This window comes from Triturus cristatus, chromosome 3_2, assembly GCF_964204655.1.
Source record: "Triturus cristatus chromosome 3_2, aTriCri1.1, whole genome shotgun sequence".
Classification (NCBI taxonomy): domain Eukaryota; kingdom Metazoa; phylum Chordata; class Amphibia; order Caudata; family Salamandridae; genus Triturus; species Triturus cristatus.
Genome location: NC_140584.1, coordinates 688,952,337 through 689,024,425, shown reverse-complemented (window position 1 = coordinate 689,024,425; position 72,089 = coordinate 688,952,337).

Genomic DNA, 72,089 nt, shown 5'->3' with positions numbered 1-72,089 from the left:
CTCATCTGTAGCCATGAGTAAGCCCATGTCTGCCCTGTCAACATATGCCTTCAATCTGTTGACATGAATCACCCTGTGGGGGCTTCTGGGGGTCCCAAGGTCCACCAAGTAGGTGACTTCTCCCTTTTTCTCAACAATAGTGTGGGGTCCAGACCATTTGTCTTGGAGTGCTGCTGGGGCCACTGGCTCCAACACCCACACTTTCTGCCCTGGCTGGTACACAGTCAGCACAGCCTTTTGGTCATGCCAAGCTTTTTGGAGTTCTTGGCTTGCCTCAAGGTTTTTAGAAGCCTTCTTCATATACTCTGCCATCCTGGAGCGGAGGCCAAGTACATAATCCACTATGTGCAGTTTGGGTTGTCTGAGAGGTCTCTGCCATCCTTCCCTTACTAGACACAGGGGTCCCCTTACAGGATGCCCAAACAAAAGCTCAAAAGGGCTGTAGCCAACCCTCTTTTGTGGGACCTCTCTGTAAGAAAACAGAAGGCAGGGTAAAAGGATGTCCCATCTTCACCTAAGCTTGTCTGGTAAACCTTTTATCATCCCTTTTAGGGTCTTGTTGAACCTTTCAACAAGCCCATTGCATTGTGGGTGATAGGGGGTAGTGAATTTGTAGTTTACACCACACTCCTTCCACATTGCAGTCAAATATCCTGACATGAAGTTGGCACCTCTGTCAGACACAACCTCCTTTGGAAAACCCACTCTGGAGAATACTCCAAGTAGGGCTCTTGCCACAACAGGTGCTGTTGTGGTCCTCAGGGGTATAGCTTCTGGATACCTGGTGGCATGGTCCACTATCACCAGTATGAATCTGTGCCCAGATGCTGTTTGGGGGTCCATTGGTCCTACCATGTCTATCCCCACTCTCTCAAAGGGAACCCCCACCACAGGTAGTGGTATGAGGGGGGCCTTTGTGGTACCACCTGATTTGCCACTGGCTTGGCAGGTGACACAGGAGCGACACAACTCCTTGGTATCTTCTGACATGTGAGGCCAGTGAAAGTGAGGGACAAGTCTGTCCCAAGTCTTATTCTGGCCTAAGTGTCCTGCAAGGGGAATATCATGGGCCAAGGTAAGAAGGAAGCCTCTGAAACTCAGTGGTATGACCAACCTCCTGGATGCACCAGGCTTGGGGTTTCTAACCTCTGAGTACAGCAGCCCTTCATCCCAATACACTCTATGGGTACCTTGAGCATTCCCTGCAGCCTCAGCAGCAGCCTGCTGTCTGAGGGGTTCAAGAGAAGGACAGTCTAATTGGGCCTGCCTCAGATCTGCCCTTGAAGGTCCCCCTGTCCCAAGAAACTCAACCTGGTCAGGTTCCAGTTCTTCTAGGACAGTTCCTTCAGGGCTCTCAGAATCATCCCCCTGTGAGGGCTGACTCTCTACCTGAGGCAGGGGGGCAGGCACAGCCTTAACCCTACTGCTCTTTCTCTTGGATTGTGTCTGGTCCATTGTCCCAGGATCCAGCACTTGTTCAGTGTTGCACTTTTTGGCCTGTGACCTGGTCACAGCAAGGACATGTGCATCTATTCCCAGCATTTCTGCATGGGTCCTATACTCCACTTCAGCCCACACCGAAGTTTCAAGGTCATTTCCCAACAGACGCTCTACAGGAAGATGTGAACTCACCACAACTTTCTTGAGGCCAGTTACCCCTCCCCAGGAGAAGTTAACAATTGCCACACTATGGAAGGTAGTGGCATTGCTAGCGTTGGTCACTAGGTAATTCTCACCTAGCATGATCTGCCCAGGGTCCACAAAGGCAGGTGTCACCATTGTGACACTAGCACCTGTGTCCCTGTAGGCCTGAGCCATTCTTTGGGTGATAAAAGGAGTTTGTCTGTACTTGCCCAGGTTACTGGGGCCTATAGTAGAGGACAAAGCTATGTCCCCATCACAGATCAGAACAACCTGAGTGGGCATTCTGACTAGGCCAGAATCCACTTCAGTTCCCAGGCTTAACCCTATTACACCCTTTTGCTGGGAACCACCACTTACAGCTGGACTAGGGGGTACAGTTGCCTTAGGGGCAATGGTGGTTGGGGGCTTGTCCTTTTTAGTACATTCACTATACCAATGAGAACTGGACTTACAATAGTTACACCAAGGTTTCTTTTGGCCATCTTTCTTTTTATCCTTTTTGGGACCACCCTCCCCCTGAGCCTTTTGGGGGCCTGGTGAAGACTTCTGGTCTTTTGATTTCTGCTCATTACCCTTCTGGTCTGCCTTTTTCTGATCACCGCCCTGGTTCTGGTTTTTCTGCTTAACTCTAGTCCTGACCCACCTATCTGCCTTCTTTCCCAATTCCTGGGGAGAAGTTAGGTCAGAGTCAATCAAATTTTGATGCAGCAGCTGGTTTTGACAGTTGTTAAGTATTTGTTCTCTCATGATCAAATTATACAATCTTGTATAGTCCGTAACCTTACTACCCAATAACCAGCCTTCCAAAGCCTTAGTGGCACACTCTACAAAGTCAGTCCAGTCCTGAGTCTGTGTCTTCTGGGTATCCCTGAACAAACAACCTGTATTGTTCAGTGGTTAGGCCAAACCCATCAATCAGAGCACTCTTCAGGACAGTGTAATTGTCAGCATCCTCATCACTAACTGTGAGGAGCTTGTCTCTACCTTTCTCGGAGAAGGAGAGCCACAAGATAGCTGCCCACTGACTTTGGGTTACCTGCTGTACTTTGCAAGCCCTCTCCAAAGCAGTTATCCATTTGTGGATGTCATCCCCACACTTGTAGGGAGGGACAATCTTGCTCAGGTTTCTATTATCATAGGCCCTGTCTCTATCCTAAGGGATATTGCTGCCACCAGTGGGTCCTAGCCCACTTAACTTTTGCTCTCTGGCCAGAGCAAGCTTCTCCTTGGCAAGGGCAAGTTCTTCCCTTTCAATCCTCAGATTGGCTTCCCTCATTCTGGGCTGATGCTCTCTTCTCTGTGGAGAAGTCATTCCCCTGTGAGAAGAGGCATTGGAGCTATTAGAGACATGGGAATGGATAGATTCCCTTGAAGGGAATCTTCCTCTCCTGCTTCTCTGGTTAAGTCCACTTGAGGGTCTGAATGGGGGGACCCCATTCAGACTCGCATGTAGGCTTAAGTTAGCCTGGCTAAGTCTCCTAACTTGGACCTGGCTGTCTACCTCATCTTCTGAAGTCCCTGCTGACTCTTCTTGATCAGTATTGTGAGGGGAGTCTTCTGTGGAGGGTAGACCCTCATTGGTACCTAGGGTACCATCTTGGGAGGCTCTCTGAGTATCATACTCTTCTAAGAGTTCCACTAGATAAATGAGGGTAGGGTTTGAACCCTGTTTTAACTTTCTGGAGGTACATAATTGTCTCGTCTCCTGAAAAGTTAGGGTATCATATCTAGAGGGTTTCTTTCTAGGATATCCCCCTCCTGAGAGAGAATCAACTTGATCTCCTCCCAGAGACATGATCTAGTGAGGGTGTGGTGTGTGCACATACCTACACTAGTTGTACCTACTAAAACCTCTCTAGTAGTTGTAGTCAGGGTGTGCTAGGCCCTTCAACCTACAACAACTAAGTTCAGTAGAACTTAAGTATTTATAAGCTATGTTATATGTACCTTACAAATATCTTTGTGATCTTTCAATTTGATAGCTCAAGATTGCAATGGTATCACAACAGCAAGCTCAGATCCCAACTGCTGCTCACCAATGTGAGAAGTTGGCCTGATATATGATGTCACTAGTTCTAGTGTACACCTTGTATCAGTCCAAACAACCCTTATGGTGATTGGTTGTAAAGTCAACCTTATAGACCAGCTATCCTAGTGGTAGCATGGACAAGAGCAGTCTTAGGCTAAACTCTGTATGGCATGTGAAGCCAGCTGTTATACCATTTGCAACCCCTTGAATACCAAATGAAAGTACACCACAACAGATATATTATAAAAATAGAATGTATTTATTCTAGTCAAAATACCCTCAGCACTCTTTATGAGATTCGAGGTAAGTACCACACAGTCTTATTTAAGCATACATAAGTCACGCAGGTAAGTAATACAGTTAGGCCCTAGGGGCCACGCAAACCATATACTAAGTAAGTGGTATAAGAACCACTGTCACGAACACAGGTTAGGCCTAGGCCTAGGGAATCGCTGGGGCTACACTATACTACCAATTGTTAGGAAGTGGGAGGCCCACGGGATTCAGGTGCAGAGTGGAAACACTCACGCGTAATGCGTTAAAGTCGATAGAAATAGTAGTATTTAGAAATTAAGAGTTTTAGGACACTTCGGAAGGAACTAGGAGTTAGAGACTTGGAAACTAGACACTAGGATAGTCAATACCCTTGTGAGCACCGGAGTACTCAAGTTACCTAGCCCACGGGCTGTGGGTGCATAGGTGTGAACTTGCGTCGGGTTTCGTCGTCGACTCCTATGGATGCCTGAAGAAAGATGCTAACAGGCAGTCAGTGAAGAGTGTCCGGTGGATTCCAAGGATGGAATCAAGAAGAAGGATACCTGCAAGCAGAGGGGACCGAGTCTAGGTCACCAGCCAGGAGCCGGGAAGGAGCCAGGAAGGAACCAGACGATGTCGTGAAGATGCAGGTGAAGAGGTGAAGCTCGTCACAGCAGCCACGGGTACCAGGAGGCGTCGAGGACGACCAGAACCAGGAGGCGAGCTGTCCCACAAAGGCTCTTGCTGTCGGCGGCGTCTATGTCGAGTTAGGACCCAACAAGCCTTGGCAAACGTAACCCACGCAGGATGGAGGACTTGCTTCTGTCGCAGACCAGGAAGGTCTGGGGTGCTTCCCTTTCACAGGGGAGCGGGTGCCAGTCTGGTGGAGCCGGACCAGCAAGGCAAAATTAAAGGTTCATCGTCACAGAGGTCACTAGCCAACGGGCCAACAACCGGACAACACGTCGAGCAAATCAGGTGCAGAAGGGCCCCACGCAGAGCACGTGAAGTGTGGGGAGCTGATCTTCTTTGCAGATGGTGCTTGGGATTGGGGCTTCTCAATTCCCCAAGCACAACCTCGAGGAAGCCTCAGAAGCGCGCTAGTCAGTTACTAGCCACTTTTCCCAAGTCGCCGGTCCCACGTCCCTCGTCGCCTCCACGGGGTCTCAGCTTTGCTGTAGATGTGGATCTGGTTCAGAGGTGTCTGGAAGTCACGGCGCTGGTCCTTCTCTGCAGTCGTCCCTCGTAGGATCAGTCGCAAAGCAAGCAGCGGTCGCTGGATGGTGCCTGGTTGCCCAGGGTGGTCACTCCTTGGCCACAAGGAAGATTCTTCAGTCTTCTTCCGTAGTCGAATGTCGAAGGTCCAGAGTTTCTGTTCAAGATGCAGGTTCAGGATAATCTAAAGTCCTAAGGACCCAGCTCCCACTCTTATACTAATCTGGGGGGCTGGTTTACCTGCTAGGTCCCTCCTATGGGTGGGACCAGGGCGGGGGGTGGTTACACCCCCTTCCCTTTGTCCAGTTTCGCACCAGGACTGGGGCTGGAGTGCCCCAGCACCTGTTTGAACCGGACTATGCATGGGACACCTTGTGTGCCCCAGGCAGTGTCTCATTTCATTCTTCCCTCCCTGCCCCAATACACTAAGTCCTGTCTAGAGTGGTGCTAGCACCTCCCACAGCAGGAAACCTATTGTCCAAGCCTCCCTCGCTGGAAGGACTCCCAGCAGCAGGAGGTCAGACTTGTGTCTGTGGCAGCAGCATCCATTTTGTGATGCTGGGGCTCTGGTTAACTTTAACCGGGTAGTAGGATTTTAACATGTCTTCTCCCTCTAGAAGGGGGGAATACTATCCTCACCACCAGAAACGGTGTGGGGGTAGTATTCCACAGTGTTAGACACCTTACATGACATGTTTCGATAAAGCCAAACCATAGTTACCATAACCGCGAGGATTATAAGGCACTTTAAGAGTATATGGTAGGCAATATCATAGAACAGCTATAAGGACATGGTTCCGAAAGCTGCAGACAGGCTCAGCACATGCTAGAGCACCATCTCACATGTTACCAAGCACTCTAGCTTCAGGATTGTTAAGGCCTACCATAGGAGTGACTGATAGGTTACCCATGTGTCTATATATAAGGTAGGCATAGGAATACTATGGGGTGATTACACGACCTTGCCCCAGCTGAGTGATCAGCCAGTTGTGTCATAATGAAAGGCCAGCCAGAGGTGGCATAATACATGCTGCAACCCCTGGTAGGCCAAGGGTACACCTAGGCCCTAGGGTATCTAAGGTACACTGTACAGGGACCTATAAGGTGATCCTTACCAATTGGGTTATGTACCTAAAGTACATAGTATGAATTTAGAGAGAGAACAGCTGGGCTGTGGGTCTGATTAGCAGGACCACAGCCACATCTAAGTCGAAAACCAGTGAAGCAAAAGCAAAAAGTGGGGGTGAACATAGAAAGCAGACCCTACTCTCCTACACTCACGACGCCTCCTTCGCTGGCGCCGACACCGGTTCTGCCTCTGGTGCCGTCTCCGGATGACGCCGTTCCCCGGTTTAGCCCCGGTCCGGGCTCGACGCCGACGCGGAGCCGCTCGACGCTGCTTCCGACGCCGATGGATGAGCGATTCATCTACCTCCCGGCTCCGATCATTCCTCCTATTTATCAGGAATCGGATGACGGGGGCGACTGGGAGGGGTCTGAGGACCCTATGGCCAGACAGGCCCAACTTTCACAGGACTGGGCAGACGAACTGGGGGATGCCAGTGGTCTGGACACCTCCCCGGACGCTGGTTTCATCTCTCCACCGATTGTGGCCTCGGAGGAAGGCTTTACCTGCGGTTAACGGTGGGTCAGGAGCACTTTCAGTTCACCATGTTCCCCTTCGGCCTCACCAGTGCCCCTCGGGTGTTCACGAAAGTGATGGCGGTGGTCGCAGCTCATCTGCGCAGATCGGGGGTTACAGTCTTCCCCTATCTCGACGACTGGCTGTTGAAGGCGGGCTCGCCCCAGCAAGTCGTCTCCCACCTCCAGACTACGGCCGACCTCCTGCATTTGCTGGGGTTCTCCATCAACGTGCCGAAGTCACACCTGAGACCCTCCCAGAAGCTCCTCTTCATCGGAGCGGTTCTTGATTCGGCGCAGTTCCGGGCTTATCCTCCGGAACAGCGGGTCCGGGATATTCAGGCTCTGATTCCCATCTTTCTGCCTCTATCCTGGGTTTCGGTCAGGTTGGTGCTGCGGCTTCTGGGGCTGATGGCCTCCTGCATCCTGTTGGTGCATTACGCCAGGTGGCGAATGCAGGCTCTGCAGTGGGACCTGAAGTTTCAGTGGGCCCAGCATCGAGGCAACCTGTCCGACCATGTCTTGATCTCGGCGGGCACTGCGAACCAGTTGCAGTGGTGGCTCACGGATCGCGATTGGGTCAGCGGCAGATGCCTCTCCCTACCCCAACCGGAGCACGTAGTAGTGACGGACGCGTCCCTCCTGGGATGGGGGGGCCATATGGAAGAGGCGGAGATCAGAGGACTCTGGTCTCCAGCGGAGGCTCAACTCCATATCAACCTTTTGGAGCTGAGAGCGATCCGGCTTGCACTGAAAGCCTTCCTTCCCTCTGTCCGGGGAAGTGTCGTGCAGGTGTTCACGGACAAAACCACCGCCATGTGGTATTGCAACAAACAGGGCGGGGTGGGGTGGTGGACCCTTTGTCAGGAGGCTCTGCGCCTCTCGACATGGCTGGAACACCAGGGCATCACCCTGGTGGTTCAACATCTGGCGGGCTCTCTGAACGCCAGAGCAGACGAACTCAGCCGCCGGTGCATGATGGATCACGAATGGCGTCTGAAGTCGGACGTGGCGCAAGGTCTCTGTAGGAGAGTAGGGTCTGCTTTCTATGTTCAACCCCACTTTTTGCTTTTGCTTCACTGGTTTTTGACTTAGATGTGGCTGTGGGCCTGCTAATCAGACCCACAGCCCAGCTGTTCTCTCTCTAAATTCATACTATGTACTTTAGGTACATAACCTAATTGGTAGGATCACCTTCTAGGGCCCTGTACAGTGTACCTTAGGTACCCAGGGCATAGGTGTACCTTAGGCCTACCAGGGGCTGCAGCATGTATTATGCAACCCCTGGCTGGCCTCCCATCATGACACAACTGGCTGATCACTCAGCTGGGGCAAGGTCGAGTAATCACCCCTTGCTTAAGTATAGTATCCCTATACCTACCTTATATATAGACACATGGGTAACCTATCAGTCACTCCTATGGCAGGCCTTAACAATCCTGGAGGCAGAGTGCTTGGTAACATGTGAGATGGTGCTCTAGCATGAGCTGAGCCTGTCTGCAGCTTTCGGAACCATGTCCTTATAGCTGTTCTATGATATTGCCTACCATATACTCTTAATGTGCCTTATAATCCTCACGGTTATGGTAACTATGGTTTGGCTTTATCAAAACATGTCGTGTAAGGTGTCTAACACTTTGGAATACTACCCCCACACCATTTCTGGCGATGATTATAGTATTCCCCCCTTCTAGAGGGAGAAGACATGTTGAAGACCTACTACCCGGTTAAAGTTAACCAGAGCCCCAGCATCACAAAATGGACGCTGCTGCCACAGACACAAGTCTGACCTCCTGCTGCTGGGAGTCCTTCCAGCGAGGGAGGCTTGGACAATAGGTTTCCTGCCTTGGGAGGTTAGGCACCACCCTAGTCAGGACTTAGTGTATTGGGGCAGGGAGGGATGAATGAAACGAGACACTGCCTGGGGCACACAAGGTGTCCCATGCATAGTCCGGTTCAAACCGGTGCTGGGGCACTCCAGCCCCAGTCCTGGCGCGAAACTGGACAAAGGGAAGGGGATGTAACCACTCCCCTCCCTGGTCCCACCCATAGGAGGGACCTAGCAGGTAACCCAGCCCCCCAGATTAGTAAAGGAGTGGGAGCTGAGTCCCTTGGACTTTAGATTATCCTGAAAAACTGCAACTTGAACAGAAACTCTGGACCTTCGACATTCGACTACGGAAGAAGACTGAAGAATCTCCCTTGTGGCCAAGCAGTGGCCACCCTGTGCAAACAGGCACCATCAAGCGACCTGCCGTTTGCTTTGCCCAAGTTCTACGAGGAACCGACTGCAGAACCTGACCAGCGCCTTGACTTCCAGACTTCTCCGACCCTGATCCACATCCATAGCGAAGCTGAGATCCGTGGAGGCGACGAGAGACGTGGGACCGGCTACCTGGGAAAATTGGCTACTAGCTTCCAGCGCAGTTTCTGAGGCATCCTCGAAGTTGTGCTCTGGGGATTGAGAAGCCCCAACCCCGAGCACCATCTGCACCGAAGATCAGCCCTCCACACTCCACGAGTTCTGCGTGGGGCCCTTCTGCATTTTCCTGCTCGACGCGTCTGTCCGGTTACTTGCCCGTTGGCTAGTAACCTCTGTGACGACGAACCCTGAACTTTCCACCACTGGTTTGGCTCCTCCAGACTGGCCCTTGCTTCCCTGTGAAAGAGAAGCACCTCAGGCCTTCCTGGTCTGCAACAGAAGCGAATCCTTCCTCCTGCGTGTGTTGCGCTTGCCAAGGCTTGTTGAGTCCGAAATCGACATCGACGCCGCCAACAGCAAGAACCTTCGTGGGGCGGCTCGGCTCCTGGTTCTGGTCGTCGTCGACGCCTCCTGGTACCCGTGGCTGCTGCGACAAGCTTCACCTCTTCACCTGCATCTTCACGACATCGCCTGGTTCCTTCCTGGTTCCTTCCCGGCTCCTGGCTGGTGACCTAGACTCTGTCCCCTCTGCTTGCAGGTATCCTTCTTCTTGATTCCATCCTTGGAATCCACCGGACACTCTTCACTGACTGCCTGTCAGCATCTTTCTTCAGGCATCCATAGGAGTCGACGACGAAACCCAACGCAAGTTCACACCTATGCACCCGCAGCCCGTGGGCTAGGTAACTTGAGTACTCCGGTGCTCACAAGGGTATTAACTATCCTAGGGTCTAGTTTCCAAGTCTCTAACTCCTAGCTCCTTCCGAAGTGTCCTAAAACTCTTTATTTCTAAACACTACTATTTCTATCGACTTTAACGCATTACGCGTGAGTGTTTCCACTCTGCACCTGAATCCCGTGGGCCTCCCACTTCCTAACAATTGGTAGTATAGTGTAGCCCCAGCGATTCCCTAGGCCTAGGCCTAACCTGTGTTCGTGACAGTGATTCTTATACCACTTACTTAGTATATGGTTTGCGTGGCCCCTAGTGCCTAACTGCATTACTTACCTGTGTGACTTATGTATGCTTAAATAAGACTGTGTTGTACTTACTTCGAATCTCATAAAGAATGCTGAGGGTATTTTGACTAGAATAAATACATTCTATTTTTATATATATCTGTTGTGGTGTCCTTTCATTTGGTATTCAAGGGATTGCAAATGGTATAACAGCTGGCTTCATATGCCATACAGAGTTTAGCCTAAGACTGCTCTTGTCCATTCTACCACTATGATAGCTGGTCTATAAGGTTGACTTTATTGCCAATCACCATAAGGGTTGTTTGGACTGATACAAGGTGTACACTAGAACTAGTGACATCATATATCAGGCCAACTTCTCACAGTCTTTTTCTGCAGTGGGGAGAGCCTTGGTTAGATCTATTCGCCACCGAAGAGAACGCGCAATGTCAGCAGTTCTGCGCGTTGGAATTTCCAAGGCAGCACTCGCTCGGAGACGCTTTTCGCCACGAGTGGAGTTGCGGTCTGTTGTACGCCTTTCCGCCTATACCACTTCTGCCCAGGGTGCTGAAGAAGATCAGGCGCGACCGGGCCCAAGTTATCTTAGTGGCTCCGGATTGGGCGCAAAGGTTCTGGTATCCCGAGCTACTCAGTATGTCAATCGATCCCCCGATATGACTGCCTCTTCAGGAGGACCCTCTGTCGCAGCAGCAGGGGACGGTCCTCCACCCGAACCTGTCCAGCCTCCACCTCCATGCGTGGAGATTGAGCGGCGGCAGTTGATGCCATTTGACTTGCCTCCTGAAGTCTGTGATGTCATTCTGGCAGCCAGGCGTCCCTCCACAAAGACTGTATACGCCTGCCGGTGGAACAAGTTTGTGGCATGGTGCACAGCAAAGGCTGTGGATCCCCTTTCCGCCCCTCTTTCTGAGGTTCTCCTCTTTCTTCTTTCTTTGGCCCGGCAGGGCTCTGCCCTGGGCACCTTGAAAGGTTATCTTGCTGCCATCTCTGCCTTCTTACGGCTTCCTGATCAGCCCTCTCTTTTCAAGTCCCCTGTAGTGTCACGCTTTCTTAAAGGCATTACTCACACGTTCCCTCCTGTCCCTTTCGTAATGCCTCAGTGGGACTTGAATCTTGTCTTAACATTCCTGATGTGCGCTCCCTTTGAGCCTCTTCACAATTGTCCTCTTCGTCTTCTAACTCTTAAGACTGCTTTCCTGGTAGCCATCACCTCGGCTAGACGGGTGAGTGAGCTCCAGGCTCTGTCATCTAAGCCTCCCTTTCTTTCTGTTCATCCGGACAAGGTTGTGTTCCGGACTCGTCCTTCTTTTCTACCAAAAGTGGTGACCCCATTTCACATCAGGCAATCTGTCACGTTGCCCACCTTCTTTCCGCATCCTTCAAAAGAGGAAGAGAGGCTCCACCGTCGGGACCCACGGGCGCTGTCCTTTTATTTGGACCGCACCAAACAGTTCCGGGTGGACGACCAACTTTTTGTTGGATACGTAGGAGCTAAGAAGGGGAAAGCGGTACACAAACGGACCATCTCACGGTGGGTCGTGTTGTGTATTAAACTTTGTTACTCCTTGGCAGATAAGGACCCTCCTGTTGGGCTCAGGGCCCATTCCACCCGGGCCACAGCGGCTACTACTGCCCTGGGCCGGGGAGTTACCTTGCAGGACATCTGTCAGGCGGTGACGTGGGCTTCACTGCACACGTTTGCCAAGCACTATACCCTGGACAGCCAAGTCTGGAGAGATGGCTACTTTGGCCGTTCTGTTCTCCAGGACTTTCTGGTGTGATCTTGGTTCGCAGACCCACCACTGGGGTTGGTATTGCTGGGGTATCTATTCTAAGGTGAGGAATCTAACTAACGTGTTTCTTTCAGATGAACAAGTTACTTACCTTCGGTAACGATGTATCTGTAAGAAACATTAGTTAGTTAGATTCCTCACCGACCCACCCATCCTCCCCGTTCTGCGAACTGACATCTAGGGTTAAGGCTATCCTTTTCAGGGCCCTAGATTTTTTGGCACCAGTGTCGGTCTCTTGCATGGCTCTGCGTTCCTGGCGCGGAAAGCTATGTACAAGAACTGACGGCAGTGCGCGAGGGCGGCGTCTAAGTACTCCGACGACGTCATTCCGGCGCACGACGCCAACGACGGACGTGGAGCCGCAGACGACGCCTAGCGACGCGCAAGGGGTATTGCTACAAAAATCTTTCCGGATCCAGCCTGACGCCTGGGGATATTCTAAGGTGAGGAATCTAACTAGCTAATGTTTCTTACAGATACATCGTTACCAAAGGTAAGTAACTTGTTCTTCTTTCCCACATGTGGTGGAGGAGCTGCGCAGGTTCCAGGCTATCTCAAACTTTAAGATAAACTTGGAAACATCGGAGGCACTCCTCTTGCACCCTAGGCTGCTCCAAACTTAGATGTTGATTACACTCATTCCTATACCATTGTCAAATGATTCTGTGACCTTCCTGGACAGCACAATAGCGTGAACTACTTCTCAAATAGTGATCCTTAACTACAACATACTGGTTTCGGCCCTGAGGAGAGAGTTCCAGAACTGGCACAACAAACAGTCTCATGGCTTGGGTGGCTGGCAGAAGTCAGAATGAGGAACCTGACGCAGATCCACTACCTGTTTCAGACTATAGTCCTCTCCCTCCTACCTATGGTGCTCAAACAGTTACAAAGGCTAATGAACACATATGTGTGGCAGAGCAAGCCACCTCATATTGCTAACAAAATACTAAACCTCTCAGTCAAGGTGGCTTAGCACTCCTGCATCTGCTCTTCTACTATCAGGCCGTACAGCTGTGCTACCTCATTAAATGGGGGAGAAAGGAAATGGTGAAACCATGGTGTTTTTTAGACCAAAAGATAGCCGCAACACCACTCTGGCAAGTACCAACCCTCTGTAAAGCGCAGAGAAGTTGGGCATTATCTTCCTCGCCACTTACGAGTGTGGCACTGGATGTCTGGGACAGAGTCACTGCCAGGGAGGGGCTCACGTTCATTTCCTCCCCATGTACGCTCATCTTCTATATCTCAGACTTTTACCCTGCTCAAAACTCTGCTGCCCATAAACCATGAAGGGAGAGCAAGTGCCTTATGGTGGGCTCCCTTTTTAACAAGCATTGGCAAAGCCAATATGTCTCGCTATGCAAGAGCTATTGGCTTTGCCAATATATTTTAGCAATGTTGTACACCAGAATGGCTGCTGTTCAGCATGGCTGAAAGTTAATGGGGTAAAGGCGAGTGGCGTGGAGGAAAATGGAGTATTATGTAGTGACGTACAGTAAAGTTGAGTGACGTGAAGAGGAGTGGAGTGGAGTGTCATGGTGTAGCTTACAGTGTTGTGGAATGTCATGGAGGGAGTGGAGTGTCGTAGAGTGGAAGGGCATAGAGTGGAGTACAGTGTTAGAGTTGAGTAGTGTCGTGGGGTGGTGTAGAGCATAGTGGAGTAGCATAGAGGGTGTTGCGTAGAGTGTTGTAGAGTGGCGTAGAGCTGAGTAGATTTTCATAGAGTGGAGTGGCGTAGAGTACAGTGTCATAGAAATTAGTGGAGTAAAGTGGCATGGAGTGGCATAGAAGGAGTTCCTAGAGCGTCGTAGAGTGGAATGTCGTAGAATGGCATAGATCAGAGTGCTGTAGAATGGAGTGGCATAGAGTGGAGTAGAATGTCAGTGGAGCAGAGTTTAATGAACCCGCCAACCTCACTTAACATCAGAATCCACAAGCACTATCTAAGGCCTCCCCCAAGGTTCCTCCCTCAGCCCCACCCTCTACAGCACCTACATGACGCCTCTATCTGACTTCGTCAGAACCCACGATTTCAACATCATATCGTACACCGACGATACCCCACGTATCCTCTCACTCTCAGCAGACCGAACCACTACCAAGACCAACTTCCACAATTGCATGAATAATGTTGCAGACTAGATGAAGGATAACTGTCTCAAACTCAACACTGACAAGACTGAAGTGCAGATCTTTGGCAACCACACCTCCCTCTGGAATGACACTTGGTGGCCTGACAAACGTGGACCCACTTTGACACCTAAAGGCTACGCCCGCAACCTCTGCATCATCCTAGGCAGTAAACTCACCATGCAGCGACATATCAACACAGTTTATTCCGCCTGCTTCCACACTCTCAGATTGCTCCGAAATTTTTTCAAATGGCTCCCCATCAGCACAAGAAAAATGGTCACCCAGGCCTTACTCACTAGCCAGCTGGACTACGGCAACACACGGTATGCAGGAACCGCCACCGAACTCATGAGAAGGTTCAAGACAATCCAGAACTCAGCAGTCAGACTGATTCTCAACCTGCCCAAGTGGACCCACATCACGCAACTCCTTAGAAACCTCCACTGACTCCTAGTTGAGAATAGATGCCAATTCAAGTTACTGACACGCCTACGAAGCCCTCCAAGACCAAGGACCAGGATATATGAACCATTCGCCTGAACTGCCACCTAGCAACCAGAAATCTCCGCTCCACCTCCCTCGCCTTTGCACAGACACTTCACATACGCCACAGCCTCAGTGGAGGCCGCTCCTTCTCCCACCTTGCCGCCAAGTCCTGGCAGGTCCTCCACCCCTGAACATCCTCCCACTGACCAACTTTAGAAGGAGACTCAAGACCTGGCTCTTCGTCTAAGCTCTGCAACCCAGCGCCTGGATACCCTTATGGGTGATAAGCTACACTTTACAATTACTGGTTTATTGTCTGAATGGAGTAGAACATCATAGAGTGGAGTATCATGGAGTGGAGTTTCGTTGAGTGAAGTGTAGTAGAGTGACCTTGAGTAAAGTGGCGTAAAGTACAGTGATGCAGAGTAAATTGGTGTAGAGTGCAGTGACGTAGAATACATTGGTTTTGAGTAAAGTGGTGTAGAGTGCATTAGGGTAGAGTAGCATAGAGTACAATGGCATAAAGTTGAGGGGTGCAAAGTAGATATCTGAAAGAAACACGTTAGTTAGATTCCTCACCTTAGAATATCCCCAGGCGTCAGACTGGATCCGGAAGATTTTTGTAGCAATACCTCTTGCGCGTCGCTAGGCGTCGTCTGCGGCTCCGCGTCCGTCGTTGGCGTCGTGCACCGGAATGACGTCGTCGGAGTACTTAGACGCTGCCCTCGCGCGCTGACGTCAGTTCTTCTTTTTTCCGCGCCAGTAAGCGCCGATCCGGGAGAGCTACCCCTTTAGTCAATTTTTGACTAACTTTTTCGACTCTTTTGGTCACTTTCTCGACTCTGGTGCCGGTAGGATGCCTGGTTTCAAGGCCTGCGACGACTGTCATCGACTGATGTCGGTAACCGATCATCACCGCCGGTGCCTGTACTGCTTGGCCCTCGACCACGACGCGGAGTTGTGCTCCGATTGTATGACCCTGACCTCGAAAGCTAGGTGGGAGCGGTCCCGCAAGCTTCTCGAGCTTCGCCACTCGGCTCCGCGCCTCTCTCGATCCCGGTCGTGGAGGAGGTCCAAGGATCGGTCACGGAGCCGCACTCGACATCGTCGCTCGTCTGGCTCGAAGTCTTCGGGTAAGTCGAAGCTCTCCAAGAAGTCCAAGAGGCGACACCGCTCTTCGGACTCCCCTCGCCGGTTGCGCGACTCGGCCGAGGGTCAGGGTGGTTCCACTCCCGCGGCTCCGCAGGAGCCGCAGGCGCCGTGCAAGTCCCCATACCCGCCGGTCCCTGGGACTGACGCAACGCCGGTGGAGGTCAGTGCCTTCCTCTCGGCCATGAGGAGCCTGGCCCCGCCGTCGACGCCCGCTGGTGCGCCTTCGGGCCCCGCGGACTCGACTGGGGGACCTTGCGTGCCGGCGGCTCCGGCGCCGTTGGAGGCTCCGGCCCTGATGCCGCAGGTCCCCGAGCCTGGGCCCCCGTCGACACCGGTCGACCTCGTCACGCCTCCTCCGCCGGCGTCGACACCGGTGCCACGTCCGATGCCGACTCCGGTCGACGTCGATCCCCGGTTCAGCCCCTGTCGGGTCCCGACGCCGATGCGGCGCCGCCCGACGCCGCATCCGGCGCCGCTTGAGACACATTATGTCTATCGACCGGCTCGGATCATTCCTCCTGTTTACCAGGAATCGGATGACGGGGGCGACTGGGAGGGGTCTGAGGACCCTATGGCCCTTCAAGGGCAACTTTCACAGGACTGGGCAGATGAACTGGGGGAGGCCAGTGGATTGGATACCTCACCGGACACTGGATTCATCTCTCCTCCGACTGTGGCTTCGGAGGAGGGTGCAGCTTTTTCTGTGGTGCTGCGCAAGGCGGCCGCGGCCCTCGGGCTTGAGCTGCCTGCCGTGGCTGTGAGGACTAACATCCTCACTGAGGTGCTTCAGTCTGCCGCATGCTCCACTGAGCCTCTGCTGCAATTCAATGAGGCCCTCACTGACGTTCTGCAGGGCACCTGGTCCAAGCCCTCCACAGTCCCTCCTGTGGATACGTACGTTGCCAGGCGCCACCGCCCTGCTCCGGGCGACCCCAGTTTTCTGTCCCAACACCCCACCCCCGAGAGTCTGGTTATCCAGGCCTCTACCTCCCAATCCTCCTGTCCGTCCGCTCCTCCGGACCGGGATTCCAAGAGACTGGAACAGTTCGGTAAGAAGCTGTTCTCCTCGCTCAGTTTGGGCCTGCGGTCTTTAAACACCGCCTGTGTCTTGGACCGTTATTCCCACTCTCTGTGGGATACGGTGGAGGACGTGCTGCCACTGTGCCCGGAGGAGGCCCGGGCACGGCTTTCCTCGGCTCTGGCCGATGGGAGAGATGCAGCGCGCCATGCAATCCGATGTGGACTCGACACTACGGACTCGCTGGGTAGGGCGATTTCTACCACGGTGGCGCTTCGACGTCACGCCTGGCTACGGTCCACGTCCTTTTCAGGGGATGTCCAGAGCACACTCATGGACATGCCTTTTGATGGCGCTCGCCTTTTTGGTGAGAAAGCGGACAGTGCGCTGGCTCGCTTCAAGGACTCCTGGGCTACGGCCACGTCCTTGGGCCTCTCGGCCCCGCGGCCACAAACTTCCGCTTTTCGCTCCTTTCGTGGCCAAGGAAGGGGCACCTCCTCACGTCCGCCTAGCCACCGGCCGCAGAACCACCCTGCACGCGGTCGCGGACGTGGTTTCCGCCGAGGCGGTACTGGAGGACGCCGCGGTCAGTCCACATCCACCCTGGCAGCATCCGCCTCAAAGCCTTCCTAGTCCGAGCTTTCAGGCCCATTCCTCGCCAGTGGGAGGCCAAGTTCGCCATCACCTGCTCCACTGGCGTACCATTACTTCGGACAGGTGGGTGCTGCAAATCGTCCGAAGGGGCTACTCCCTCCCCTTCGAGACGACCCCTCCAGCCATGCCACCGCAGCACCACCGTATCTCGGGGGATCATTTGAATCTTCTGCGAGAGGAAGTTTCGGCCCTCTTGGCCAAAGAGGCCGTCGACCGCGTTCTGAGCCCAGAAGTAGGTTGTGGTTGTTATTCCCACTACTTTCTGGTTCCCAAGAAGGGCAAAGGAGGCCTACGTCCTATCTTGGACCTCAGGAACGTCAATGCCTTCCTCCGGAAGGAACGGGTCAAAATGTTGACTTTGGCTGGAGACTGGATGGTAGCGTTGGACTTGCAGGACGCATATTTCCATATCCCCGTCCTGCCGGCCCACCGGCGTTACCTGCGGTTCACGGTGGGTCAGGAGCACTTTCAGTTCACCGTGCTCCCCTTCGGCCTTACCAGTGCCCCTCGGGTGTTCACGAAAGTGATGGCGGTGGTCGCAGCTCATCTGCGCAGATCAGGGGTTCCAGTCTTCCCCTATCTCGACGACTGGTTGTTGAAGGTGGGCTCACCCCAGACAGTCGTCTCCCACCTCCAGACTATGGCGGATCTCCTGCATTTGCTGGGGTTTTCCATCAATGTGCCGAAGTCACACCTGAGCCCCTCTCAGAAGCTCCTCTTCATCGGAGCGGTTCTCGATTCGGCGCAGTTCCGGGTCCATCCACCGGAACAGCGGGTCCGGGATATACAGGCCCTGATTCCCATCTTTCGGCCTCTATCCTGGGTTTCAGTCAGGCTAGTGTTGCGGCTTCTGGGGCTGATGGCCTCCTGCATCCTACTAGTGCATCACGCCAGGCGGCGCATGCGGGCTCTGCAGTGGGACCTGAAGTTTCAGTGGGCCCAGCATCACGGCAACCTGTCCGACCATGTCTTGATCTCGGAGGGCACTGCACAGCAGTTGCAGTGGTGGCTCACGGACCGCGATTGGGTCACGGGCAAGAGCCTCTCCCTACCCCTACCAGATCATGTCGTAGTGACGGATGCGTCCCTCCTGGGATGGGGTGGCCATATGGGAGAGGCGGAGATCAGAGGCCTCTGGTCTCCGGCGGAGTCTCGAATCCACATCAACTTGTTGGAGCTGAGAGCGATCCGACTTGCACTGAAAGCCTTCCTTCCCTCTGTCCGGGCAAGTGTCGTGCAGGTGTTCACGGACAACACCACCGCCATGTGGTATTGTAACAAACAGGGCGGGGTGGGGTCGTGGACCCTTTGTCAGGAGGCTCTGCGCCTCTGGACATGGCTGGAACACCAGGGCGTCACCCTGGTGGTTCAACATCTGGCGGGCGCTCTGAACGCCAGAGCAGACGAACTCAGCCGCCGGTGCATGATGGATCACGAATGGCGTCTGAACTCCGAGGTGGCGCAAGGTCTCTTTCAGCAGTGGGGAGAGCCTTGGTTAGATCTATTCGCCACCGACGAGAACGCGCAATGTCAGCAGTTCTGCGCGTTGGAATTTCCAAGGCGGCACTCGCTCGGCGACGCTTTTCGTCGCGAGTGGAGTTGCGGTCTGTTGTACGCCTTTCCGCCTATACCACTTCTGCCCAGAGTGCTGAAGAAGATCAGGCGCGACTGGGCCCAAGTCATCTTGGTGGCTCCGGATTGGGCACGAAGGTACTGGTATCCCGAGCTACTCAGTATGTTGACAGATCCTCCGATACGTCTGCCCCTTCGGGAGGATCTTCTGTCGCAGCAGCAGGGGACGGTCCTCCACCTGAACCTGTCCAGCCTCCACCTCCATGCGTGGAGATTGAGCGGCGGCAGTTGATGCCATTTGACTTGCCTCCTGAAGTCTGTGATGTCATTCTGGCAGCCAGGCGTCCCTCCACAAAGACGGTATACGCCTGCCGGTGGAACAAGTTTGTGGCATGGTGCACAGCAAAGGCTGTGGATCCCCTTTCCGCCCCTCTTTCTGAGGTTCTCCTCTTTCTTCTTTCTTTGGCCCGGCAGGGCTCTGCCCTGGGCACCTTGAAAGGTTATCTTGCTGCCATCTCTGCCTTCTTACGGCTTCCTGATCAGCCCTCTCTTTTCAAGTCCCCTGTAGTGTCACCCTTTCTTAAAGGCATTACTCACACGTTCCCTCCTGTCCCTTTCATAATGCCTCTGTGGGACTTGAATCTTGTCTTAACATTCCTGATGTGCGCTATCCTGGGTTTCAGTCAGGCTAGTGTTGCGGCTTCTGGGGCTGATGGCCTCCTGCATCCTACTAGTGCATCACGCCAGGCGGCGCATGCGGGCTCTGCAGTGGGACCTGAAGTTTCAGTGGGCCCAGCATCACGGCAACCTGTCCGACCATGTCTTGATCTCGGAGGGCACTGCACAGCAGTTGCAGTGGTGGCTCACGGACCGCGATTGGGTCACGGGCAAGAGCCTCTCCCTACCCCCACCACATCATGTCGTAGTGACGGATGCGTCCCTCCTGGGATGGGGTGGCCATATGGGAGAGGCGGAGATCAGAGGCCTCTGGTCTCCGGCGGAGTCTCGAATCCACATCAACTTGTTGGAGCTGAGAGCGATCCGACTTGCACTGAAAGCCTTCCTTCCCTCTGTCCGGGCAAGTGTCGTGCAGGTGTTCACGGACAACACCACCGCCATGTGGTATTGCAACAAACAGGGCGGGGTGGGGTCGTGGACCCTTTGTCAGGAGGCTCTGCGCCTCTGGACATGGCTGGAACACCAGGGCGTCACCCTGGTGGTTCAACATCTGGCGGGCGCTCTGAACGCCAGAGCAGACGAACTCAGCCGCCGGTGCATGATGGATCACGAATGGCGTCTGAACTCCGAGGTGGCGCAAGGTCTCTTTCAGCAGTGGGGAGAGCCTTGGTTAGATCTATTCGCCACCGACGAGAACGCGCAATGTCAGCAGTTCTGCGCGTTGGAATTTCCAAGGCGGCACTCGCTCGGCGACGCTTTTCGTCGCGAGTGGAGTTGCGGTCTGTTGTACGCCTTTCCGCCTATACCACTTCTGCCCAGAGTGCTGAAGAAGATCAGGCGCGACTGGGCCCAAGTCATCTTGGTGGCTCCGGATTGGGCACGAAGGTACTGGTATCCCGAGCTACTCAGTATGTTGACAGATCCTCCGATACGTCTGCCCCTTCGGGAGGATCTTCTGTCGCAGCAGCAGGGGACGGTCCTCCACCTGAACCTGTCCAGCCTCCACCTCCATGCGTGGAGATTGAGCGGCGGCAGTTGATGCCATTTGACTTGCCTCCTGAAGTCTGTGATGTCATTCTGGCAGCCAGGCGTCCCTCCACAAAGACGGTATACGCCTGCCGGTGGAACAAGTTTGTGGCATGGTGCACAGCAAAGGCTGTGGATCCCCTTTCCGCCCCTCTTTCTGAGGTTCTCCTCTTTCTTCTTTCTTTGGCCCGGCAGGGCTCTGCCCTGGGCACCTTGAAAGGTTATCTTGCTGCCATCTCTGCCTTCTTACGGCTTCCTGATCAGCCCTCTCTTTTCAAGTCCCCTGTAGTGTCACCCTTTCTTAAAGGCATTACTCACACGTTCCCTCCTGTCCCTTTCATAATGCCTCTGTGGGACTTGAATCTTGTCTTAACATTCCTGATGTGCGCTCCCTTTGAGCCTCTTCACAATTGTCCTCTTCGTCTTCTAACTCTTAAGACTGCTTTCCTGGTAGCCATCACCTCGGCTAGACGGGTGAGTGAGCTCCAGGCTCTATCGTCCAAGCCTCCTTTTCTATCTGTTCATCCGGACAAGGTTGTCCTTCGGCCTCGTCCTTCCTTTCTACCGAAAGTGGTGACCCCCTTTCATCTTGGGCAATCTGTCACCTTGCCCACCTTCTCTCCGCCTCCGCATCCTTCCAAAGAGGAAGAGCGGTTCCACCGTCTGGACCCAAAACGTGCGCTCTCCTTTTATTTGGACCGCACAAAACAGTTCCGAGTGGACGACCAGCTTTTCGTTGGCTACGTGGGTGCAAAGAAGGGAAAAGCTGTACACAAACGGACCATCTCCCGGTGGGTCGTTTTGTGTATAAAAATCTGTTATTCCTTGGCAAAAAAGGACCCTCCTGTTGGGCTGCGAGCCCATTCTACTCGGGCCACGGCGGCTACTACTGCTTTGGGACGGGGGGTCCCTTTGCAGGACATCTGTCAGGCGGCGACGTGGGCTTCGCTGCACACGTTTGCCAGGCATTATTGCCTAGACAGCCAAGTCCGGAAGGATGGCTTCTTTGACCGTTCTGTCCTCCAGGACTTTCTGGTGTGATCTTGGTTCGCAGACCCACCTCCGGGGTTGGTATTGCTTGGGTATCTAGTCTAAGGTGAGGAATCTAACTAACGTGTTTCTTTCAGATGAACAAGTTACTTACCTTCGGTAACGATGTATCTGTAAGAAACATTAGTTAGTTAGATTCCTCACCGACCCACCCATCCTCCCCGTTCTGCGAACTGACATCTAGGGTTAAGGCTATCCCTTTCAGGGCCCTAGATTTTTTGGCACCAGTGTCGGTCTCTTGCATGGCTCTGCGCTCCTGGTGCGGAAAGCTATGTACAAGAACTGACGTCAGCGCGCGAGGGCGGCGTCTAAGTACTCCGACGACGTCATTCCGGCGCACGACGCCAACGACGGACGCGGAGCCGCAGACGACGCCTAGCGACGCGCAAGGGGTATTGCTACAAAAATCTTCCGGATCCAGTCTGACGCCTGGGGATATTCTAAGGTGAGGAATCTAACTAACAGATACATCGTTACCGAAGGTAAGTAACTTGTTCTACAGTGCCGTAGAGTGCAATGACATGGAGTGGCTCAGAGTGGAGTAGAGTGGCATAGAGTGGAGTAGTGCAGAGTAGAGTGCAGTGGTGTTGAGTGACGTAGAGTTCAGTGGTGCGGAGTAGAGTGCAGTGGCATAGATTGCTGCCATGCAGAATAGAGTGTCAGAGTGCAGTGACGTAGAGTGCATTGGTTTTGAGTAAAGTGGTATAGAGTGCATTGGGGTTGAGTAGCCTAGAGTACAGTGGCATAGTGTAGAGGAGTGCAGAGTAGATTACAGTGGTGTAGAGTGCAATGGCATGGAGTGTCGCAGAGTGGAGTAGAGTGGCATAGAGTGGAGTAGTGCACAGTAGAGTGCAGTGGTGTTGAGTGACGTAGAGTTCAGTGGTGCGGAGTGGAGTGCAGTGGCATAGATTGCTGTCTTGCAGAATAGATTATAAATAACTAAAGTGTAGTGGAGGATACTAGGGATATTTACAGACCAAACACGGATTACTTCCCCAATCAATAATTACCAAACAAAAACCTAATCCGGGGGTCTACTACAACCTAAATCCTATCTGGGAAGAGAACTCAGAAAATGTATAACAAGTGGAAGTACTACAAGAGGAAAGTGTACAGAATGAAGAAACCCTCAGGAAATCGGATTCCCATCACTCAACGAAGTGATCAATATCAGCATCTGGGTATCCTTCCTACCATCCACTGTACCTCTTGATCATAGAGGAAATTCTAGTGGATTGTATCTCAAATGGGTCATGAAGGAAGAACAAAAAGGAGAGTGAGAAAAAGCTCTCAAACATCACATAGATGTGATCACAGACAGTATGTGGGAGTGATAGTCGCAGTGCAATAGTGTGAAAGTGAGGTTAAAAAGGATTACAGGAGAGAGAATTTTTTTATTTGGACATCTCTTGTAAACCCAATTAAAAACAGTGCAAAAGCAGTTTTCAAACATAACTGCTTGTAAGTAAGGTCGACATGTTTCTGCCTTCTGGATTTTGAATGCAGTTGCAACGCCAATCATAGACAGGTCCTGAAGAAAGCTGAGGACATCTAGTCCAGAAGGCTGAAACATGTCACACTATTGCACTGCACCTATCACTCCCACATACTGTCTGCGATCACATCTATATGATGTTTTAGAGCTTTTTCTCTCTCTCCTTTTTGTTCTTCCTTCATGGCCCATTTGAGATACAATCCACTAGAATTTCCTCCATGATCAAGAGGTACAGTGGATGGTAGGAAGGATACCCAGATGATGATATTGATCACTTCGGTGAGTGATGGAAATCCGATTTCCTGAGGGTTTCTTCATTCTGTACACTTTCCTCTTGTAGTACTCCACTTGTTATACATGTTCTGAGTTCTCTTCCCAGATAGGATTTAGGTTGTAGTAGACCCCCGGATTAGGTTTTTGTTTTGTAATTGCAGAATAGATTGTCAGAGTTCAGTGACATAGAGTGCAATGGTGTAGTGCCGTAGCATGCAATGGCATAGATTAGAATGTTGTAGAGAATAGTGGCATAAAGTGCAGTGGTGCAGAGTAATTGTAGGTGCAGTGGCGTAGGAGGCATTGTTTTGAGTGAAGTGTTGTAGAGTGCATTGACGTAGAGTGCAGTGGTTTAGAGTACAGTGGCATAGCGTAGACTGTAGAGGCATTGAGTGACGCAGTGTAGAGTGTAGGGGTGTATAATAGATTGTTTCAGAGTAGAGTGGAGTGGTGCAGGGTGGAGTATAGTGGTGCAGGGTGGAGCGCAGTGGCATAGCATAGAGTGGCGCAGCATTGATTGCGGTGGTGTAGAGTGAAGTGGAGTAGAGTGGAGTATTGTGCACTGGCATAGTGTAAAGTGGCGTAGAGTAGATTGTTTCACTGTAAAGTGAAGTGGTGTAAAGTGGAGTGATGCAAGGTAGAGTGGAGTAGTGGCATAGAGTGCTTTGGCTTAGAGTGGAGTGGTGCAGAGTGGAGTGCAGTGGCATAGAGTAAAGTGGCGCAGAGTAGAGTGGCAGAGAGCACTGCTGCATAGTAGAGTGTTATAGAGCGCAATGGTGTAGAGTAGAGTGCATTGGTGTAAAGTGGTGAAGAGTAAAGCGATAGAATGCAATAGTGTAGAATGGCATAGAGTGCGATGGTGTACAGTAGAGTATAATGTTCTACAGTGCAGTGGTGCTGAGTTGATTGGCATAGAGTGGAGTGGTGTAGTGTATTGATTTGAGTAAAGTGGTATAGAGTGCAGCGGTGTAGAATAGAGTGGCATAGAGTGGAATGGTGCAGAGTGGAATAGAGTGGTGTAAACTGCAGTGGCAAAGTGTAGATTGTTTCAGAGTAGAGTGAAGTGACATAGAGTGCAGTGGTATAGAGTAGAGTGGAGCGATTCAGAGTTAATTGGCGTAGAATGGCACAAAGTAGAGTGGCAGAGTATACTGTCTTAGAGTGCAGTAGTATATAGTAGAGTGATATAGAGTGCAGTGGTGCAGAGTAGAATAAAGTGGCATAGAGCGCAATGTTGTAGAGTGATGTCGCATGCAGTGGCATAGAGTAGAATGTTGTAGAGTATAGTGGTGTAAAGTACAGTGGTCCAAAGTACAGTGGTCCAAAGTAGTTGGCGTAGGTACAGTGGCATAGGTTGCTTTGGTTTTTAGTAAAGTGGTCTAGATTGAATTGGCGTAGAGTGTATTGTTTTTGAGTAAAGTGGTGTAGAGTGAATTGGCGTAGACTGCAGTGGTTTAGAGTAAAGTGGTGTAGCGTTGAGTGCAGTGGTATAGAGTGGCGCAGCGTAGAGTGCAGTGGCGCAGAGTTGAGTGGCGAAGAGTGCAATGGCACAGAGTAGATTGTTTTAGAGTACAGTGGAGTGGTGCAGAGTAGAGTATAGTGGTACAGGGTAGCGTACAGTGGCATAGAGTAGTGGCGAAGAGCACAGTGGCTTAGAGTAGAATGGCACAGCGCTGATTGCAGTGGCGTACAGTGGAGTAGTACAGAGTAGAGTGGCATAAAGTTCAGCGGAATAGAGTGCAGTAATGTAGAGTAGATTGTTTGAGTATAGTGCAGTCTTGTGGAGTGGTGCAGGGTAGAGTGGAGTTGTATAGAGTAGTGGTGTAGAGTGAACAGGCATAGAGTATAGTGTTACAGAGTGGAGTGGTGTAGAGTGGAGTGGTGCAGAATGGAATTGCCTACACGGGAGTGGTGCATAGTAAAGTAGGGTAGAGTGCACTGGCATAGAGTAGAGTCATACAAAGTAGAGTAGAGGGTCGTAGAGTGAAGTGGCGTATAGTGCAGTGTCAGAGTACGGTGATGCACAGTAGATTAGAGTTGCATAGAGTTCAGTAGAGTGCAGTGGCATAGAGTGGTACAGATTAGAGTGTCATGGAGTTCAGTAGCAGAAACTGCAGAGGAGAGTGTCATAGAGTGCATTGGTATAGAGTGCAGTGGCATACAATGGTGCGAGTACAGTGACAGAGTGCAGTGGTGTAGAGGTAAGTGGCGTACAGTGCAGTGATGCTGAGTAAAGTGGCATAGAGTGTGTTGGTTTTGAGTGAAGTAGTGTAGAGTGCATTACCGTACAGTGCAGTGGTTTAGAGTGGAGTGGCACAAAGTGGAATAAAGTGTCGTAGACTGCAGTGGCATAAAGTAGATTCTTTTAGAGTAGAATGCAGTGTCATAGAGGACAGTGGTGTAGAGTAAATTAGAGTGGATTTGTGGAGAGTGGAGCGATGCAGAGTTCAGTGACGTAGAATGGGACAGTAGAGTGCGGAATGCAGTGCTGCAGAGTATACTGTCATAGAGTGCAGTAGTATATAGTAGAGTGACATGGAATACATTGGCGTACAGTGCAGTGGAACAGAGTAGAGTGGCGCAGAGTGCAGTGACCCAAAGTAGAGTAGCATAGAGAGTAGTGACTTAGAGTACAGTGGTGCAGAGTAGAAAAGAGTGACAAAGAGTGCAGTGGCACAAAGTAAAATAGAGTGGCGTAGAGTCCAGTGACAGTTTACAATGGCATAGAGTGCAGTGTTGCAGAGTAGATTAGCATAGAGTGCACTGGATTTCAGTAAAGTGGTGTAGAGTGCATGCATATAGTGCAGTGGCATAGAGTAGATTGTTTCAGAGTAAAGTGCAGAGGTACTGATTAGAGTGGCATAGATGGGATTGGCAGAGAGTGCACTGGAGTACAGTGGAATGGTTCAGAGTAGAGTGCAGTAGCATAGAGTGCAATGTTGCAGAGTAGGGTGGCATAGAGTGGTGTTGCGCAGAGTGGTGTAGAATGCAATGGCAAAGAGTGCAGTGGTGCGTAGTAGAGTAGTGTGCGGGTAGAGTGCATTTGCATGGAGTGGTGTACATTAGAGAGGCATGGAATTGAGTGATGCAGAGAAGAGTGCAGCGTAGAGTGGAGAAGAGTAGATTGCCGTGGTGTGGAGTAGTGCAGAGAAGAGTAGAGTGGGGTAATGTGGAGTATGGATGGTATGGTAGCATACTGCCATTACAGACAACACATCTTCAATTGAAAGAACCATAACATTTGCGCTCAAGTACAGTTTTACTGATAAACCTTATACAGCGCACAATGTGTGGAAATGTCATCACCTATGTATTGATTTTATCATCAGCACAGTTCATGTACAGACATTTAATTTTTGATGTGTGCTGGAAAAATAAATAGCATTGTAAAGCCTTCCTCAGGCACTTCTCCAGAGCCAGCATGATTGTCACATAAACTCTCTCACTTTGAAGTATAGGGGAAAGCAAAATAAACACCAAGCTCCCTGGAAGACACAACTTGACATTTGACCTCTGTCTTTGAATGGACAGCAAATGAGACAAGATAAGAACAAGATTTAAAGGCCCGTTTACAGAAAGTGAGTTCGTGAAAGAATACAGTAAACATGGTTTGGGCAATTGGAGCGACAAACTGAACCTGGAGAGCCTAAAGCAAATAAAGCCAGCAAATAGAAATCCAGAAAATGTGAGTTACAAACCACAAAGCCAATGGTAATCAACAGGCAGAATACATTCCTACGTCAACTTTCTGAAAGTCTGCAAGAAGTCTTTACCATACCAGACGGCTACTCTGTCTGCTTGGATGAGACATAAAAATCAGCAGCTTCTCTCCTTTGAGGACCTGCAGAGCACCTTTGGCTTGCGGGACTCGGAATACGTCCAACTTCGACATTTCGTCCTCCAACTTTCGATGAAGGATAGTATCTCTGGGTCGCTCACATGTCTGGAAACACGGCTGAAAGGTGGCCTTCATGACCAAGCACTTATCTACGCACTATATAGATTTATGAGTCCTCTCGGCCGCCATCACCCCGGGCTTATGCCGCTGGGAAACGGAGCTGGGGAAATCGTGGGCCCCTCAGGACTGGGAACGCATCTACAAAACACGGTCCTTTGCAAGAGATGTCTGACTCCACGAAATGCATTATAAACTGTTGACATACTGGTACAAGACACAGGAAAAAGTCAACAGATGGAACCCGTGGAATCTGGCTGCTGCTGGAGGGGGGGGGCGGAGCCTCTGGGACCCCTCTCCACGTCTGTGGCACGGCCCAGAGCTGGGGAGACTCTAGGGCGAGGTCCTGGGGGACCCAAACAGAGCCTTTGCCATCTAAATACCACAGGTCTACCTCAGTGGTTCTTCTGGGTCAACAGTATGAGGCCACTCCAGACTACTAGCTATGGCCTTGGTGGCTTACCGTGGCTGCAACTAGGCTCCAGCAGCAAACTGGGGGCGTTTCAAAAGCAGTTAACATGTGTCATGCGCGGGGACCCAAAAATCTCTCTGATGACATTGGAGAGAGAGATTCAGAGGGGGCTTCCACGGAGAAATATAATATATACAGAGGTCAAGAAATTAGAAAGCTAATCGTCTTGGAGAGGGGAGGGGGGGGCCTTGGATGATGGGGGCCCAGAGCAATGGCTCACTTTGCCTACCCCTTAAAAAGTCTCAGTCCAGATATCTGTGGCATACCCGATGAGCTGTCTAAATCCTACCGGCTCAGCCTATGCGACAATGGCTTCTATCATCTCTTCCACTCTCTTATCACCAAAGGGTGGGTCCGGGAACTGACACCAAGTAATCCCCATAAACACATCACCGTGTCTATATCATCGAGGGGAGAGACAGTTCGGGGAGGGGGACTATGGGTGGATAAAATGTGAAATTCGTATTCGTATTTTGCTTCCTTTTAGCTCGTAATTGGCGACAATGGATGACTATATATGTTTGCACTACGGAATAAATGCAGTTGCCACTTAAAAATAACCCATCGGAAACAAATGTATTTAGAAAATGCAGTATTTTGGGAAATCGTCTGCTAAATACACCCTGTAATCCATGCTTGTCCCAAACTGTTTATTCTACGCCAATACAGCATAGCTGTGCACTTGAATGATGCAACTATCTCGGTCAAGGTTAAGCAGGATGAGCTAAGTGTTTCTTTTCTTAGCCTTCGACCCATCCTAAATCCATTACCACTCTGCTTTTCAGAAGGACACTGGCAATGTTCATCCTGCATTATTAAAGTCTGCATTAAAAATGTATGGCTATTAATAACACTAGGGTGAGCTATTTCTTTGCCACTGGAATAGCTTGAAAGGAAGTGTAAACAAATGAAGCAATCATTTTTCAATGTTAAACAAATCGAATGCCCGAGATCAAGCATAGGTTTTTATTGTTTATGGGTGGCTTTGCAACCCAAAAACCTCGATGGTAGGAAATTATTGGATAACCAGTTATCAATTTTAAGTCACAAATATGATTAAAAAGCAAAAGACATTAAAAAACAGCTAACTATAAAAGAGCCACATCACCCTTGCAGCTTAAGGTCTTTTTCACACCTTCAAGTCGTTTCAGCACATTCAAATTGTAAGTCACAAAGCTTATATTGGATGATTATTTATAAAAGACTCATTTCTACAAGTTTAAACATGAATTTTGCTTTCTCCGAATATTTTATTGAAGGAAAGGGTTGGCACTCGTTGCTTGTTTGCTCTCAGAGGAGCCGCTAAGGCAGAGGAGCGTTGCCCCACTGATCTGTGAGCAGGTAAAAAAGAAAAACATAAAATGATAACAACGCATTGTTATTATCATTTTATTTTTCCTTCGTTGCTGAACTGGTATGGGGTGGGCGTGGCTGGCTTTACAGGAGCAGGGGAAGGAGCGGTGAGCACTCTGTAAGTGCACATGGCGGTTTGGCCGGATGTCTTGAGCTGGCCAAACAGTCATGCGCACTTTGCATGTTCTCCACCAGGCTATCTCGCACAGCCTGGTGGAGAACATGCCCAGCCTCCCAGTTCCTCTCTGAGCACCGAACCACGGCGCTCAGACCCATTGGCTAGGGGAGTCTGGAAGCATCGGTGCTTCCTGTTCCTGCCCCTGGAAGCGGGAGAAGAGGACCAGGAGGCGGCGGCTGGAAGGCAGGTAAGTGAGTTGTAATTTTTTTTTTTATTCCCTCCAATCTCCTCCTCACTCCTGCAAATTGCACCCCTACTGCCACTGGGTTGCAGGCGCATTTAACCTTATACTTGTTGCACCAGGTATTCATTCTGTATTTTATCTCCCCCTATATCTGTCAGATTGTAAACAGAAAGCAAGCTAATATTACTACAAGGATATGTTACCAACTTACTCTTTCCCACTACCCTTTAATATACTCCGTTTAAGCAAATTGAAATCGTGACACAGAAATTTCTTTGTAAATGGGAATCCCTTCCAAAACAAGTATTAAGGATTCCAAACTTTAAACAGACCTAAGGGGGTCTTAAAAGCAACCAATTATTTCACTGAGGAATATTTTTTAATGCGGCTATTTGAATCAAATGAGCATGGGCATTGATTCACCAAAATGCCAGAGGTAGCAGAAGTGACATTTCATGTCCTTTTATTACATCCCAGGAAGTGACATCACATAACATCAGTGCTGGCAGCACGAAAGGAAATGATGTCCTATGACCTTTGCCTCTCATTACATCACCAAAGTAAAAAAAGTTCAAAAAGTTCAAAATTAAATGATATGTTCAGAAATAACAAAATAAAAAGAAATAGTTGCTAGATGAGGTACAAGTTAATGCTGCGTATTAAATATATATTAACAGGGCAGCTACCATGTCAGAGATGTAGCCTGCACACACACAGGGTCAGTCATCATTTGTCAAAGACCTATGCTATGTTGTTCAATTAGAGCCCCCACTGTCCAATTACTGCCACACATGAATGCAATGCTCATCTTTATACTTTTTAACACCTGTGGTGATAAAGTGTCACTCAACATCAAATATAAGATTTTGTAACATCACACACAGGTAATGTAGAAACATAAAAATGTCACACAATGACAGCGAAAACGTGACAGCTATTGTGACATGGAAGTAGCCACTTCACAATATTCTAGACAACACTCAGGATTCAGAAAGAACCACAGCACCGAAGCAGCACTCATCATGGCCACTGATGACATTCAAATTATCCTGGACCGAGGAGAAACATCGGCCCTCATCCAACTCGACCTCTCTGTGACCTTCCCACAAGACCCTCAAAAGAAAATTCCAAGAGATCATCATACAAGGATCAGTTCTCAAATGGATCTGTTCCTACCTCACAGGAAGAACCCAAAGGGTCAGGCTGCCACCCTTCACATCAAAGACCAAGAAACTGATATGCGATTTCCACACGGATCACCTTTTAGCCCCACCCTTTTCAACAAACACATGACACCGCATGCCAACATCATCCGATAATAAGACATCCCCATCATCTTCTTGCCTTTGACATCCTCTCTGTGACAGACAAGACAACAAGCTCCAGAACCACCTTCAGCAACTAGATGACAATAGTAGCAGACTGGATACGAACCAACTGCCTTAAGCACAAGTCCTACAATACAGAAGTACTAGTTTTAGGCAACAAGACCTCCCCATGTGATTCTACCTGGTGGTCGTCGGAGCTAGGATCAACACCCACCCCCACAGACCACACAAGAAAGCTAGGCACCATCCTAGACGATGAGCGCAACATGATGGCTCAAGTCAATGCAGTGTGCACCTCCTGCTTCCACATCCAAGATCTTCAAATGGTTGCCTCAGAACACCAGACTGACAGTCACGCAAACACTCATCACCAGCAGGCTGGACTACAGCAACACTCTCTCTTTGCCAGAATCCCCAAACCCCTTCTAAACAGACTTCAGACCATCCAGAACACCACAGCAAGACTCATACTCAACCTCCTACGCTGCACCCACATCACACCGCACCTCAGGAATCTTTACTGGCTCCCATTCGCAAGCACAGCCAATTCAAACTTCTCACAAATGCATCTATCACTAACTAATGTCTCTTCCAGAAATTGTAAAGCACTCTGATATCCTTCGGGATCAAGTTCGCGCTATATAAAACTTTATAAATAAATAAATAAATACAAAGCCACATACACTTTCTCCAACCCACCAAACACCTATGCTACACCTATGCTCTGCCTCTCTCACTCACACACATTCCCTGCTTTTGCAAAATCAAAGCCAGAGATTGCTGATTCTCCTACATCCTACCGAAGACATGGAACAGCCTTCCTTACACTTAAGAGCCTCCTCCTCTTTAGTTCCACAAGAAGCTGAGGACCTGACTCTTTGTATAAGCATCTTGAGGACCACACACCTGCCCAACCACCTGGATATGCATTTAGGTGATTATTGCGCTATACAAATCAACATAATAGTCACTATTGGCCTAGCCCCATTACTAGTGGTGTGTTGCCCTCCAACACATGTAATTTGTTTCAGGGCACTCACTTCAAAAGGCAGTTTAGCCTGGCCGTAGCTGGATAGCCACATCAGTACTGCAAGTGACTATGATTCACAGTACTGATGGAGTGTTCTACAATGCCTGACTCTTCAACCTGACAAGTAGGCTGCTTTGACCCCGAGGTGGCTGTTAGTCTATCCATACTGATCCAGCAACATGAGCCAGCAAAGACAGTAACATGTGCCACCAAACCTTTGACAGTGATTGCCACACTATTTGAGTGCACCAGTGTAGCAACACCACTAGACTGTTGTCTACTACGTATCCACCATCCCTATACCAATTCCAGTGTTAGTTGTATGATACCATTTACTGGGGAGCTCCGTAGAGGACTTCTCCATACCTTCCTGTGTAGCCTTGCAGTGTCAGCATGCCAATACTAGACAGCCTTCTGCCCCATGCTGATGAGCTTAACTCGGGCAGGGAAAGCTGAACAAAGGATTCCCTGTGAAGTAATGGTGTCGCCACCTCTCCATTAGAATTAGGTAGGGTTGGGGCACTTCGAGCGCCAACAGACTGCTTTGAAGGGCCCATTTGGTGCCCTCCTTGCATAAACTAGTTTTGCCCAGTTCAGGCGCCCTTAGCTTCTTCTCTGGCGCGAAAGCACACAAAGGACAGGGGAGTGTTCAGACCCCTGTCCAGCTCCTACAGGTGGTCACTTGATTCTGCCATGTTGAATCTTGGCCTCTTGAAGCATCTGACTGACTAGGACAGCTGAGTAGCATCCCTGACCCCTCTGATAGGCGGGTCAACACAGAAGAGGTCCTTTACCTTTTCCTGGTTACTTAAGGGCTCCACTGAGGGTGGGTCTTCAGGCAGTCGGATCTTGAAGTTGTTGTCAGAAAGAATCTGTCGTCTGAAAACTGTTCAAAGACTATTCTTCTGGTGGACGCTGAAACTCTGCTGTTCGTCAAGCCAAGATCTACAACAAGACTGCTTTCGGTGGGAAGATTCCTGCTGCATCTTCGTCTCTGTGCTTTTTCAAGTTCTGCAACTCTGTGGCTGTGCATCCTCCAAGTTACCAAGGACTCAGGCTGCATCCAAGCCAGAAAGAATATCCCTTGAAGTGAAGGAGTCACTTCCCTGCATCCCCAGGCACCTCTACGACCATGACTGGTTTGCTGATCCTGTTGTCCCACGGACATTGCCCGGCTCTGCAACACGGGTGGTGGTTTGTTGGCTCTCCAGCGGCCTGACTAGTGTTCCCTGCAAGGGAACTATAATCCCTCTCCAGCCAACATGAACCGCCTCCCTGTACACAGCGTCTGTTTGCCATTGCCAAGGCTTGTTGGCTCTCTCCATGAAAGATTTTCAAGCTCTAAGAAGCTTCAGCATTGCACAGCTTCAAGAATCACGTCTTGCTTGCATCCTGTGCATCATCTCCTGTGTGCTGTTGAGGCTTCTCTGGGACTCCCTGTGCCTTCTGACAGAGGGTCCTCGAGTGGGCTCTCTCTATATCTGCTGGCTCTCCTGCATGCTGAGGGCTGGCCCTGACTTTCCTTTGCTGGGTTAGTCCTACAGACCTTGCTGTTCTGCAACACAGCATCTTCTTCCGCGAACCATTGTTTGCGTTTTCCAAGGCTTGTTGGTGGTCCTGTCTGCCACTGACCTTCCTGCACTCGCCGACCGGCATGGGACAGCTCATGAACGGCTCCTGTGCTCCTGCATCATCACCTGGTCTCCACAGCTGCTGCTTCAACCTCACTGTGCTACAGCAATAACCTCCGACAAAGGCTGGAAGTTTGCTTGTGTGCCTCTTGGTCACTTCTGGGTGATTTGGACTCTGTCCCCTCTGCTTTCAGGTTCTTCTCGTATGGATTCCACATCCTGGTTCCACCGGCCTGGTCCACGAGACTCTGTAGCTGCTGATCTTTCACTAACCTCCATTGGAGTCTACGGGCGGTTCCAATACCACTTCTTCCCTATGCATCTGGGATCCCTGGTGAAGGAATCTAGGTTTCGATGTATCCACGAGTGGGGTGGCCCTTCATCCTTCCTTGATCCATGTGATTCCTTCAGGTTCCTTTGTGAAGGGTCCTAGAACTGTAAAAATCCAACTGCGACTTACCCGGTGTTATCCTATGGACGTTTGACCCGATGTAACCACTTTGCACCCGTGCGCCTGGGGGTCCCTGGCTACTCACCTTGGGTGGTTCCGTGCTTCCTCTGGGGTCCTCCATTCTTGGATATTAGTCCCGTTTTAGTACTTACATCACATTCCACTATGTTAGTATATGGTTTGGGCCCTATGTGTTTTCTTATTCTACTTACTGATTTCTTAAGTATTTCTTGTGTGTAGTTGATATCTCTGGATAGGAGATATACCAAGTTAGTGTCTAGTGTGTGTTAATAAATACAAATTATTGTTATACTCACCTTGTGTGGTCTTTTCTTGTGTGAAAAGCTTACTGACTGACTATAGTGGTAAATGCACCTGCTTTATACCCTCCCGAATAAGCCATATTGCTTTCCACAGCTAGCCCTTGAGAGCTCTGGTTTTCAGGGACCTAAACACTATCACTAAGGGTTGCCTGGACTCAGTGCACAGTGCCTCACCATAGGTGGACACTATATACTGAGCCAGCGTCCTACAATTGTGTTGCAAGGCAACACTTTAGTAAGCCCTCTGACTGATGGGACAAATTGAAACAGTAGCAAGTTTCAACTGTCCCCAGCAACTGCTGCTGAAATTCCAAAGCTGCTTTTATTTTCCTACGAAAAATCTCTACTTACTCTGTTCGTGGTGCTGCCTGAGTCCAGGGGTCGCAAGTGCAGTGCCAGGGCTTGCAGGGGGCAAGTCAGGGGTAGCATCTGCCACCCCCGGTGACCCTTAAATGATGTCCTGCAAATGAGGTCATTTTCTGGTGGATGCTTCTTCCTGCAGGTTCCTCTCCTTGTGATACTTCCCAGGTGCCACACTGGATATAGGAAGTTTTTCCTTTGCAAGAGATCGCCATTGCTGCCAGGTGGTGGTACCATGTGACACCATTTGTGTCACCACCCATCCAGGTGCGATAACACTGGCATATATACAGAGCGACATGCTGCACTTGTGTCAGTTCCTGTATTTGTGATCTTTACCAACTTCTCCAGTTTGCCAGAATTCTTCGAAATGTTCCAAGACTCTTGTACAGCAGTTTATGTCAAATGCCACTTCCAAAGATCTTGGGGCTCAAGCCCTGCCGACAGTGTTGAAAGAAGATGTTCCTGTCAGATCTCCATGACATCCGCATGTGGTGTCTGAGGCCTGACCATGACCACCAGTGTATGCCTCCTGCAGTTCCATGCATTTAAAGCCATCAGGGAACGAGAAGGCAAGCTATTTCTGACTTGGATGTGTATGGACACTCCCAAGCAGTCCCTGTCCACTCCTTCAGGTAAGTTTTCTGAGAATAAGTGAACATCGGGCATTCCCACTCCCCCAAAAAACAAGCATTTGCAATGCAATTGTTCTCGCTTTTGGGACCCTATATGTATTTAGCTATGCAGCACATTAGCCTGGGTGCTGAACCATCTACTGTTCTTTAACATAGAGGGACAGTAAGGACCAAACTGCGTAACACGCCAGGTATGGGAACGCATAGAGAGAACTATTGCCTTTCAGCAGGAAATAGTATAGTCCAAAGCTCTGTTTTTAATATAAAATCAGGGCCTTCGGTGGTCATATCACTGAAAATACAAGATTTGAAAAAAATATTATTGTCTACGGGTGCTCGTGGTAGACAATTTGTATGGACTGGAATCTCGAGAATGCTAAAGTGATTCTGGTATTTTACTGACCTCTGCTGGTCATTTTCTATCAAGAAAGTTAAATAGAGGCAGTTGAACAGAACAAAAGTCCCTAAGCGGAAGCAGACAAGTCCTAGGGCTGATCTCCGGAGTCCACAAATTACATACACATATAAGTATATACTAAAGTATATGCAAGAGGTCTCGAATGCTCGACCCACAAAGTAAACTCAGCCAGAAAGTAAGTCATTTTCTGCCACAAGGAAATGGTTACGCTCCAGAAAACACTGGAGAAACAGCTGTGCCATCCGCCAACACTGAGCTCTCCTTCCTCCAGAGAGCTATCCCAAATTCTTAAGAAAAAAAGCTGGAATTCGGTGCTCCACCTGATGATCTGTCTCAGGTCACTGTCTTTTTGTAGGCCATGCTGAATCTCTTCAGGGCCACTTTCATCCCTCTGTGCTCCTTCCGGTGCCCAGCGGTGGGTATAATCCTTCTGGCTCAGCAAATGCCACAGCTCCGACCCCAAAGGCACTTAAGTCTGTGCCTCTACGGGTTCCAACCTTAATGCTACTTCGACCTGCTCATAGTGCCTCCAGACTACGGCTGATCCCCTGCATTCACTGACGTTCTCTAAAAACTTGCCTGAGTCACACCTGACTCCCTCTCAGATGCTCCCTTTCTTCTGAGCTTTTCTGGATACAGTGAAGTGTTGGGCCTATCTAGGAGAGTCCAGGATATAGACCATCTCCCTCAGGAGACTGATCCTCACTGGGTGTCTGGGAGGAGGATAATTCCATACCCTTCCTGCTCCTTCTCTTAGGAGCTAGCTGGTCCTTTCTTCCAGGATCCAGTGCTCCCTAAGTGCCTAACTGTTTGGCCTGAGCCCTAGTCTCAGCAAATACACTGGCAGAGATTCCAATCATCTCTGTATGTGTTCTGAACTTAACTTCAGACAAGGCACACAAGTCATTGTCCAACAGACAATCCACAGGTAGGTCTGGGGACCAGTTACCCCTCCTCAGCTGAGATTTACAACTGCCAAGGAATAATCAGTCCTGACATTGCTTGCTTTGGTCACATGGTAAAATGATGATGATTTTACCATGATTTGATCAGGAAATGCAAGTTTCTCTTTCACCATGGTGACACTGGCCCCTGTGTCCCTGTATGCACAGCTTTCTGACCATTAATCAGTGGCTGTTGTCTGTACTTGCCCAAGTTAGTGGGACATACAAGTAAAGTGGCAAGTTTCATGCCACTGTCACAGACAAGGACAGCCTGAGTGGGAGTTTTGACTAGGCCAGAACCCACTTCAGAACCCAAGGTTAACCCCACTAATCCCTTGGGAGCTGTACTACTACTTGTACTGGTGCTATGGGCGCTAGTTGCCTTAGGGGCAGTAGTAGTAGCTTCTTTAGTGATAGCTTCAGAACAATTGGCATCCTTTGCTCTGTGGCCTTTTTCCTTATGTAGGTAACACCAAGGTTTCTTGACAGAGGTAGAGGAGTTCGGGGACCCCCCCAGAGGAAGATTTTTGGGTACCTTTTGAAGACTCCTTTTTGTCTTTACCTTTTTCATCACCCTTCTCCAGGGCCTTAGAATAATCTTGCTTATTCTGGTCACCTCCACCACCGTTGTTTTTCTGCTTCACCCTGGTGCGGACCCATTTGTCTGCCTTCTTTCCCAGTTCTTGGGGAGAGGTCAGATTAGAGTCCACCAAGTGCTGGTGCAGTTGCTGATTTAGACAGGCATTAGGAATGTGTTCCCCGTCAATAAATTGTACAATTCCTCATAGTCATGCACATTACTTCCATGAAGCCAGCCTTCCAGAGCTTTAATAGCACTGTTTACAGAGTCAACCCAGTCTTGGGTGTGTGCCTTTTGTGTGTCCCGTAATTTGAGCCTGAACAGTTCAGTGGTCAACCCAAACCCATCTATGAGGGCACTCTTCAAGACTGCATAGTTGTCATCATCTTCCTCCTTGCCACTGACAAGTTTTTCTCTGCCTTTGCTAGCAAAGGAAAGCCACAGGCTAGCTTCCCACTGCCCTTGAGGGACCTTCTGTACTTTACAGACCCTCTCCAAGGCAGTGATCCATTTATGGATAATATCCCCCCCCCCTGGTAAGGAGGGACTATCCTGCTAAGGTTCCTAGCAACAAAAGATAGCTCCCTGACCTTAGGGACATTAGTGCCGCCACCACCATGGGACTCTAGTCTCAAATTCTTCTTAGCCCTCTGTACCTCCAAGGTTTCCTTATCAATGGCCAGCTTGATTCTAAGTTTGGCTCTCTCAAGCTTAAGCAGGTGGTATTCCCTCTCTAAGGAGTCTTCCCTCATACTAGAGAAGGAGGTCCTTATGGAGTTATTAAAGTGATTGGAATTAACAGAGGAGGACCTAGATCTCCCCTGCATTCTCTGCACCCTCTTAGGAGAATTAAAGGTAGTCCTAACTCTAGGGGCACCCTCTGTACTATCTTTACTATTCCCTGGGGGGAAAGAGTTCACCAGACTCCTCCTGGTCGTGCTCAGAATTTGTGTCACCGGGGTGAATCACCCCTCACCCATTTTCTGGAGCTACCCCACCCACATTGTCATGCCCTTCTGGCCTAGCAGTTTTCTGGAGGTCATCCTGCAACAGCTTCTCTAAGAGTTGCTGAGTGTTAGGGTTACTACCTTTCCTTAACTTCCTGGCTGAATCCAGGGTCCTAAGTTCCTGGGAATTAAAACCACTGTACCTAGAAGCTTGGGACCCACTGGCTTCCCCAACTAAAGACATGGTAAACTAGGTGTAGTGTGGTGTTGCACCTACCTACCCTAGTGAAAACTAAACTTAAAAAGGATTGTAGAAAGGGTTGTGCTAGAGCCTCAACTAGCAATCCAAAAAGTTCTGTAGAACTTAAACTTTACAAAAAGTATTTATATGTTCCTAATGCTAGTGATGGTTTTTCATCTAACAACACCTAAATTAGCTGATAAACAGTGCAGGCTTAAATCCCAACCGCTGCACACCAGTGGAGGAGGCTCTCTTAGTATATGGTGCACACTTATTAAGTGAGGCACCTTGCACTAATCCAGACAACCCTTAGGGTGGTATTAGTGGTCTTAGACAACTATAGAAAGCTCTCTAAGTGTAGCTGTGGAGAGGAGCCTCCAAGATTAGACCAGGAGTGTTAAGCAGCTTGTTTTGCCAGATCTAATCATGTAGCGTAGGTTAAACAAAAAAGAACCACACAGTGTAGTTATAAAAATATGTCTATTTATTACACAACACTCACTAACACATTGGTATATCTCCTAACCGGAGATATCAACACACAATACATTAATTGTAAACAGGTAAGTAAGCACAATACACATTCGCCCTGTGAGGGCAGAAGAATAGGAAAATGTGAGTGGGGATACTCCTGAAGAGGGAGCATCAGAAGCTCTTCCTGATGATCTCAATTCTGAGTATGGACAGGAGGACTCAAATGATTCCCATCTGCCAAACTCTGACCCCTATTTGGACAGGGAATACCAACCGCTTGAACTTGAGAAAGCAAGGCTCAGGAAAGATCATTTGGCCCTTGACAAAGAGTCCCTATAAGTCGAGAGGGCTAGGAAGAAATCGGGACTAGAGTCCCATGGTGGCAGCAACCATGTCCCTAGAATAAAGGACACTTATTTTGATAATAGGAACATGAGCAGGATAGTCCCTTCTTACCAGGAGGGGGATGATATCCATAAATGGTTCACTGCTTTGGAGAGGGCCAGCAAAGTTCAGAGGGTCCCTCAAGAGCAGTGGGCAGCTATCCTGTGTCTCTCCTTTGCTAACAAAGGTAGAGATAAGCTCCTCACTGTTAGAGAAGAGGATGCTGACAATTACTCAGTACTGAAGAGTGCTCTCATAGATGGTTTTGGCTTAACCACTGAACAGTATAGGATTAAGTTCAGTGACACCCAGAAAGCACAGGCCCAAGACTGGGTGGATTTTGTAGACAGTGCAATTAAGGCTCAGAAAGGCTGGCTTCATGGAAGCAAGGTACAGGACTATGAGGGATCGTACAATTTGATTATGAGGGAGCACATCCTTAATAACTGTCGGAATCAGCTTTTGCATCAGTACCTGGTGGACTCAGATCTGACTTCTCCCCAAGAATTGGGAAAGAAGGCAGATAAATGGGTCAGAACCAGGGTTATGCAGAAGAACCATAGTAATGGAGGTGACCAGAAGAAGCAAGATTCTTCTAAATCCCAGGATAAGCGTGGGGACAAGGGCAAAGAAAAGAAAGAGTCTTCTCAAGGGCCCCAAAACCTGCATATGGGGGTGAATGACAAAATTCCAATAAAAGGCAAGAAGAAACCTTGGTGCTAAATTTGTAAGGTATAGAATCATTGGACAAGGGATGCTGATTGTCCAACGGCCAAGGAGACTACTACCACCACTGCCCCTAAGGCACCTGCTCCCCCTAGCACAAGTACAAATGGTAGTACAGCAACCAAGGTATTAGTGGGTTTAACCCTGGGTTCTTAGATGGGTTCTGACTTAGTCAGAACTCCAGCTCAGTCTGTTCTAGTCTGTGATGGTGGCATAAATCTTGCCACCTTACTGGTAAGTCCCACTAACCTGTACAAGTACAGTCAACAGGCTTTAATTAATGGAAGAGAAGCAATGGCTTAGAGGGACACAGGGGCCAGTGTCACTATGGTGACAGACAAACTTGTGTCTCTTGATCAGATCATACTTGGACAAATGTACCAAGTAACCAACGCTAGCAATGTCAGGACTGATATTGCTAGCATACCTAATCCCAAATCATATCTAACATCCTATGTTTAAAGAACTATGTTATCCATAAAAGAGGGACTCTCGGACAGAATCTATTCTATACTGACTGTGCGTGCGTGTACAAGCGTCTAAGTGTCTACACTGAATGCGAGGGGGTAGGAATATTCCATGGTAACAGGGCTATGAATTACTTGCATGAGGACAGAGAAGATGGGCCTTTTTGCTTGGTAACTGGAAGAATGTTTACTTAAACTACTAGGCAGGAATGCATCGGCTGAGGGGGAGGCAGATAATTCGAAGGTGAAATACAGTTCTTGGCAGAGAGTAAGCTGATGTCAGGCTTCGTGAGCCGCGCAGAGAATGAGACAAAGTTCATGGTCACAGATGCAGGCTCGGGCTGGAGCTTTCAGAGGCAGAAGGCAAGAGGAGTTTTGATGACAGAATCAGGGCCTACTTGCCTGGACTGAAAAGTGGCATAAGTGAACCATATAAAGCCGATGGCCTTTCATATTTAGGAATGGGATATCCGGCCTATACATGGCGGATCTGTCAAAGGACATGTTGACGGTGGACGCACATGTATTTGCGTCTTCATAACTGGAACTGGAGGGAACATACATGTACTTGTGACATGCACATGGAACCGTTGGGGTCCAAGATAGGGGACATAACTGACCAGAAAAATCCATATTTCCACAACGGGTTCCAACCTTAATGCTACTTCGACCTGCTCATAGTGCCTCCAGACTACGGCTGATCCCCTGCATTCACTGACGTTCTCTAAAAACTTGCCTGAGTCACACCTGACTCCCTCTCAGATGCTCCCTTTCTTCTGAGCTTTTCTGGATACAGTGAAGTGTTGGGCCTATCTAGGAGAGTCCAGGATATAGACCATCTCCCTCAGGAGACTGATCCTCACTGGGTGTCTGGGAGGAGGATAATTCCATACCCTTCCTGCTCCTTCTCTTAGGAGCTAGCTGGTCCTTTCTTCCAGGATCCAGTGCTCCCTAAGTGCCTAACTGTTTGGCCTGAGCCCTAGTCTCAGCAAATACACTGGCAGAGATTCCAATCATCTCTGTATGTGTTCTGAACTTAACTTCAGACAAGGCACACAAGTCATTGTCCAACAGACAATCCACAGGTAGGTCTGGGGACCAGTTACCCCTCCTCAGCTGAGATTTACAACTGCCAAGGAATAATCAGTCCTGACATTGCTTGCTTTGGTCACATGGTAAAATGATGATGATTTTACCATGATTTGATCAGGAAATGCAAGTTTCTCTTTCACCATGGTGACACTGGCCCCTGTGTCCCTGTATGCACAGCTTTCTGACCATTAATCAGTGGCTGTTGTCTGTACTTGCCCAAGTTAGTGGGACATACAAGTAAAGTGGCAAGTTTCATGCCACTGTCACAGACAAGGACAGCCTGAGTGGGAGTTTTGACTAGGCCAGAACCCACTTCAGAACCCAAGGTTAACCCCACTAATCCCTTGGGAGCTGTACTACTACTTGTACTGGTGCTATGGGCGCTAGTTGCCTTAGGGGCAGTAGTAGTAGCTTCTTTAGTGATAGCTTCAGAACAATTGGCATCCTTTGCTCTGTGGCCTTTTTCCTTATGTAGGTAACACCAAGGTTTCTTGACAGAGGTAGAGGAGTTCGGGGACCCCCCCAGAGGAAGATTTTTGGGTACCTTTTGAAGACTCCTTTTTGTCTTTACCTTTTTCATCACCCTTCTCCAGGGCCTTAGAATAATCTTGCTTATTCTGGTCACCTCCACCACCGTTGTTTTTCTGCTTCACCCTGGTGCGGACCCATTTGTCTGCCTTCTTTCCCAGTTCTTGGGGAGAGGTCAGATTAGAGTCCACCAAGTGCTGGTGCAGTTGCTGATTTAGACAGGCATTAGGAATGTGTTCCCTGTCAATAAATTGTACAATTCCTCATAGTCATGCACATTACTTCCATGAAGCCAGCCTTCCAGAGCTTTAATAGCACTGTTTACAGAGTCAACCCAGTCTTGGGTGTGTGCCTTTTGTGTGTCCCGTAATTTGAGCCTGAACAGTTCAGTGGTCAACCCAAACCCATCTATGAGGGCACTCTTCAAGACTGCATAGTTGTCATCATCTTCCTCCTTGCCACTGACAAGTTTTTCTCTGCCTTTGCTAGCAAAGGAAAGCCACAGGCTAGCTTCCCACTGCCCTTGAGGGACCTTCTGTACTTTACAGACCCTCTCCAAGGCAGTGATCCATTTATGGATAATATCCCCCCCCCTGGTAAGGAGGGACTATCCTGCTAAGGTTCCTAGCAACAAAAGATAGCTCCCTGACCTTAGGGACATTAGTGCCGCCACCACCATGGGACTCTAGTCTCAAATTCTTCTTAGCCCTCTGTACCTCCAAGGTTTCCTTATCAATGGCCAGCTTGATTCTAAGTTTGGCTCTCTCAAGCTTAAGCAGGTGGTATTCCCTCTCTAAGGAGTCTTCCCTCATACTAGAGAAGGAGGTCCTTATGGAGTTATTAAAGTGATTGGAATTAACAGAGGAGGACCTAGATCTCCCCTGCATTCTCTGCACCCTCTTAGGAGAATTAAAGGTAGTCCTAACTCTAGGGGCACCCTCTGTACTATCTTTACTATTCCCTGGGGGGAAAGAGTTCACCAGACTCCTCCTGGTCGTGCTCAGAATTTGTGTCACCGGGGTGAATCACCCCTCACCCATTTTCTGGAGCTACCCCACCCACATTGTCATGCCCTTCTGGCCTAGCAGTTTTCTGGAGGTCATCCTGCAACAGCTTCTCTAAGAGTTGCTGAGTGTTAGGGTTACTACCTTTCCTTAACTTCCTGGCTGAATCCAGGGTCCTAAGTTCCTGGGAATTAAAACCACTGTACCTAGAAGCTTGGGACCCACTGGCTTCCCCAACTAAAGACATGGTAAACTAGGTGTAGTGTGGTGTTGCACCTACCTACCCTAGTGAAAACTAAACTTAAAAAGGATTGTAGAAAGGGTTGTGCTAGAGCCTCAACTAGCAATCCAAAAAGTTCTGTAGAACTTAAACTTTACAAAAAGTATTTATATGTTCCTAATGCTAGTGATGGTTTTTCATCTAACAACACCTAAATTAGCTGATAAACAGTGCAGGCTTAAATCCCAACCGCTGCACACCAGTGGAGGAGGCTCTCTTAGTATATGGTGCACACTTATTAAGTGAGGCACCTTGCACTAATCCAGACAACCCTTAGGGTGGTATTAGTGGTCTTAGACAACTATAGAAAGCTCTCTAAGTGTAGCTGTGGAGAGGAGCCTCCAAGATTAGACCAGGAGTGTTAAGCAGCTTGTTTTGCCAGATCTAATCATGTAGCGTAGGTTAAACAAAAAAGAACCACACAGTGTAGTTATAAAAATATGTCTATTTATTACACAACACTCACTAACACATTGGTATATCTCCTAACCGGAGATATCAACACACAATACATTAATTGTAAACAGGTAAGTAAGCACAATACACATTCGCCCTGTGAGGGCAGAAGAATAGGAAAATGTGAGTGGGGATACTCCTGAAGAGGGAGCATCAGAAGCTCTTCCTGATGATCTCAATTCTGAGTATGGACAGGAGGACTCAAATGATTCCCATCTGCCAAACTCTGACCCCTATTTGGACAGGGAATACCAACCGCTTGAACTTGAGAAAGCAAGGCTCAGGAAAGATCATTTGGCCCTTGACAAAGAGTCCCTATAAGTCGAGAGGGCTAGGAAGAAATCGGGACTAGAGTCCCATGGTGGCAGCAACCATGTCCCTAGAATAAAGGACACTTATTTTGATAATAGGAACATGAGCAGGATAGTCCCTTCTTACCAGGAGGGGGATGATATCCATAAATGGTTCACTGCTTTGGAGAGGGCCAGCAAAGTTCAGAGGGTCCCTCAAGAGCAGTGGGCAGCTATCCTGTGTCTCTCCTTTGCTAACAAAGGTAGAGATAAGCTCCTCACTGTTAGAGAAGAGGATGCTGACAATTACTCAGTACTGAAGAGTGCTCTCATAGATGGTTTTGGCTTAACCACTGAACAGTATAGGATTAAGTTCAGTGACACCCAGAAAGCACAGGCCCAAGACTGGGTGGATTTTGTAGACAGTGCAATTAAGGCTCAGAAAGGCTGGCTTCATGGAAGCAAGGTACAGGACTATGAGGGATCGTACAATTTGATTATGAGGGAGCACATCCTTAATAACTGTCGGAATCAGCTTTTGCATCAGTACCTGGTGGACTCAGATCTGACTTCTCCCCAAGAATTGGGAAAGAAGGCAGATAAATGGGTCAGAACCAGGGTTATGCAGAAGAACCATAGTAATGGAGGTGACCAGAAGAAGCAAGATTCTTCTAAATCCCAGGATAAGCGTGGGGACAAGGGCAAAGAAAAGAAAGAGTCTTCTCAAGGGCCCCAAAACCTGCATATGGGGGTGAATGACAAAATTCCAATAAAAGGCAAGAAGAAACCTTGGTGCTAAATTTGTAAGGTATAGAATCATTGGACAAGGGATGCTGATTGTCCAACGGCCAAGGAGACTACTACCACCACTGCCCCTAAGGCACCTGCTCCCCCTAGCACAAGTACAAATGGTAGTACAGCAACCAAGGTATTAGTGGGTTTAACCCTGGGTTCTTAGATGGGTTCTGACTTAGTCAGAACTCCAGCTCAGTCTGTTCTAGTCTGTGATGGTGGCATAAATCTTGCCACCTTACTGGTAAGTCCCACTAACCTGTACAAGTACAGTCAACAGGCTTTAATTAATGGAAGAGAAGCAATGGCTTAGAGGGACACAGGGGCCAGTGTCACTATGGTGACAGACAAACTTGTGTCTCTTGATCAGATCATACTTGGACAAATGTACCAAGTAACCAACGCTAGCAATGTCAGGACTGATATTGCTAGCATAGCTAGCTTACAGTCAGGACGGACATTGCTGCGTTGCTAGCTTACAGTGTGGGGGAATCATACCCCCAAACTGTAAACAGTGTGGGGGTATGATTCCATGCACCGTAGAGCTAATTTGGGAGGTCCTTGGTACTACCAGTACCAGTCTTCCAGACCCAGACAGCAAGCTAGGGCTGCTGCCGGCCACAGACACATTTCCGCCCTCCTGCTGCAGAGCCAAGTCGGGCAGGGGAAGGTAGAACAATAGGTATCTTGTCACGGGAAGGTGTGGCCACCTCCCAGACAGATTTTGGTTTATTGGGGCAGGGAGGGGGCGCTTGCCAGGACCACATAGTCTGCATGCAGGGCAAACTTGGTGCCCTCCATGCATAGTTCAGTTCAAACCAGTTCAGTGAGTCGTTGCCTCCCGCTTTGGTGCGAAACTGGACAAAGGACAGGGGAGTATCCTCCCCCTTGTCCAGCCCCTCCTTACGGAGGGATCCCTGAATCATCCCAACCCTTTACTCAGGGTATTTAAGGACATAACTATGGGTGGGACTAGACTAGATTTGTCGTGGGACAAGATTATTTCAGACACTACTTCGTCTTCAACCGTCTGGGCACTCTGGACTTCACTCTGGGCATCAAGGCTGCAACTGGAAAGACTCCTGCTGCTCTTGAACTTGTCGCCCTGCTCGTCTGCTGCAATGTCCGTGCCTGTGCACCATACAGGAACCTTCCAAGGCCTGTGGGCAACCAAGAAACTTGAAGGAATCTCCCTTGAAGTGAAGGAGTCTCTACCCTGAATCTGCAGGCACCACAACTAAGCTGACCGGTCTGCTGATCCTGAGCTCCCACGGACTCCGAAAGGCTCAGCAACACAGGTAGTGGTTCTTCACATCCCTCAAGGCCTGCCCTGTCCTCTCACCAAGTTTGAAGCCAGTATCCATCGTCGGAGCCGCAGGAACCGAACCCCTGTGTCTGCGTCGACTTGCGTTTGCAAAGGCTTGTTGGCCTCCTTACACCAAGATCTTTGGCTCCAAGTAGCCCCCTCGTCAAGCATCTCCAGTGACCAAGATCTTCGTCCTCACTGCAACTCTTGCATCGTGGGCCTGCATCTTTATTGAGCTGCTTGAGGTCCTCTCGCAACTCCAGTGCTTCGGCCTGTGGGTCCTCCTTTAGGGTCATCTTTGAATTCCCCAAGCTCCCCTGGTTGTTCGAGGCCTGCCCTGACTCCCCTGCTTGTGGTGAAGCTCCTGGACCTTGCTGGTCCCTTCATTGCACCTTCTTCAACTTCCACGTTGGGTGCAGTTGCCAAAGCTTGTTGGTGCTCCCCCCGGAAACCGACCCTGCAACTCTTGACATTTGACATGGGACAGCTCATGTATGGCTCCTGGTCTTCCACAGCATTGCCTGGTCCACACAGCTGCAGTTTCAAGGTCACCATCAGCTCTCCTGCAACACTCGACATCGGTGGGCATTCATCTTCCATGCCTCCTGGTCACTCCTGAGTGGCATAGACTCTGTCCCCTCTGCTTGCAGGTTCTTCACATCTTGAATCCACCTTTGGATTCCACAGAAACTTTCACCTTCTCCAGCAGCGGCATCTTCCTGAAGTCCTTTTGAGTTTGATGGAGGTTTCCTACCCCAGTTAACACCTATGCACCCAGCTTCCCTGGTGCAGGTATCCTGGTTTCTAAGGTATCTACGGGTGGGGTGGCTATCCAACCTTCTGAATTCCAGTGGCTTTCTTCCGTGTCCACTGGGAAGGGCCCTTCTTCTTTAAAATGGCAACCGCGACTTACCCATTGACTTGCATTGATACCGCTGTCGTGTTCCCACTCTACAAACAGCCTCCGTGGGGTTCCTGGTTACTATCCTTGGGTGGTTCCTTGGGTCCCCGGCACGTCTACGTCTTCTGGGTATAGTCTTGATTTGAGCAGTGGTTCGCATACCACTATTTTAGTATATGGTTTGGACTCCCCCTGGCAACCACTATGTATTGTGTGCTACTTACCTGTTTCTATTGAAAAGTATTGTGTTTTGTGTTTATATCCGGCTAGGAGATACTTGAATGTGTTAGTGAGTATATTATAATAAATAAATATTTTTATAAATATACTGTGTGGTTCTTTTTCACTTAATCTGTACATATAAGATTACATTCTGGTGAAACAAGCTGCCTTACACTCCTTCTGGACTGAGCTGAGGGTTGCTCTTCACAGCTACCACTTAGAGAGCTTTCTAAGGTTGTCTAAGACCAATAAAATCACCATAAGGGCCGTCTGGATTGGTGCAAGGTGCCCACTTACATAAATGTACACCATATAAACACCGTACCAACTAAAAGCTATCCTGAAACAGGAAACATAGTCCTTATGTTTCTCTAGGGATAGGGAAGCTTGCACTTTAAAAGAAGGGTAACCATCCGGCTATTGACTCCTGCTTGATAAATAAAGTGCAGGCTTATATTTCATGGAACTTGAAGCATTCAGTGTGCCGTTTTTGGTTACTCTTGAGGCAGGGTATGCTCCCCTTAAATCCTTTACTGGGGAAATGGTATGATTCATCACCGATCTGTAATCTTTGCAATAATGGTCTCCAGGATATTAATCATGTATTATTTATTTGTCCAGCTTTGTTAATATGCTGACGGAAATAAATTAGACAAATATGTTTGCAGCTATCTATCTTCTCTGCCTCAGCAGTACTAGAATCTCTTTATGACTTCCCTAACGAAATGTTCTGCAATATAATTTTTAACTTTTTAAGTGCTTTTTAAATCTATATTAAGGTGCATCAGCTATGTAGGGTTTAGATGCTGTTATTTGTTTTATGTGGGCGATTTTACCCTTTATTTTCTGATGGGATTTCATGGTATATAAACTATCTTTTATTTATTTATCTCCTAAATCCTTGCACTGATGGCACAAAGGAAAATGTAATATCTTGTACTGTATGATAGGCTGTTGTGTTGTTAATTAAAAAACCTTGGATCGTTGGATTCCGTTAAGGAGTCGTTGATCTCTTGTTAGGGAGGAAAACATTTTTGTGTCTATTTTATTGCAAAGCAAAATCTTTTTAATATGTTTGTGATGTATGTGGACCTCTTTGGAGTTCTGTAATCATAAATAAATAAACTTGAATTTGAACTTCCACCAGCTATGATAATGTTGTGAGATAGATGTTAAACAGAGTGGGGCTCAGGGCAGGGCCCTGAGGCACTCCTACTGTTAACTCTAGGAACCGTGAAGAAAATGGAGGGACCGACACCTTCTGTTCTCTGCTACTCAAAAAAGATGCTAGCCAGTTCAAGGCCTGACCTTTCAATCCAATTAACTGGAGGCATGCCAAGAGCCTTGAGTTAGGGACATTATCAATCAAAGGCCACTGACAGATCTAACATTATCAGCACCACCTTCCCCCCTGCATCCAGGATGCCTCTGATGTACTCTCTTACCTTCAGCAATGCAGTCTTAATGCTAAGATGAGGTCTAAAGCCAGACTGGCTTGGGGGCAAGAAGTTGTTGGTCTCCAGGTACAGGGAGAGCTGCTGGTTTACAAATATCTCTAGCACTTTAGACAGATCCGGCAGCAAGGATTTTGCTCTGTAGTTGGAATGTACTTTAGGATCTGCTGCAGGTTTTTACTTAGCAGGGGGAGAACTTTTGCCTGTTACCATATATGCAGCATCACTGCCATCGACAAAGACACATTAATCACCTTATTAACTAAAGGGAAGAGAAGCAGTAAAAAGCCTAATAAATTGCTCTTCTGAAGATTCCCATATGTGCCGTCCTTCTGTATCTGCTTCTGTAGTTTTCAAGCAATCATACTGCAAAGCGCGAGGTGCATGTATACCCCAAAATAGACCTACACGTTTCGGCCGTAGCCTTCGACTGGGTCATGGAGTTAAGTGCAAAGAGTATCTTCTTAGAGAGGCAGCAGCCTTCTTTCCATCACCAATTAAAAAAAAAAAACGACTCAATGTTTTTATCTTGAAGGGGAAAGACAAATCAAATGTTAATTCGAAAAATATATCGTTTCTACAATCATTTTTGGACAAATAACTGTGAAGTACACAATTGGACATCAAACAGGCAGATCACATATGAAAGATATATACTATTCCTATACATGATATGTGTTAGCAAACATCGTAATTTGATAACATTACCCTTGGTACCATAGGATTAGAATGCCTATATGAGGGGATTGGCATTCAATACGGTGCATATACATCTCATCTTCAAAACAATTAAAATTACAATTGACAATGAGTTATGTATAACGTTTAGGTCAGATAATCATAGTAAAGTACTAAATATAAGATTCCAGTTTTTCAATCATTGCACCTCGATTTACACATGCAAGGTTTGCAAAGAAGTTTGTCCGTGGTTGGAAATATATAGGATATAAAATGTAGCATGCTTCCTCTATATTGCACATTTGACTTAGAAGTGCCATATGTTACTTCTATATTGCACATATATGTACAAAGTGCAGTGTGCTTCTCCTATATTGCACATAGAAGAGCAATGTGCCCGGTCATCATTGGATTGGAACATCGCGCCTCACTATACATGTGCAAATCTAGCAAAAGTGTGTAGTTCAAGATATATTGGATGTGAGTCGCAACGTGATCCTCCTATATTGCACATATGAATATAAAGTGCAACGTGCTCCTCCTGTGTAATACAAGGAATATGAGGTGCAATGTACTTCTCCTGTAGTGCAAAAGTGCCCCAATGTTAGGGTTTTATCCTGCAGCTGGCAAAATGTCATCAGTACCAAGTATAGTCCTTGAAATGCAAAACCTTACAATATGCCGCTTGTAGCCTTTAAGATAGATGACATTTATCAAAGTGTAATGTGCCAATCCTATCATTGTGTACCTTAAAAAGTTCCAATTTTGTGTCCTGAGAGGTACATAAACAGTAAAATACAGGTCCAATTATTTCCAAAATATCACAGCCCCAACCGAGAATGCTTCCTAGCATTAATCCCTGTGCATAGTATGTGAAGACAATTTCTGTATATATGATTAAATTTCATCTTACCCTGATGGCAGGTTAGTTTAAAAGGAATTCTGAAATAATTCTGAGAGATCTCATCAGTAACCGGTTGTCCAAAACATCATAGAAAAGTGTACAGTTCAGCATCTGCATTCAGTCCCCATGGGATCTCAGTTCCCATCTTGATTATACACTTCGAATCTGAAAGAAACACGTTAGTTAGATTCCTCACCTTAGAATATCCCCAGGCGTCAGACTGGATCCGGAAGATTTTTCGTCAGCAATACCCCTTGCGCGTCGCTAGGCGTCGTCTGCGGCTCCGCGTCCGTCGTCGGCGTCGTGCGCCGGAATGACGTCGTCGGAGTACTTAGACGCCGCCCTCGCGCGCTGACGTCAGTTCTTCTTTTTTCCGCGCCAGTAAGCGCAGATCCGGGAGAGCTACCCCTTTTAGTCTTTTTTGACTAAATCTTTTTTGATCACTTTTGATCCTTGTCTGTCGACATCTGGTGCCGGTAGGATGCCTGGGTTCAAGGCTTGCGAGGATTGCCATCGACTGATGTCGGTGACCGACCACCACCGCCGGTGCCTCTACTGTTTAGGCCCCGACCACGACGCGGAGTCGTGCTCCGATTGCCAGGCCCTGACTTCGAAGGCTCGGCGGGAGCGGTCCCGCAAGCTTCTCGAGCTTCGCCACTCGGCTCCGCGTCGTGCGCGGTCCCGGTCCAGGAGGAGGTCCAAGGATCGCTCGCGGAGCCCTAGCCGACGCCACCATCGATCGTCGGGCTCCAAGTCGTCAGGTAAGTCCAAACGCTCTAAGAAGTCCAAGCGGCGACATCGCTCTTCGGACTCCCCTCGCCGGTCGCGCGACTCGGCCGAGGGTCCAAGTGGTTCCACCCCCGCAGCTCCGGCGGAGCCGCAGGCGCCGCGCCCGTCCCCAAACCCTCCGGTCCCTGGGACTAACGCGACGCCGGCGGAGGTCAGTGCCTTCCTCTCGGCCATGAGGAGCCTGGCCCCGCCGTCGACGCCCGCTGGCGCGCCTTCGGGCCCCGCGGACTCGACTGGGCGACCTTGCCTGCCGGCGGCTTCGGCCCCGGCGCCGTCGACGACTCCGGTCTCGACGCCGCAGGTCCCCGCGGGGCCCATGCCTGGGCCCCCGTCGACGCCGGTTGACCTAACCACTCCTCCACCGGCGCCGGCGCATGAACCACCGACGCCGTCACCGGCGCCGCCGGCGCAGACGCCTACTCCTCCGGTGCCGCCGACGCCGCCGCCTTTGGTGCCGACTCCGGACGGCGTCCAACCCCAGTTTAGCCCTATTCCGGACCCGGCGCCGCAACGGCGTCGACCGACGCCGCGTCCGGCGCCGCTTGAGAACTATCATCTCTACAGTCCGGCTCCGATCATTCCTCCTGTTTATCAGGAATCGGACGACGGGGGCGACTGGGAGGGGTTTGAGGACCCTATGGCTGTTCAGTCGCAGCTTTCACAGGACTGGGCAGATGAACTGGGGGAGGCCAGTGGTCTTGATACATCGCCAGACACTGGATTCACTTCTCCTCCGACCGTGGCTTCGGAGGAGGGTGCAGCATTTTCTGTGGTGCTGCGCAAGGCGGCCGCAGCCCTTGGGCTCGAGCTGCCTGCCGTGGCTGTGAGGACTAACATCCTCACTGAGGTGCTTCAAACCACAGCAAGCTCCACTGAGCCTCTGCTGCCGTTCAATGAGGCCCTCACTGACGTTCTGCAGGGCACCTGGTCCAAGCCCTCCACAGTTTCTCCTGTGGATAGGAACGTTGCCAGGCGCCACCGCCCTGCTCCGGGCGACCCCAGTTTCCTGTCCCAACACCCCACCCCCGTGAGTCTGGTTATCCAGGCCTCTACCTCCCAATCCTCCTTCCCGACCGCTCCGCCGGACCGGGATTCCAAGAGGCTCGAGCAGTTTGGCAAGAAACTGTTCTCGTCCCTTAGTTTGGGCCTGCGGTCTTTAAACACCGCCTGTCTCTTGGACCGTTATTCCCATTCTCTGTGGGATACGGTGGAGGACGTGCTGCCCCTGTGTCCGGAGGAGGTCCGGACACGTCTTACCCAGGCTTTGGCCGATGGGAGGGATGCAGCGCGGCACGCCATACGATGTGGGCTTGACACCACGGACTCGCTGGGTCGGGCGATTTCCACCACGGTGGCGCTCCGCCGCCACGCCTGGATGCGGTCCACGTCATTTTCCGGGGATGTCCAGACCACCCTCATGGACATGCCCTTTGATGGCACTCGCCTGTTTGGTGAGAAGGCGGACAGTGCGCTGAACCGCTTTAAGGACTCCCGGGCTACGGCCAAGTCCTTGGGCCTCTCGGCTCCGTGGGCGCACACCTCCGCTTTTCGCCCCTTTCGTGGCCAAGGAAGGGGCGCCTCCTCACGTCCGCCCAGCCACCAGCCGCAGAACCAACCTGCGCGCGGTCGCGGACGTGGTTTCCGCCGTGGCGGATCTGGAGGACGACGTGGTCAGCCCACATCCACCCCGGCAGCATCCGCCTCAAAGCCTTCCTAGTCCGAGCTTTCAGGCCCATTCCACGCCAGTGGGCGGCAGAGTTCGCCATCACCTGCTCCACTGGCGGTCCATTACATCGGACAGGTGGGTGCTGCAAATCGTCCGAAGGGGCTACTCCCTCCCCTTCGAGACGACCCCTCCAGCCATGTCACCGCAGCACCACCGTATCTCGGGGGATCATTTGAATCTTCTCCGCGAGGAAGTTTCGGCCCTCTTGGCCAAGGGGGCCGTCGAGCGCGTTCCGAGTCCAGAAGTAGGTCGTGGTTGCTATTCCCACTACTTTCTGGTTCCCAAGAAGGGCAAAGGGGGCCTACGCCCCATCTTGGACCTCCGGAACGTCAATGCCTTCCTCCGAAAGGAAAGGTTCAAGATGTTAACCTTGGCTCAGGTTCTAGCTGCCCTAGACCCCGGAGACTGGATGGTAGCGTTGGACTTGCAGGACGCATATTTCCATATCCCCGTCCTGCCGGCCCACCGGCGTTACCTGCGGTTCACGGTGGGCCACGAGCATTTTCAGTTTACCGTGCTCCCCTTCGGCCTCACCAGTGCCCCTCGGGTGTTCACGAAAGTGATGGCGGTGGTCGCAGCTCATCTGCGCAGATCAGGGGTTCCAGTCTTCCCCTATCTCGACGACTGGTTGTTGAAGGCGGGCTCGCCCCAGGCAGTCGTCTCCCACCTCCAGACTACGGCGGATCTCCTGCATTTGCTGGGATTTTCCATCAACGTGCCGAAGTCACACCTGAGTCCCTCTCAACAGCGCCTCTTCATCGGCGCAGTTCTCGATTCGGCGCAGTTCCGGGTCTATCCACCGGAACAGCGGGTCCGGGATATACAGGCCCTGATTCCCATCTTTCGGCCTCTATCCTGGGTTTCGGTCAGGCTAGTGTTGCGGCTTCTGGGGCTGATGGCCTCCTGCATCCTACTAGTGCATCACGCCAGGCGGCGCATGCGGGCTCTGCAGTGGGACCTGAAGTTTCAGTGGGCCCAGCATCACGGCAACCTGTCCGACCATGTCTTGATCTCGGAGGGCACTGCACAACAGATGCAGTGGTGGCTCACGGACCGCGATTGGGTCATGGGCAGGAGCCTCTCCCTTCCCCAACCGGAGCATGTCGTAGTGACGGATGCGTCCCTCCTGGGCTGGGGTGGCCATATGGGAGAGGCGGAGATCAGAGGCCTCTGGTCTCCGGCGGAGTCTCGTCTCCACATCAACCTGTTGGAGTTGAGAGCGATCCGACTTGCACTGAAAGCCTTCCTTCCCTCTGTCAGGGGCAGTGTCGTGCAGGTGTTCACGGACAACACCACCGCCATGTGGTATTGCAACAAACAGGGCGGGGTGGGGTCGTGGACCCTTTGTCAGGAGGCTCTGCGCCTCTGGACGTGGCTGGAACACCAGGGCGTCACCCTAGTGGTTCAACATCTGGCGGGCTCTCTGAACGCCAGAGCGGACGAACTCAGCCGCCGGTGCATGATGGATCACGAATGGCGTCTGAACTCCGAAGTGGCGCAAGGTCTCTTTCTGCAGTGGGGAGAGCCTTGGTTAGATCTATTCGCCACCGAAGAGAACGCGCAATGTCAGCAGTTCTGCGCGTTGGAATTTCCAAGGCGGCACTCGCTCGGCGACGCTTTTCGTCACGAGTGGAGTTGCGGTCTGTTGTACGCCTTTCCGCCTATACCACTTCTGCCCAGAGTGCTGAAGAAGATCAGGCACGACCGGGCCCAAGTCATCTTGGTGGCTCCGGATTGGGCACGAAGATACTGGTATCCCGAGCTACTCAGTATGTTGACCGATCCCCCGATACGTCTGCCCCTTCGGGAGGATCTTCTGTCGCAGCAGCAGGGGACGGTCCTCCACCCGAACCTGTCCAGCCTCCACCTCCATGCGTGGAGATTGAGCGGCGGCAGTTGATGCCATTTGACTTGCCTCCTGAAGTCTGTGATATCATTCTGGCAGCCAGGCGTCCCTCCACAAAGACGGTATACGCCTGCCGGTGGAACAAATTTGTGGCATGGTGCACAGCAAAGGCTGTGGATCCCCTTTCCGCCCCTCTTTCTGAGGTTCTTCTCTTTCTTCTTTCTCTGGCCCGGCAGGGCTCTGCCCTGGGCACCCTGAAAGGTTATCTTGCTGCCATCTCCGCCTTCTTGCGGCTTCCTGATCAGCCTTCTCTTTTCAAGTCCCCTGTGGTTACACGCTTTCTGAAAGGCATTACTCACACGTTCCCTCCTGTCCCTTTTGTAATGCCTCAGTGGGACTCGAATCTGGTCTTGACATTCCTGATGTGCGCTCCCTTCGAGCCTCTTCACAATTGTCCTCTTCGTCTTCTGACTCTTAAGACTGCTTTTCTGGTAGCCATCACCTCGGCTAGACGGGTGAGTGAGCTCCAGGCTTTATCTTCAAAGCCTCCTTTTCTGTCTGTTCATCCGGACAAGGTTGTCCTTCGGCCTCGTCCCTCCTTTCTTCCGAAAGTGGTGACTCCATTTCATCTTGGGCAGTCTGTCACCTTGCCCACCTTCTTTCCGCCTCCGCATCCTTCCAAAGAGGAAGAGAGGCTCCACCGTCTGGACCCAAAACGTGCGCTCTCCTTTTATCTGGACCGCACCAAACAGTTCCGGGTGGACGACCAGCTTTTTGTTCGGTACGTGGGCGCTAAGAAGGGGAAAGCTGTGCACAAACGGACCATCTCTCGGTGGGTCGTTTTGTGTATCAAAATTTGCTATTCTTTGGCAAAAAAGGACCCTCCTGTTGGGCTGCGCGCCCATTCTACTCGGGCCACAGCGGCTACTACTGCTTTGGGACGGGGAGTCCCTTTGCAGGACATCTGTCAGGCGGCGACGTGGGCTTCGTTACACACGTTTGCCAGGCATTATTGCCTTGACAGCCAAGTCCGGAGGGATGGCTTCTTTGGCCGTTCTGTCCTCCAGGACTTTCTGGTGTGATCTTGGTTCGCAGACCCACCACCGGGGATGGTATTGCTTGGGTATCTATTCTAAGGTGAGGAATCTAACTAACGTGTTTCTTTCAGATGAACAAGTTACTTACCTTCGGTAACGATGTATCTGTAAGAAACATTAGTTAGTTAGATTCCTCACCGACCCACCCATCCTCCCCGTTCTGCGAACTGACATCTAGGGTTAAGGTTGTCCTTTTCAGGCCCCTAGATTTTATTTTTGGCACCAGTGTCAGTCTTTGCATGGCTCTGCGTTCCTGGCGCGGAAAGCTATGTACAAGAACTGACGTCAGCGCGCGAGGGCGGCGTCTAAGTACTCCGACGACGTCATTCCGGCGCACGATGCCGACGACGGACGCGGAGCCGCAGACGACGCCTAGCGACGCGCAAGGGGTATTGCTGACGAAAAATCTTCCGGATCCAGTCTGACGCCTGGGGATATTCTAAGGTGAGGAATCTAACTAACTAATGTTTCTTACAGATACATCGTTACCGAAGGTAAGTAACTTGTTCTTCAGTTCTTCTCAAGGCTGCTTTGCTATCTCCTCCTCTGATCTTAATTAGGATATGTTCAAGTACCAGAGAAGGAAAGGTTATTCTCCAGTTCGCCTCCATGATCCTTCCAAATGTGTTTGGCCATCACATATGTGAAGTCTTTATTTACTTTGGCCCTTATGTGTTGCAATATGCTTTACTTTGTTGACAGTGCTACCCACATATTGTTTGCCGCATCCACATTCCAGGAGGTAAACCACATGAGTGATCTCACATGATATCCTTTCTTTGATTTTCCTTTTAGTGCCTTGTATGGTTGTGATCTCCACTCTGTTGCGTCGGTAATGGCATTCTCTGCATTTTGGACATTTAAAGAAACCTTTGCTCATTAGCCAGTTACCTTTCTGTGTCTTTCTGTTTGTGAAATAGCTTTGGGTTAACAGATTTCCCAGAGATGACACCTTTCTATATGTGATATTGATATGCTCCAATATTAGATGTTTGAGTTTTTGATCTTTTCTGAGTATGTTCTAGTGATTTCCAATTGCTTGTTTGATGGCTTTGTTTGACTTATTAAAGTCAGTGATGAACCTAGTGACTTCTTCATTTGGTCCTAATGGTGTCATCAGTTTCTTAGGCATCAATAGATTTCCTCTCTTTTGTTTTGTGGCTCTCATCCGTGCATCCTCTAAAACAGCTATTGCGTATCCTCGTTGTTTGAACCTGTTGTACATTCCATTTATCTGTTCCTCATACTCATTGTCTTCAGAGCAAATTCTGCGGGCTCTTAGGAATTCCCCATATGGTATACTCCACTTGAGAGCTCTGGGGTGTGAACTGTTGGCTGACAGAATGCTGTTACATGCAGTCGTTTTTCTGAATAAGGTGGTGCATATATTTTTTTTGTCAATGTAAATCTGTATATCCAGATAGTCAATAGAGCTCTTGCTGTATGTATGGGTAAATTGTAAATTCAAAGAATTATTGTTTAGGGATGATAGAAAGATTTTCAATTTGTTTCTTTTCCTTCCCATATTAGGAAGAGGCTATCGATATAACGGGCCCATAAGATCACTTTTTCCAAATTCATTCTGTTGTTTTCTGACCATAAACATTCTGCCTCCCAGAAGCCCATGGTTAAGTTTGCATATGTTGGGGCAAATGAGGTGTCCATGGATGTTCCCTGCTTTTGTTTATAAAATCTGCCATCAAAAATAAAAACATTGTTGGTGAGGCAAAAGGACATCATCTCTAGAAGCATTTGTGTGTGGCTAAGTAAGCTCAGGGAACGAGATCTCATTAAATATTCACATGCCATCAGACCATCACTATGAACAATTGAAGTGTAAAGTGAGACCACGTCAACCGTGGCCATGAAATACCCAGGTTTCCAGGGAATGCCATTGATGCGATTGAGAAAATCCAACGAGTAATGTATATAAGATGGTAATTCAGCCACGTATGGAAACAGGAAGATGTCCACAAATCTAGAGGTGTTCTCCAAGAGGGAGCCACATGAGCTTACGATAGGGTGGTCTGGGGGATTTTCCAGGCTCTTATGCACTTTCGGTAATATATATAAAGGTGGGACAGTTGGATGTGTGACCTTTAGATATTGTTATTCGTCCTCATCAAGTAAACCTTGTTCATGCCATTTTTGTAGCTTCATATGAAAAGTCAACATGATTTGATTGGTACAATTGTTTTTGAGCCTTTCATAATTAGTAGAATCATCCAATTGTCTCCTGACCTCTTGGTGGTACTTGGTGTGGTCCATCACAACAATGTTCCCACCTTTATCCGATGGTTTAATTATAATATTGTCATCCCTGCACAAATCTGTGGGTGCCCACCAGTCCTCAGCTCTCAAGTTGGAGTATTTATGGTTCGTATATTTCTTTTCCTCAATGTAGATGTCCCTCAGGTCTTCTGCCACAAGTTCCTGGAAAACATCTACTCTATTTCCTGGTGGCGATTGTGGACAGAATTTAGATTTTGCTTTGTATTTACTGCTCACAGATTTGTGAGTCTCAATGCCTATCTCCTCACAGTACGCAAGATTGGATGCACCATCCAACTCGGTGTCACGTTGGTCCCCTTCAGTTGCAAGGCTATGCAGGGCTCTCAGTGGATCAATATCTTCCATAGTCAGGTTGGATAGTTGCTGTGATGTTCCAGACTTTAATTTGACTGTAGGTTTCGTGGCAAAAAACTTTTTCAGTTTCAGTTTTCTACAGAACTCGTAGAGGTCTACTCTAGATGAGACTAGATCCATCCCAGCATCAGGACAAAAGTTGAGGCCTTTATTCAATTGGTTAATATGTTTGTCATTTAGGACTTTTCCAGAGAGCTTGATGACCAGATTGTCCTCCTTATTTGTATTGGAGTTATTTCCTTTTATCTTTTTCCACCTCTCTTCCTTTCCCTTTGCCTCTTCTAGCTGCGTCTGGTTCTTTTTGCTCTTCTCCCACGGGGGAGGGTGTCACTCCACTCCCTTTCACCCATGTCGCCATTCGTAATAGACTCATTTCACCTGAAAAATCCATCCTTTGTCTGCCACTCAGGGCACCTTTGTCCCCCGAACTGACCGCTGAGATTTCTGCACTTGAAAGTTTCATTTGCTCACGTTGCTGGATGTGATCCATGGTTTGTTTTTTGTATTTCGCATCGTACATATATATATCTAATGAATCCTAACTCATTCCCCATATCTGCCTCCCGACAGGAAGTTAACAAGGATTGAGGTGTTTGGCAAATGTTTGTTCTCTTCAGTCAGCCTAGCCTAAGCTTGGGTAACGCAAGTTGCCTACTTAGCCATTATATGCACACCCTCTGGGACATGGCCAGCAAGATCTTGCCAGTAGTCGCGGAAGAGTTTATGGCTTCCTTCCCTTAAACCATTCAATATGGTCAGGATAAAGCCAAATATGTGGCTGAGCTTGATACTGCCAATTGTTTAGTGAAAGCAGTCAGCACTTGTGTGGTGCTCAGTCACCATGTATGTATGAGATCCACAGGCATTTCTGGAGATGTATAGATATCCCTTATGAGTATGCCTTTCAATGGATTCTGCCTTTTTGGAGAATAAGCTGATCAAGCCCTGGAGCCATTCAGGGAAAGGCGGCCCACATCGCTTTCTTTGTGTCATTTGACCCCTGCCAGAAAATTTCCTCATAATTTTGGCCCTTCTGAGGCATCTTCAGAGACCCTCCCATCCTGCTGCAGTCACCTCAGCCATTCTATGTCTAGAAGTGAGGATCAGGCATGCAATGGGCAGGTCACCAGGGGCACTGAACTTTCCAGTCCTCTACGGCATCAGCCTCCAAGACTCTTTAGTTTGTCCTTTAAAGTGAATAACCTCCTGGTGGGAGGCAGGATCTGACATTTCCTTCCAGGGTGGCAATCCATCACATCTGCCACATGAGTGATCCAGGTCATTCAGTAGGGCTATGGCCTTCCATTTCTCTCTGACCCACCTCAACTTTCACTCACATCAGAGAACCTATCCATCTTCTGGAAGAGATGTGAGTCCTTCTGTCTAAAGATGCTATTGAGAGTGTGCCAGCCTCAGAAATAAAGATGGATTGTTCCTCCCGCCAATTCCTTGTGCTGAAGAAGAATGGATACCACAGTAGATCTTCACCCTCTGAAAGCCTTCCTATGGAAGGACACATTCAAAATGCTAATGCTGGCCAGGTTCTATCTGCCCTGGATAACTGGTTGGTAGCTTGGGCCTGCAGGATGTGTATTTTCATATACCTACACTCCCACAGATGTTACCTGTGGTTCAAGGTTGGCCATGAGCATTTTCAAATTTCTATGCTCCCCTTCGGCCTCACCAGCACCCCTCAGTGTTCACGAAAGTTATGGTAGTGGATGCTGCCCATCTTTGAAGATTGGGGTTACTGTTTTTCTCTACTTTGATGACAGGCTGTTGAAGGCAGACTTGCCACAGTCTGTTGGGGACCACCACCAGATCATACCAAACCTACTAATACTGTTAGGATTCTCCATCAACATTCCACAGTTGTTCCAGACTCCTTCGCAGAGGCTTCCTTTCTTATGTGCTGTCTTGCATACAATGGTCCTTGCCTCCATCACAAAGAGTCCTGGGCATTCTCGATGTGATCGTGATGTTTCAGCCTCAGTCCTGTGTCGAAGTGAAAGTGTTTCTGAAGCTTCTTGGTTAATTAGCCTCCTGTTCATCAACTATGCGAGCTGGCATATGGGGGCTGTGTAGTGGAATCTGAAGTCTCAGTGGGTCCAGCACCAAGGAAACCTGTCAGATTTTATTTAGGTTTCAGAAAAGACTGCAAGAGAGTGTTTTGCTGTGGTGCCTGCTCGTCCCCAATTGGACTAACAGCAGACCCGCCTCCTTACCCCACCCAGAGTAGACGGTGTTGACAGATGCATTACTGATGGATTGCGGAGGGCTTGTTGAAGAGATGGACATCAGAGGACTCCGGTCTTTGGTGAAATCCGGATCGTGAACCACTGGGTGGTATCTTAAAACACCAGGCCCGACGCACTCAGTGGGTGGTGCCCAACAGATCAGGATTGGCAGATACATCCTGAACTGACACAGGGTATCTTCTTACAGTGGGGAAAGCCCCGGCTTCGTTTTTTTTCCCACTGTTGAAAACGTGCAGTTTCAAAACTTCTGTGCCTTGGAGTTCTCAAGGAGGCATTCATGGGAGCCTCATTCTGCCTAGAGTGGAGCACAGGACTCCTGTACGACCTTGCTCCTCTCCAGCATTGAGTTCTGAAGAAGGTCAGGAAAGACTGGGACCAAGTACTGCTAGTGGCTCCGCATTGGGGTATGTGGGTGTTATACCTGGAATTTCTGAGCATGAGCACCTGTCTTCTGATCAGGCTACCACTTCAGAAGGATCTTCAATTGCAGCAGCAAGGCAGGGTTCTGCACCCGAGCCTGCATAATCTACACCTCCATGCATAGAGATTGAGTTGCTGCAGATGACTACGTTCGATCTACCACCTGAGGTTGTGGATGTTGTCTTTGCTGCTAGGTGTCCCTCTAAAAGTGTAGGGGCATATTTACTATGAAGTTACAGAAGCCGGCGTTAGCCTCCTTGGCTTAACGCTGCACTCTGCCACTTCGGAAATGCAGGGCTGCACCATATTTACAACAATATGGCGCAGCCCTGCGTTTCCCCCTGCGCTGTCATGAAATTTTGCACCCTAGCGCTAACGCAGGCACCCTTGCACTATACTCTAAGGGTGTCTGCGTTGAGGGGAAGATTGTTTATGTGCACGAAGCTCTCCCTTCCTGCACATAAACAATCTGTAAATGGTGTTTTGTAACTTCTATATGTGCTGCTTAATGCAGGACACATAGAAGTTGCAAAACATATTTATTTTATTTATTGATTGTTTATGTGCAGGGAGGGTCACTTTCCTGCATATTAACAATCAATGGCATTTTGCTGTTTCTATGTGTGCTGCACAACGCGGCACACATAGAAACAGCAAAAGCGAGGAGAAATAAAACATTTCTTCTCGTTGCGCCAGTTTAAGACCAGGTTTCCCTGGTCTTAATTTTGGCACTACCCCATATTTACGTTGCCCTTGTAAATATGGGGCATTGTCAAAATCAATGGGTGTTGCGGTGAAACACCCACTGCAATACCCATTGCCACCCCTTTCACGCTAAGTATAGCGCAAAAGGGGGCCTTATTCACAAGGCAGCATTAAGCCACAGTAAGTCGCTTAATGCTGCCTTGTGAGTAAGGCGAAACCCCTATCGCCCCTACAACGTCCTGAAAAGTGATGTTGTGGTGGCGATAGGGGCTTGTAAATATACACTGTGGTGTCTCCACTTCCTTCTAGAAGAGCTGAAGTGAGGGAGAATACCAGATCTGATTTGGGAGGGAGTTCAGATCTATGGGCTCAGCAAGAGACGGCTGTGCATTTAGTCTTCTCTGATCTGCAGTGTGTTTTTCGTGAGCATGCCTGCTTCTGTGTGTGTAAGTTAGCTCTCTCAGATTATTGTTTTTCGATTATGTTGGAGTGCTTGAAGTTCCCACTTTGTAGGAGATGCAGGAGACAGTGATATGTGATACTAGTGAAGTTCTTTGAGAACTTTAGAATATTTCACCATGGGAAGTTTACCAATGCAAGCAATGCAGTAATGAATTTTCTACATTAAATCTCAGCATAACTTTTTTTAAATGGTGGTTTCCCCTTATTCTTCCCCTCGCAGATACCTTTTTCTTTTTAATATTGCATCCCTCAATGCAACTATCTTGTTTTATCATGGAAGACCGGAAATGTGACATCGCTATATAAGGCTTCCATGTTGCAAACTGCCTTCTAGCTTACTTTCCATTTTTAGGTCTCGTCTACAGACTAATTAGCCATTGGTCGGACCCCCACGCTATCACTTTCTTATTACCTGGCACCCACAAGACTAGGACACCACAACAGGCGATCTTTAAGTGCTGGGTTAGAGACACCAAGAGCCTTGATCCCAGGGAACTGGCAGCCCGTTGCAAATCTGCACCCACCCCCCTCATATCACAACGGTCAGTGACCTCAATGATCATTACTCTGTGACTATAACTAACATTCTTGATGACCTTGCCCCGCTAAAACTAAAAAGAACACAAATCAAAGACAGAAACACCTGGTTCAATGGGTCCCTCAACAGCGAGAGGAAGTCCCTCTGGCAGTCAGAAAGAATCTTGAGACAGCACCCCTCAGCCGCGCATTTAAAACTTCTCTGCCAGGCCAGAAATGCCTACAACAGGAACATCCTCAACTCAAAAAAATAATTTTTCAGGTCTGAACTGGGGAACGTCAAGAACAGACCCCGCGAGCTCTTCGAACTGGTCAAATGCCAATCCAACAAACAGGCCAAAACATCGAAAGAAACCCCCAAGTCACTAATATCATCTGAGGAATTCTCCTCCCTTTTCTCTGACAAAATCACAGCCTTAGGCAATGAGCTCAGATCAGCCAACTACTCTCAACCCCATCCAGATCTGCCTCCTCTGGCCTCTCCTAAAAGCCAAGCGCATTGGACCGACTTCAAAATCTACAACGAACACGCCATCGCAAAAATCATATCCACCTTAAACCCAAACAACCACTTTAATGACCCACTCCCCTTCAACTGCCTAGCTGCCACCACCCAATCCATCATCCCTAGCTGGACTGCAATAATTAACGCCTCCCTGCTACAAGGATCGATACCAAACTCTCTGAAAGCCGGCCAAGTCCTACCAATCTTGAAAAAAACGGCACGTGACCCTGCCTCCCTTGACAATTTTAGACCTATTTCTAATATCCCACTCTTAGCCAAAGTTCTGAAAAAGTGTGTGCAATAGCAGCTGAGCCAACACATCACCAACTTCCACCTTCTAGATGACTTCCAATCCGGTTTCAGGCCTGGGCACAGCACGGAAACCACCATTCTCCACATCGTGGATGATGCCCTTCAAGCCCTTGACCAAGGCACAACCTGTCTCCTAATCCTCCTTGATCTATCCTCGGCCTTCGACGCGGTCAACCATGAAAACTACTCGAACGCCTCAAACTCAGGATGGGATTGGATGGCTCTGTTCTGGATTGGTTTAGGTCCTTCCTCCATAACGATCTCAGAGATTCCTAATTAACGGTAACCTGTCTGCTCCTTCTCCAGTCACGGTTGGAGTCCCCCAAGGTTCAATCCTGTCCCCTACCCTCTTCAACCTTTACCTCAAACCGCTTGCCGAAGTATTGCAAACTGCAAATGTCTCTTATCATATGTACGCTGACGACACCCAGATCTACATCAAAATCTCCTCCCTCGAGGAGATTCTTTCCCTGAATGAAGCCTTGAAACTAACTGTCCAATGGCTCTCCTCCAATCAACTCAAACTGAACACAAAGAAGACAGAATTTCTTCTAATCTCCCCACCCAATATAAACCTTGAGACTCAGGTTTGGATAAGGCCATCACAGGCTTAAACTGCCCTCCAACCATCGTGGACTCGGCCAAATCGCTTGGAATAACCCTGGACTTTAACTTGAGCATGCAGGACCACATCAATTCGATGGCCAAATCAGCCAGATTCCACCTGAGCTACCGAAGAAAACTGAAACCCTTCCTTGATACTCCCGACCTAAAAATGGCAGTCCAGTCTCTAGTCATCTCTAGACTTGAATATGGCTGCTCTACCCTCTCGGGTCTACCCAAGATCTCCCTGGCACCCTTAAAAGCCTGCCTCAACGCGGCCGCCAGATTATTAACTGGTTCAAGGAAATGCGACCATATTTCTCCTCACCTGAAAGCTCTGAATTGGCTTCCTCTACAGGCCAGAATCCAACTCAAGTTGGCATGTATCATGCACAAGGCACTATACTCAAACTCCCCTGCATATCTTGCCCGGAAACTCATGTTATCCGGAGGAACCAGAAAAACACGGTCCTCCAGAGACCTCTTGCTCCAACCTGCACGTTTTCGGAAAAAGAAAACTTACAATCGGACCTTTTTCTGGGGCCGCACCGAGAATATGGAACTCACTCCCACCCGCCATTAGAAGAACCCCTTCTCTGTCTCGCTTCAAAAAGGATGCCAAAACCTTCCTAATGGGCAAATTCCTTGCCTAATCTTTGCCTCCTACTCACCCAGAGACCTTGCCCTACTTCCGTCTGATGCATTCCCCTGGAGTACCTTGACACTATCCACCCGAACTTACGGGCATCCCTTCATGTACCCAGGGACCTGCATTGTCTTGTAAAATGCAAATGTAAATTTAATTGTTTGTCCTTTATACCTTGTGTACCCATCCCCCCCCCCCCCCCCATCAAGTATGTTGTATATTATTGCTGATTCCTGTAAAGCGCTCTGAAACCCTAACGGGTCATCTTCGCGCTTTCAAATAAATAAATAATTTTAGCTGCCTGTTGGCGAAGTTGTATTGTGGTGTTCGATTAACGCAGTGCTTGCCATTGGTTGGCTTTCATGGTAGTCTTTTTTGTTTGGTTCTTATTTAATGAATTTTCTTCCTTTTATTGTTTATGTCCCTCCTCTGAAGCATGGCTTATTTACCATCTTTTCGATTGGATGATTTGTTCTGTGTCACCGAAGTCTGATCAGAAGGCCAGACGATTCTAATAAGATTCCAAAATAAAGGACTTATTAAGTTCCTTAATTACGAAAAGGAACTCATCTTTCCTATTACCTAAGCACAAGGGTATACACTCGGAAGCTTTTTATTTCTCGACTCGGACTTTATGCGCCATAGACACGAGACAGGTTGCACCTTCCTATGCCACCGCATGGAGGAAGTATAACTCATTCAGGAGCTAATCAAGCAGGGACTTTCTTTGTGATTGGTTTGGCGCATTTAAGGATCTATAGATTTTTTCTCATTCTTGCACGAATAACATTAAACACGGATCTGACTGGACATAATCTTGAAAAAGTCCCATTTGTAAGGAGGAAACGCGTGTGGACTGAAGGAACAACTTTCTCAACACGTCTGAAATCTTTGTGTAAAATGATGTAATCATAGCGGTGATATCAGATTCCTGCATATAACCACCAATAGTTACAATTATTTTCTACTGCAATATTGTTTTTCTGAAGTGTGCTAATGTTTTTAAGAAACACCCCTAGACACGTTATCTTGCCTATAGCTAGACTACTACGCCTAGTAGTATACACACCGTAAGAGCGCTCCGCTATCTTTTGCTTTCATTTGTATAGTTCCAGTCTTAAATTGAAGGAGCTTCTTTCTCTTTTATTTCAGTATTCAGTAGAGTGCTGTACTTTCTTGCTCTCTCCGTCTGCTGCTTCCCTTCTCAAATATAATCTTCTTTACTTTCCGTGTTGCCCACCCCCAGCTCGTCTGTTGCTTTCCCCACCCCACTTACTTTGGCTATACTTTAAATTATGTTTTTTAGCAACCTCCCACCTCTTCCAAGTTCTTCTATTGCTTAACAACCCCGGGCACCAATTCTGGCGTTGACTACTAAGCCCACTCTAATCTTTCGGCACCCTTCACATACCATCGCATTCTTTAAATATATGTGTTTTTTCCTTTTGTTCGAAAAGTATGTTAAAGAAAAATGTTAAAAAATGGCTGCTGCGTGGTTACACCTGTGCCGCATAACTGGTAAAGCTGGGGCTGATGTAGGGTCATGAGGCATACGTGATGATGTATCCACTCCTATGCATCATTACTTTTTATTTGTATTCTCCAGCAATGCAGCAGTAACCATGTTTTGCTGATGCTGAACAGCATCATCAACAAGGATGCACTAAGGATTACTTAGTGATGGTACAAATCTGAATTAGCATTTAGCATAAATGAGTGATAGTGCAAATTTAACTATGAACTAAGGGCTTCTCAGTGATGATGCAATTCTTAACATGCATTAAGGATTAATTACTGATTTTAGAAATCTGAGCATGCACTAGGGATTAAGGAACTTCTACAAATATCTTTAACATATTTAACAACATCTGCTGTGCATTCTTCATTACATTGTCAACATACAACTCGCCATGGATGTTACATCATTCTTCATGAGTTTCTTTGCATGGAAGTCCCTGTGTACAAATTAAAAGCCAAACCTATTGGACTTTTCAGTGTTTGTATTCATTGATTTTGCTGTTCTGTAGACACATCACTAGTCACTAAGAAGTACAGCCGCAAGCATTCCCATCACCATGTTAGTATTTTATTATTAACATTACTGTTTTGTTATAAAACAAATCCGAAAATGATAGTGGAGCCTTTTAACTACCAGCACCTAAATGAATATTGCTCCTAGATTTAACTCCCTTTTATACTTTTGAGGGTGTATGTGCACACCGATCAGCACCCACCATCACAATGCTCGTTCCTACAGGAACTCTATAATTGTTTATAACAAAAGCACAGGTGCACCATACTACAACAAGCAAATTAATTAGAGCAACTGTAAAGTCCAAGTCCAGTCGATAAAAGCAATGAGAATTCTTTGATTTTATCTCTTTATTCCAGATTCATATGGTGTAAACATAGAGACACAACACAGCCAACGCGTTTCGTCCTGATACAGGACTTCTTCAGGGCTGTTAGAAACATATAAAAATACATATATAAGATCACTTACAACAATTAAAAAACATTGGACATGTACTGACACATATAAATGGGATGGTGCAGTGAGCTAAAAAACGGTGATGGATTAAAACCATGATCTCTTGACTTGGTAAGAGTATTCTGCATCATTCAGAAACTCTGTCCATCACCACCCCCTTTTTCCCAAATCGTTTTTAACCACACTCAGTGTGGGAGGGTATGCTCAGACGTGAGTCCCTTGCTCATTGCACCATCAGGATTCAGGCAAGCCGGGCCGACGAAGGCTGTGATGCCAGAAACCGGTCCCCGGAAGCTTGTTTCCTTCCCAGTATAAGAATTGGCTTGGTAGTTTGGTTTGCCCTGTTCCCATCATGCACTGGGACAGGTACAGACTAATTTGCATGTAGCCAGGTTCTGAGCTGGGATGGTGCAGTGAGCTAAAAAACGGTGATGGATTAAAACCATGATCTCTTGACTTGGTAAGAGTATTCTGCATCATTCAGAAACTCTGTCCATCACCACCCCCTTTTTCCCAAAACATATAAAACAAATTCCAAACCAAAAGGTTGTATTCTTTAAACTTGGCCTCAGATCTTGATAGTAACAATCTTATTATTTTGTGTATGACATGAACAAAGAAACCTACAGACAGACGGTCATTTAGATGTTATATCGTTTACATGCAGGATTGCAAAGCTCTCTAAAGCCATAGTATGAGGACATTTTTCTTTTTATATTATTATATAATATCATAAGGACCAGTAATTCCTTCGGGATTGTACCATAACATGCTCTTTTAGATTATTCTTTTAATTCATCACTTTGTTAAGTCAAGAGGTGACTGCCCAGTCCTAGCTATAATATACCCGACATAGGCAAGGTTACAATAAAGTTGTCCCTTAATTGAAAATCGTGTTATCACTTTATATCAATTTAAAACTAGAGAAGAGACGGACAGTGAAGAAAAAAGGAAGAAATATACAAGAAAACGAGAGAGGTGACAAAGAGAAGGAGGGGGAAAGGCAGATGTAAATGAGATGCCAAAAATGGCTATCTTATGGGGTTAACTTTCATAGATTATTTTGCATCTTAGATATGTTTGAAAAAGTTGTTTGGGCCATATATAAGTCCGGTTTAGTCGAGATAATCAAGCTCATAGATACAGGATATTATGATTATATCTTTCCATAACATGCTCCTATTACATCAGACACAAGTCCTGATTGAATATGGAATAAGGTATGAGATTTGTACCTACCACTGTATATAAATCAAAATATCTTCATACGCAAAGATAGGTAAGAAAAATATGATAATCTCAATGATAAAATTTCATCCAGAAAGATCTACAATATAAACAATAGTACAGTTGTACTCATGACAATTACCAATATTTCATGGCGAAAGATTTTTTAAGAGATACTGTAACATAAACCCATCTATCAACAGTTGCGGGGCCATCCAATTATGGATCACAAGACATCCTAAAGCTAACCTTATCATCCCATGCGTATTATCTCCAAAACTCCACCATTTAGTAATTGAAATGTACAATGCAATCAGACCCACAAGGAGAAAGGGTTAGAGATCCATGAGGGAAGCTCCAATCCAACGTGTATCAGTCTATATATAGGTCATAAAGCGTTGGCCCAATATTCACAACCGATTAGTGTTTTTCCAATATTTATAATCAATTGGTATTCTATGTGCAGAGAAGCTCCCTGCAGGCAGCGCCTTATAATGGGTATGCCATACCTTCATAAAGTTCATCACATATACAGTCCTAATGAGATCATCAGGTTCATAGATTAGATATCTGAGTTACTTAGGAAATTATTAAATGGACCTGAAATGAAATAGAAATAGGGCAATTCAAATTCAGTTTACATGCATTTTTATCTCCAACATAAACCCCATATATTGACCCTGGAATTCATATATCGTATCCCAGTATGAAGGGGTTATATATTCAGACAATACAATTATATTAGTTGTATCCTCTTTTCTACAATATGCGACCTTTAACAAGTTGGAGGTTCCCCAAGTTGAAATGTTCAGCATTCACCTCAGCCAGTATGTATAAGTATATCTCCACACATATTTTATTTTTCTAATACGGTTCCAAATAGGATGTATAGTCTTAAAATAACAAGTCAGAAGTGAAAAACAGACCGAGAGTTTCCATCACACCTAGAAGTCACTAGGCAACTCAAAACGTACAGGAAACAAACAGAGAACAAATTCCCGGGGTTACACCTACCATGATTCAGTAGTCACGGTCACCGAAAGAGTACAACGGCAAGGCTTCCTTCAATGCAGCATCACTATGAACGCCATAAACCCGTTTAAATAGTGCAGGACGGTTGCTCAAACCGGTACACCTGTGTCGGGCAGATGTAATGCACCCAAGGAAGATCACATGATTAGTCAAGAGAAGCTCGCGGCCATCTTAGAATGTATATATTTGGATCAAATTACATAAAAGTTGAGGCATGATTTAACTGCTAAGTGTGCCAGCTAAATAGCTCGAATCTAAATATAAGAAAAAAAAATAAAACGAAGTCCATAACCTCATACAGCATGTTGAAGTTCCCCTTATTTTAATCAACGAACATAAACAACGGTTTTTAATGAATTTTCCTGGCGATCCCACTCTGCGAGGTGGTATGTATATTTTATCGATCCGGTAATACTGATACGGGGAGCTGAGTTTTTGGGCATTAATATGACATGGTCATAATAGAATGTACTTCGCGTGTTGTAGTGAAATATTTTGTCAATAAAGACATAGCGGCCATCTTGGATAGGTCTCAATGCCCGTCCTAGATATAGGTAACTTAAGATTTCAAAGAACGAAAGACACAAATTATCTCTAAGATATACAGATTTAGTCCCTTGTGTTGAAAGTCCCTTTGTTCTCAAAATCTGATTTCTTGAAAATTGGCCTGTTTTTAATTTATATAAACCAATCGCAAGAAAACAGGGGGTTTTCACTGTATTAACGTATCGATGTAGAGAAAAAAACAAAAAAACAGGAGGAAGAAAGAGAGAGAAGGGGAAGAAAGGATCAAGGTAAATGAGAAGACAAGGACACAGAGAGTTAATTACAATCATAAAGTATCTGATATTCAGTTCTGATTGTAAAACGACATATACAGTATTATGCCTGAAAACCAATTCACAAATATATAATGCATGCAAAATTAGAAAAATTATTATTGGATAAAAAAAGGGGATAATGAAATATAATCAACATTATAAATAAATATGAGTCCATATTCATTGATATTAAAACCAACAGTACATTTTTGAGACATTGGATGAACGTCAATCTTTGTGTGGAATACATTGCATGGTCAACAGTTTGTTTGTGACCATTACCCCTTAAGGACTTTATGTGCGGCAACAGGCTTTAGTCTGTAAACAGATAAGTCAGAGGGGCAAAAAAGTAACAGTAAGCGTAGAAAGACATGAATGAATAATCAAGCATGATCCCATACTTGTTCATACTGTCAAGGCATTTCTCACTATACCCGTGATGTTCATATTCTACTAGTTTCTAAGGTGACTTTTCATAAAAAGGAGTTTGTTTGTGACCATTACCACTTAAGAACTTTATGTGCGGCAACAGGCTTTGGTCTGTAAACCGATAAATCAGAGGGGCAAAAAGGTATCAATAAGCGTAGAAAAACAGGAATGAATAATCAAGCATGATCCCATACTTGTTCATACTATCAAGGCATTTCTCCCTGTACCCGTAATGTTCATATTCTACCAGTTTCTGAGATGCCTTTTCGTACTGAGGAGTCTCTGCTCATGGCCAATACCATAAGGAAGCATTAGTGAACAGTGATCATAGATAACACACAGGCTGCATGCACATGTTAATATGCAGGCAAGGTCAGTGGTTGGTCACAGGATCTACTTCTTACCAAAAATAGTGCATCTCATCATCACTATTGTGACCCAGATCAACACTTCGCAACCTACATATCCAGCCTGCTTCCTTCCTTCTCAGAGCCAATTCCCTATTTCCACCCCTTGGGTGAACAGGGACATGGTCTATCCCTATAAACCAGAAATCTTCCTCTTTTGTGTGGTTTTCCTGCATATGGAAGGTGAGAGGATATCTAAGGTCCCCATTGCGGCGTGCTCGTACATGTTCCTGTATTCTTATCTTCAGGGATTTCTTAGTGCTACCCACATAGATTTTATCACATGGGCAGCCTAATATATAAACTATATATTTGGAGTTGCAATTTATTAGATGTTCTATCAAATATTTGCGTTTCGTGTTAAAACAGAAATCTTTAGTCTTGTTTCTTCCTATTTTACAAACATTGCACTCCCTACATGTATAGAATCCTGTCACAGTCGGGGTAAGCCAGCTTTGTCTTTTGGATGTTGTTACATAACTAGGACATAGCATGTCTCGTAGGTTTTGTCCTCTTTTGTATGTTAACTTTGGTTTCTTATCCAGGATGCCCTGTAAGCTTGGGATCTCTTCCATTAGGTGCCAATGTTTTCTAAGAACATTGTACACCCTACTGCTACGAT